The sequence below is a fragment of the Patella vulgata genome, chromosome 1, assembly GCF_932274485.2.
Source record: "Patella vulgata chromosome 1, xgPatVulg1.2, whole genome shotgun sequence".
NCBI classification, from domain to species: Eukaryota; Metazoa; Mollusca; class Gastropoda; family Patellidae; genus Patella; species Patella vulgata.
Window position 1 is genome coordinate 77,642,227 of NC_065879.2, and position 60,948 is coordinate 77,703,174.

Below are 60,948 nucleotides of genomic sequence, written 5' to 3' on the forward strand. Positions count from 1 at the left end.
AACACAAGACCTCGGTGTTTCGTCCAACCCGAACGGCTATCCAAACGACAGCACTGACAAGGGGAATCCCGATGATCTTTCTCGGTTAACACCGGGAGCTAACCCATGACCTCCAGGCTAGCGAGCCAGCGTCTTATTCACTTGGTCACTGTGGCACCGTCTACAATGTATCCATCAAAGCTCGTTTGTATTAAACAAAAACCAAACCTCTCCGATCTAACTTAAAATACTGTATTAAATTGGGTTGATCTATAGCTTATGTAAGAGCTTAATCTGCCTATTGCAGATTTTTTCTGACTTTAAATCTGATATAAATATTTATTTAGACATTTATTTACATGTCAAGCCTATAATCAACTCTCTGGGTCATAGGATGACCACGATTTCAATGGATTTGAACACACGCGAAATTTAAAAATGTAAAGATAAAATGGATAAATGAGACTTGTATAATGCAACTTTAAAGATTTCAACATATTTGTACTCCCAAAATAATATTTTACTGTCAGTATCTATATATTAGGTTGTTATTCGAAATACAAACGCGAGGTTTTGTTTCGAGTAGGTGGGATACCTAGCTTCGCCCGGGTCCGAAATTAAGCCGAATCATGGCCTTAAACATTCACGAGGTCATATCTGTTAATTTGATACTGGATATTTGGGGAGGGAGGGGGGAGGATCGCGTCGCGGCGACGAAGCATGATGAGCGAACATACACAAAGAAATCATTTATATAGATAATAAACGTGGAAATGTGTTGCTATCTAACTTACACATCGTCATAAACTACAAGGATTATCAATGCGTGTGTACTGGATTTGCTTGCAGGAAGTTAATACTACCTTCATATCGGCTCTTAATGACTTCACAGAAGGTTGATACGGGGAATAATAACCTTTAAGATACAGATGTGACGTCATCCTTTGATGTCGGCGTACCATTATTTCAGATAATGGTACGGGCTAAGGGACCCTCGTGACGTATTTCATTGGAATGCACGTGCTGGATATAGTGTCTGAATTTTAAGTTGTTTAATGGTCTCATGCAAGACATTGCGTAATACATAGACATAGCACTATCAATATATTACTTAATGTCTCGCACTCGACCATTAAACTACACTTAAACATCCATATTTGTGGTTTTGGGAGAGACCTTATTAGAAGACTCGGCACAAAGAGTTTCAGAAATTATACAGGAAACCAAATTCTTCCTTATTGTAGCTACAAATTTTCGTTTTAACCTAACGAGAGCTGTTGACGGTGACAGTTCGCCTGATGTTAATCACACGTTGGAAAGAGTTAGCCGAGTAAAGGCTCGGAAATGCGTTTCTTGCAGCTTTCGACTAGCCTTCTCGTCACCGTTGTTGAGCCGCTCTCTCTTTTCTTTCATTTGGAGGAACGCAAGACAAGCGAGTCGCGTAACGTACATAACGCTTTAGTAAATGCTATGAAGTGTGTTTCCTGCAGCTCCCAACATAGCCGCTGGTTTGAGGGGAAGGATGGTGCCCGAGGCCGTGACCCGCTTCATACAGTGGAGACGGTGGAGCTAAGCCGGGCGGTATAAAAAAGTCGATCGATCGAGATAACTGGGGAAAAATAAAATCATTCCAAGCCACCGTATATATAACAGGGATGGGTTGAGCAGGAACTTGGGAGAATCGTCGGCTCGGGGGACCTGTGACAAAGTGCTCTATAACTTTCATCAAATTGAACGATTATTTAGATACTGTGAACTTACTGACATATAAGGGTTGGGGGGGGGGGTGAGGAGTGGATGGCCGAATGGTTAGCACATGCGCGCTGTATCATAAGATCTGTCATTGAGTCAACTAGCGTGGTTTCGATTCCCCGATTGTACGTGGCAAGGAGTAGGGTCGCCTGTCCAACCTCGTGGCTTTCTCCGGGTTATCCGGTTTCCACCCACTGCTAATGACCCCCTACGCTCAAACGAATTATTGAAATAAAATTGAACCCGAAATGACCTAGTTTGTGTCGAGTGGACGTTAAACCCTCTCTCTCCCCTCTCTCTCTCTCTCTCTCTCTCTCTCTCTCTGGATCCAATAACCTTTTTCCTAATTGTTGGTTTATATATATATATATATATATATATATATATATATATATATATATATATAATGACAACAAGAAAAATCCTAAAGCCCTTTTCTCAACATTGAACAATCTACTAGGAAAACCTCAAGATGTTGTGCACCCACGTGGTCAGGATTTAGAAGTGGCATATAATTTTAGTAATTATTTCATAGATAAGATCTCAAAAATAAGATCAGAATTGTCAACAACTGGAACTTATGGACCTTAAAATGAACCCTTCAATGGTAATAAATTTCATTTATTTCGTAATGTAACTGAATCAGAACTGAAGAAAATCATATTATCTTCCAAACCAACTTCTTGTGCATTGGATAAGATTCCTACACGGTTTATGATTCTAATATTGGATTATCTTCTTCCGTTTTTGACGGCAATTATTAATTCCAGTCTGAGTTGTGGTGTAGTTCCAGAATGTTTCAAACATGATGTTATTAAGCCCCTCCTTAAGAAATCATCAATGGATCCGGAAGTCCTGAAGAATTATCGGCCAGTGTCTAATTTGCTATTTCTATCCAAAATATTAGAAAAGGTGGTCAAAATACAGCTCCTAGAACATTTAGAAACTAACAAATTAATGTATAAATACCAGTCAGCTTATAGAAGCTCTCACAGCACGGAAACTGCTCTAAATCATGTCCTAAACACAATCAGGAGTGGGGTTAATGATGGTAATGTGGCTATGTTAGTCCTCTTAGATCTTTCAGCCGCCTTCGACACGCTGGATCACAAAAAGATATTAGATCGATTAGAAGTAGAGTATGGACTTAGCAGTACCGTCCTCAGTTGGTTTTCCTCATACTTGATTGGAAGATCTCAAGCTGTCTTTGTCAGGAAGTCGTTCTCTAAATCAGCATCCTTGTACTGTGGTGTACCTCAAGGGTCAGTGCTTGGTCCCATATTATTTTGTATGTTCACAAAACCACTTGGAAAGCTCTTATGTCGGCATGACAAGAAAAATCACTTTTACGCAGATGATTCCCAGATCTTTGACTTTTTTAAACCAGACCATGCCAGTCAAAACCTAACCTGCTCCCATATGGAAGCCTGTGTCAAAAATGTGAAATCCTGGATGGACACCAACATGTTGAAACTAAATTCTGACAAGACTGAAATCCTAGTTGTAGGTCCTGCTCGCAGACTGGAAAAATATGTAATCAACCATCTATATATTGAACAATCAATTATAAACTTTAAAACATCAGTTAGAAATCTTGGTCTGATTATGGACAATAATCTTTCTATGGAATCCCACATTAGTTCTCTATGTAAAACCTGTAGTTATCATCTCAGGAATATTGGATCAATACGCCATCTGATCACCGAAGATGCTGCGTCAACACTAGTTCATTGTTTGGTTATTTCCTGACTTGACTACTGCAACAGTATTTTAATTGGCATAACACATGAACAATCACAACGTTTACAAAGAATACAAAACAAAGCCGCCAGAATAATTTGCAAAACAAACCACGTGAACACATTTCTCCTGTATTGACTTCTTTACATTGGCTTCGGATAAATGAGCGGATTGAATTCAAATTGCTGTGTCTGACATACCAATCAGTGAATGGAACAGCACCTTCATACCTACAAGAGCTTGTCCACCACCATTCCTCGTCTAGAAACCTTCGATCAAATAATAAACTTCTTCTAACGATTCCTAATTACAACTTGAAATCTTTTGGTGTGCGATCTTTTAAATACATTGCTGCAGTATACTGGAACAATCTTCCTATCCACCTCAAAAAATCTCCATCCTTATCGACATTTAAGACCTTATTGAAGACGTATTTATTTAAACGTTATGTTTAAATTTATATTGAACTTTCATTGTACAGAACTGAATCACAAGCGCTATGAGCATACCTGTGTGGACTAGCGCAATATAAATGATATTATTATTATTATTATTATTATTATATTATTTCGTAATGTATTTTGAAAATATCATTGTTAAATCAAGATCATGAAATGTCCGAAGAAAATACGTAATTGTCTCATCCCATTCTGGGTTATGTGTATCATCAAAATATTTAATTATTTCCTATAATAGTTTTATACTATTTTTACGGATGTTTGTTGTTCCAAATATAGCTTTGCACGTGATTTAGAACGTGGCTTTCACCCGTAGTCGATAACCGTAAATACTTTTAAGTCCAGTCTACTAAGTCAGTATCCTATACATAAAAAAACCTATTTACTTTCATTACTTTCTTATTCAAATATCAGAATCGAACTATTAAATTTATTAAAGGTATTCACAGAAACTATTAATTTAGATCTACTTTTGAATGGCTCTACAGACCTTTCGAACACCTCTAATATTTTGATTTTTGAAACAGTCCATAATTATATAAAAAAAAAAAAGTACCAAAAGGTTTTGATTGCTTTTACACATTGTTATCAAATAATTGCATCAACTATATTTCGTATATATCATTTCCACTTGAAACTGTATATATGTTCGGTTTTACAATTTATTATATTTAATCTTCTTTTTATGTATATGTTTATATTTATCGTTTATTATTTTCTGTATCCCTGGGAAAGAACTTATATAGGCTATTGAATAAAATTTTGTTTAAACTTAACGGTTTGTCACAAGGATGTTGCCTTGTAAACTGATATTACGTTTAAAACACATATTTAAAATGCACCTAAATAATCCCAGTTAAGTTTTTCACATATTAAATTGTTCGCACCTAAATAAACTCAAGGTGTATTAATACAGTCTTCTTTAACAACAATAGGATTATTGAATCATAGTTTTTGTTGACTGATTTTCCAATAGGTAATAACTTTGTTTTATGGGCATTAATCCTAGCACCAGATGCTTTATAGTAAATGTCTAAAACTTCGAAAGCTTTGTCTACCGAATCTTTATCGTCGGCATGTTGATAAATCAGGAAAGTTAGACTACTATACTTAATACAAATTCCTTTAGTAGGGGACTTTTTTATTAATAAATTTAGAGGCCCTGAGCCTAAAACATATGAAATGGCAGACATGGGTGATCCCTGTCGTACTGAACGTTAAGTTTTAAAATAAGGCGATAAGTGACTATTACATGTTACAGCACTATATATATATATATCTGTATACATGATGTTTATAGAATTAATAAAATCTTCTCCCAAACCGAAATATTTCAAAACATACATCAAGTATTTGTGAGAGACTCTATCGAAAGCCTTTTTCGGCGTCAATTTTAAAGATAAAACCTTCTCAATCTTCTTCTTCCACATAGTCTATAATATCACGAATACTTGCCACATTTTCTGGAATCTTTCGTCATGGCACTGAACATGTTTTTCTGGCCGAATGGTTAGCACGTGCGTGCTGTATCATAAGGACTGTCATTGAGTCAGTTGGCGTGGTTTCGATTACCCGGTTTATACATGGCAAGGAGCAGGGTCACCTGTCCAACCCCGTGGGTTTTCCCCGGGTTCTCCGGTTTCCTCCCACTGCTAAAGACCCCTACGCGCAAGCGAATTATTGAAATGAAATTGAACCATATGTAAGTCCCGAAATGACCGAGTTTGTGTCGAGTGGACGTTAAACCCCATCTCTTTCTCTCTCTCTCTCTCTCTCTCTCTCTCTCTCTGTGGATACAATAACATTTTTCATAATTGTTGGGCTTTATAACCACGAGTTTACTAACAGTTAGAGAGACGAGACGGGGGCGAGACGGGAGGAAGAGAGCAGCGGAGACCGACGTATGTACTTACCCGACCCAGCCGGCGCCGTGGCAGTGGGGTGGAATGGCTTTCTTTAACTATTCACGTACTGTGTTGATGATATTGTTTATGTTCCTGGTGCAGTTTAGTTCCTGTTAAATTTATGTTCCTGTTGTATTTATGTAGCTATTTTTTATTTGTGCCCATAATGTAAATAAATAATATATTTACTAAACTGATCTCTCTTATCACTAAGATAGTACTACAGACCCTAAAGACGTCAGTGCTCTATTTCCTGATGCCTCAGTTATTTAAGACTACTTGATGAGTGTACTTTAATATAAATATCACCTTCCTCCTCATATAACAGGGATGGGTTGAATAGTAACCCGGGAGTATCGTAGGGTCGGGCGTTGCTAAGGACGTCAATGTTCTCACGTAGTTTGGCGGACCTTTTCAGTTTTGTACCCGGGATATTCTCCAGAAAGCACCATAAACGGCCAATTTTCCTAAATGTATTTGTGCCAGAGTTGAGAGGGTATCGCTCAGGGATTTCAAGCACCCAGTCCCTCCCTGGTATAAAACATAGAATATTTATATAGATGGAACACGTCGAAAATGTATCTTGTCTGAAGCCCCTTATTTTACTGGCATCACCGTAACTAACTATCAGAACATTCATTGAAACGGGTCGTCGATTTTGTTTTGGTCGTTGTAACCATAGTAAGGTTAAATTTTGTTCGTTGGAACCATAGTATAGTTAAATTGGGATCGTTGGAACCATAATATGATTAACGTTTGGTCGTTGTCACCATAATATGGTTACAGTTTGGTGGTTGGAACCCTACTATGGTCACATTTTTTTAGCTGGAAACATAATATGGTCAAGTTTGATCGCTGGAATCTATAACATGGTCATAGTTTGATCGGTGGAACCATAATATGGTCAAAGCTTGATCGTTGGAGTCATAATATGGTTAAACTCTGATCGCGGTAAATATGGGTAACGTTTGATCGTTGGTCCGTCTTCATTAGCCCAGTCGGAGCAGAACAGTAGGACGTTAAACCTCAATTCATTTGATCGTTAGGGCCATAACAAGTCTGATCACGGAAACCATAATATGGTTAATGTTTGATCCTTGGGTCCATAATATGGTTAAAGTTTGATCGTTGACGAAGTCATGTATCTTTCGATTAAAGACGACTCCCACTCGATTGATGTCAGTAGTAATTATTATTCACGTGTTATAACGTGTTTCCTGTTAATATATTAATTTCTTATTATATCATTAAAATCACAATCCAGTAAATTGTTTAAAGCGGATTCCATTCAGATTGCTCTATATCTCCCAAGAAGCAAGCAAAAAATCTGGGCTATGTTACTGATGAATTTATGTCCCCAGTTCCCCAAATCAATAGTATCATACGGAAAATGCATCATCAAATGAGAGCTATTTCGAGAATACGCTCTAATCTTAATACTGATGTTTGCCAGGGTGTTGTTAGAGCATTAGTAACATCGCACATGGACTATGCAAATCCCTTCTATTAGGAGCACTAGAAACAGCTTTAAACAGACTACAAATAGCGCAAAACAATGCTGCACGTCTTATAACTAAAACACGAAAATTTGATCATATATCAGCTAAATTACAGAAACTCCATTGGCTTCCAGTTCGAGCGTGGGTTCAATTTAAAGCTCTTCTGAATGTGTTTAAATCAATTTATTCTGACACCGCACCCAGTTATTTAAAAGAACTCTTTGATTTCTATACTCCCCGGCGATCCAACCTTCGTTCTTCAAGTGATCGTAGCATATTGAGGATCCCCAAATATAATAAGCGTTCTGGTGAATATGCTTTCTCCGTCAGAGCAGCTAAAATGTGGAATGATCTTCCAAAAACTCTTCGAGAGTCCTCTTTAATCCAGAGTTTTAAGACTAACTTAAAACATACTTATTCCAAAAATGTTTTTGAACTGTTTTGTTGTGAATGCGCTTAGAAACACTCATGTGTAGGCCTAATGAAGCGCTATATAAATCGAACAATAACAATAATAATAATTTTAAATCAAAATTTTGACGGCTAATACCCTCCATATTAACCACATTACTAAGAATATTATCAATATCTTTTAAAAATCATTGTCATGAGCATCCTTTCTATCACAACTTTGACGGCTATATTATCCCCAATACCAAGAACATCAGAATTGGTACGGCTATTAGCTTCCATATCGAGTACATCACCACATATAATCAGTTTCGAAATGCTTGTCAAAAATATTCTCATCATTAATATTTGTTTTCGACTGTGTTATAATCATGTCGTCTTCAATTGAAGACATCTTGCTAAATGAATATTTTGGACTGTCTGTATATGCTTGCATTATATGTCTGGGGTGTTCTGTCACATGCATTCATGAGCATGTGTATATCATTTTTGTGGCTTGTTCTTTTAGAAAACTATCCATTATTTGTATCTCTATGGCGCTATGTTTTAAGTTTGAAAATAGCCTCAGGCCATCCATTATGTAAATACAAAGAAAAACTTCGGGGCTGACGCCCCTCAGTTGTTCTTTCTGTTTACATAATGGACAGCCTTCGGCATAATTTTTGCTACAGATTTATGCTAAAATTTCTAAAGGAAAAAATAACTATTCTATAGTTTTTGTTATAGTGTTTTCTGTAGTAAATTCTACAGTTCTACAGTTATCTTTTTGTCTTTAATCATGTTTTATGAACAGACTGCACAGTTGCAGGCCTTCACGTAAAAGGAGCGTGATCGCTCTCGCTCTCCTGGACGCGCCTGGATGTCAGTCGAGGTGCGCTTTTTATAGCTCTCCTCAATGTCTAATTTGACTCCCCTGAAAGAAAATAATCAGGAAAAATATACTGGTAATATCATATCGACAATCAACTTGCTTGTCGGCTACAATAACAGCATACCTTAGTGAGAATCCGCCATCCGTTTCATAATCCGAGTAATTAGCACATTTAACGGTAATTTTGATAATTCGGCAAAAATAACCCCAACAAGCCTGCTGGTTATTCATAACAGGTCCACTAAGTTTCCTTTGTAATAATAAACCACGTGGCGAAGGAAGACATCTCGCTCCGCATGGATTGTGAATCTCGTGCTTCGCACCCGGTCTTCGACTCTCGATCCGTACAAATTCTAGGTAGATATGAAAATAATAACTGGATAATGCATTTTATGGTTTCACTGACCCGTTGTTAGTTAAATTTAAATATTCATTGAATAATCCCTGATAGAACACCGGATATCCCGAGAAACAAATATTAATAACTAATATATTTTTCCGTCAAGATCTTCAATGCTTTCAGATTCCCGATAACATGTGACATGCATTGGTTGGAATTAGGTCAATAAACCAGCATTGCAAGATTTATTTTTAAATAGTGTTTTAGTTTTATTCAATTTTATTTTTTACACATGCTGACAGGGATTTATTCTTAAAAATATTGCCCTTTTTATTTAAGGCCATGGCATAGTCGTACAGAATTTTATTTTATATAAAGCAATTTCAATCATGGGAGTCATGTGATCATTGTGTGGCTTGTCTTTCATCCACGAATGAAAAATATATTGTAAGTTACGTGATAGACAAAAACATTAATTTGTGTTTTAAATATGAAGAAATGTCATGCTGTCGCATCAGCTTATTTTCGTCGTAGTAGATAAATCCTAATTTCGATCGACTGATGATAAACGAAGACAGTAGTCTATTCAGGAATATTACTGACTTGAACTTGTTGAAGTCAGATATTAAAGTTAATGGGAGCTTCGAATTACCCTGTTTCTTACCGGGACCTCACTTGACCCAATTCTGGCCGGTTGGTTTCGAAATGGATTAAAATCTCTGGACTTTATCACAAATGCTAACAAAGCTCTCCTCAAGAGATTCAGGAAAGCTTTCTCAGGAGAGCGATTTCCTCTTTTTTCAATTTCAGGAGAGCTTTTTTTGACTCCCCAGGAATTTATTCACGTGAAGGCCTGCAGTTGTCCCACTGTCTCCAGTTTCTTGTTAATACTAAATTCTATGAAGTTGATATACACGTACATGTACATTGAATTTAAATTTAAAATTCAGCCAGTGAACAAAACAGTCTTTTCTTTGATTAACTTTAGTCAGTCCGTTAGCTAACAGATAATGAAATTGACTTTCCAGCAACAAAAATTTAACGGACGTTAACAAACGACACGTTAGCAAGATAATGATCCGTTAAGGGGCCCATACACGTTCAATAATTCCGTCGATATTATTGACCCAATATATTGACTCAATATGAATCAGTAATATTGACAGGAATTGCCCACACACGATTCAATATTTCCATCAATAATTTCATCATTTTTTGGTCATTTTTCAAAATGGATGCCATGTTCGATCTGTATTTTAATCAGGACAATTTCAAGATTATATGGGTATATATCAGAAAAATTTTTTTTTTTATGAAAACCGAAATTTAGGTTTCTACCTTTTTCTTCTAGGGTCGACTTTTAATACTAAAAGACTTGGGGTAACGTGTGGTGATATAAGGGCCGCTTATGAAAGTAGCGGTAGATATATGCTTATATCATTGAGAAAGAATGCTACATTGAAGGGTTTTAGAGCTAAATATTACATGTTCTCCAATAACATTGCCAGTAAGTCTGTTAATATCCATGTACCTCTACTTTCACTGTCGGTATACTGTCAAATATTGGGGGGGGGGGGCAGCGTGTGCGCTTTAGAGAATTTGGTCTATATTCCGCCCCCCCCCCCCCCGCACTGTTAAATTTCCCTTCGCGCAACCATTATATTGAATGAATCTGAACCATATGGTATCCCCGATATAACTAGCTTATGTCGAGTGGACGCTAATCTCCATTTCTCTTTATTTCTCTTATACAGCATGTGATTGTCAATGAGATTACAACTTTCCCAATAATATTTTAATGAGATATTTAAATAAATGGAGTTTAAACTATTTAAAGGCCACTAACCGTGGTGTTTCGCGACAACAAGGAATTGGAGGAAATAAATCGGGAAGCCCTTTGAAAATCATTGAGGTTAAGCACACCCGGGATCGATAACATGACAGTACGAAAGAGACCTCTTGGCAGAATCAAAGACAAGTTCCCCCACCAGCACCATCTTCAGCATTACACGTAGTTCAAAAGCAATGATGGTAATTATTTACCATTACCATTATGAAAATCCCAGTTGGTCCAACCATTTAAACAATTCAACCATTTAAAGTTTAATTTGATTTCTGGGTTTTTTCACAACACCACCCTTATTTGTCTGTGTGAACAGAAAGTAATAATACTTCTATCTTTTCCTTATAAACCATGAATGTTTTGTTTCATACTGGGATGACAACAGTTTTTTTTTATAGATTACAGTAGTAATCTCCCAAATTACCATTGGCATTTCCATAATCAGTTACCATTAACATTCCCATAATTAATTACCATCGACATTCCCATAATTGATTAAATTGATTACTATACACATTCCCGTGCCTATTGGCATTTCCATTATGAATTACCATTGACATTCCCATAAGGAATTACCATAGGCATTCCCATAATTACTATTGACATTCCCAGAATTAATTACCATTTTTATTCTCAAAATTAATTACCATAGGCATGTCCATAACTAATTCCCGTTTACATTCTCAAAATAAATTACGATAGGCATGTCCATAATTAATTACCATTTACATCCCCATAATTGATTACCACTCAAGGTTTCATGATAAATTGTCACTGATATTCCAATTATAAGTATTTTGTTTGGGCAATAAACACAATTTCTTTCTTTTTTAACAGGGAAAATTATAAAATTGACCAATTTCTTTTTCAGCAAGTAATGTAGCTTCGATAGTCGGTGGAATTATTGGCGCCATGATTGTATTATCATTAGGAACCACCATTTACTGCACGTTAAAGACCCATCATATGATTCCCAGTATTTTACCAGAGAAACCCAACAGAAGACAAAGCTCCCCAAAGACGATAAACAAAGAACAGGTGACGGGACACAATTTACCTAAGGTTTCCGTTGCCGTTGCCTCCTCGGATTACGTCCGACCGCCCATGTATCCAGCCGCTTTACAGGCGTCTGCTAGTCATTTAGCTGGGGACTATCAAACAAATCCTTACAATGATTTAGATTCCCCCTCAAAATCCTACTCAAATTTCCAGGCAAACAAAAATTTCACCAGTACGCGAAGCATTCTTAGTCCTGGAGGATACATATCAACACAGACGTCATCGTTCGAAAATTTTGATTAATTTTGAAACTGGCAATAGTTGATTTATTTTGAAAATGACTCTAGTTGGTTAACTTTAAAACTGAGTCTAGTTGAAAGTTCAAAATAGAACCTGGGTATTTAAAAATGGAGAGGAGAAATGTCATCATTTGAAAATCCTCTGAGATCTTAGAACCACGTGTTGCTCAAAAATTAGACTTACTTTCAATCTAATTAAAATGTGGATTGCTTCGTTTCGTTTTCTTTATACTGATCGGTTGGCGCTGGGTCGTTACTTCCTGCCCGTGAGTATCGCAGACTAATTATGTTTAACCTTTATTTTGTTGTCTGTCGATCTATAGGTGTCTATAGGTGAAATTGAACTAAAACAAAACGAAACGAAATAGGATCCGTGTTGTAATCAGATTGGCTTAATTTATAACGCAACGTGTGAAGGTCTTTGAAAAGAAAATTGTTTTAAAAAACAAATAATGTTTGATTTTTCTGGAAGTTATATTTTGTACTAATAGATAGAAAGGCATCCTTACTTTTCTAGAACACCCCTTACAACTTGTCATTTCAGGAGTTACCATAGCTAATAAACGTGCTGGTGGCCGTTGGTCCAGTGGTTGACTTCTACCCAGTAGACCTTGGATTCTGAAATACAGATCCAACAACGGCTTGTGAAATACAGGTCCAAACCTTCGCCCTAGTTAGCTAAAAGTAGTGACGGGTGACGTACACGAGACAGTATATGCCTACTCTTTCTAGAACAAGTGAATCTACTTTTGTTGTACTTTTATGTTAATGCTTAAAATTTGTTATTTGCGAGGGTTAGTTTTGTCCTTTCATTAGATGTGGAATTTATGGAAAATAACCCACAACTTTCCAATTGAATGGAGACTATTCATACGCGCGTGTCCTTTAAAGAGATGGGGGTATTTAGTTAATACAATTTGTTTTTTTTTAATTCCGAAAGACACCAAGGAACTGGGGTTTTTTTATATTCCCTTGCATCTATCATATTCTGTGCAATAATTTTGTCGAGGACATACAATGTTTCGTCTCGTGTGGGATCTTTTTTTTTCTTTTTTTTTTTTTAAAGAAACGTGATGAAAAAAAAAGATCACCCGACCATCCGGTGGTATTAAAAAACCCTGTTTTTGTTTGTCATATCTTAATATAAATATCGCCAAACATCTCCATTTTGTTGCCTAGTAACTAAATGGTTACATCCTACTAAATTGCTTTGAAAATGTATTTCTAGAAATTGATAATTAGATAAATACGCGTAGGGTTCAAAGGAAATTTACAGGAGTTCCCACTTTGGAAATATACAGTTTTCTAAATTAATATAGGCCTAGTCTGTTCCAGAATCCTTTTCTGAGATTAAAATATGTTTATATAAAAAAAAAAAAAAAAATAAAAAAAAAAAAAAAAATAAAATAAATAAATAAAACCAAAACAAATATTCTCTCCGAAACAGGAAACTGCATATTTTCAAAGTGCGTTCTTTTGCAAGTTTTCTCCGAATCCTACACGCAAGCGAATTATTAAAATGAAATTGAATCATATGTTAGTCCCGAATTGTCCTAGTGTGTGTATAGTGGATGTTAGACACAGATGGTGGCAGTGTGAACTCACCTGTAACCAATTTAGACTGCAAATAGCTATAAGATATAATTGTTTGAATTCGTTTTATAAAATAGTTTTGATTCTGTATACATAAAATCTAAATTTAACTTTTGTTCTGGTATGATGGGGTGTTAAACTATTGTCCATTCTAAAATACCTAAAGGCAGAGTGGTTCACGGTTTGAAGAAAATCCAACAGATAGACAATATTTGGAGCTTATATTAACACATCCTCGGTATCCCCAGTGGTCCCATTCCGTTCTACTCTTATCGGGTAAAGTAAGCAAATATAAATGAATTAGAAAATATATACATTATTCACATAAATCATTCAGTAATAAATGGACATGAATAGGGTTATCTACCCTTATAAAAACGAACGCGAAACAAATGTCGTTTCACCAGTAAGACTGGTTTGTAAACTTTATTTTGATTGGTTTGTAGACTCTAGTTACAATCAAGGCCAGGACAGATAATTTGAAATCATGGAAAGCCTATGGATTAACCCAGGGTATAGTGGCGTAGAGCGGAATGAGACCACTGAGGATACCGAGGATGAAATTAACATTTAACATTATATGATAAGGCTTACAATAAAAACGTCATATATGAACAATAGAAGTTAGACCATGTATGAATTCTGAGGATATAACCATTTGGACATGTGTTTTTAAATGGCTCAAACAATGATCGGTTCCCATTATCAAGGGAGTTAACTCTTAGTGACAAACAAGTCATGGTTCTTGGTTACATTAAAATTTCAAACTTTGCTCTGGAACGAATGCTTAATTGAGGAATCTTTTTTAACATACGTACAAATAACGAATGAATTTAACGTTTGTACGCATGCGCAGCCCTTGGTTTTTGAACACGGGAGACAGAGAGAGAGAGAGAAATGAAACTAAACGACTCCAAATATCAGTTACATTTATCAGTTACATTTTCGGTTGATTTTTTTATAAATGCACTAGACCATAATTAAATCTTTCGAATAACGGAGAAATTAGTGGTTGACCATATAAACGCAATATGCAGTAAGTGCTTATCATACTTATATTGTAGATGTTAAATATCCTTTATAATAATCCTATTATGTTTCCAATAATTATCACAACTAAATATGAAAATAAATACACAGCTAAAATAGAGCACACGACGAAATTACATGAATTGACTTTGAACCGAAAACCGTTTCAATATAAACGTCAACTAAATAAGAAATAAAATCGCCGAGTTTTGGCCTAAAGTCTTATTCAAGTTCGTAACTCGTAAGTCCAACGTGTAAATAAACAATTGAATGAATATTGTCACGTGAATGTCTATGTTTGGTAAATGTTTGCTGCCTTCAGTGCACGTGCGACTCCGTGACTGAACGTTGCTCATTTACGTCGTGGTGATTACAGATAAAACAGTCTGATAAGACGGTCAGTTTTTAGCAGAAGTATTAGAGAACTGTGAAGCAGGTTTAATCATGATAACATGTTGTTCAAGATTTACAATGGATATAATGATGATTTGCATTTAAGTTTCGGCGTCCTTGTTCTATTTTCAAAAGCGCAAAAATACGAGCTATGCTTCGGCATGCTTCGGCAAGCTTCGCCAAGCTTGATTTTCCTTTAAAACGCTGGGCCATAGCTTAGGTAGCCCAAACCCTAAAGGAAGGTACGAATTACGTATTTTGTACACGTGTGTTCTGCCGTTTTTGTAAGTTAACCACGGTTATTATAAAAGGGATAGCACATTAAACTTTGTAGCCCATTCTTCTCCTCGTCGAGTTTGCTTTTTTATAATATTATTTGTTGGGGACGCGTAAACTTCATATCTGGTACCATTATGCTAGTCCAAGAAATGTTGACACCAATTCCATACACAAACATGTCTATGTAATTCAACTACTATCATGATATTATAATAGTCTATATACTTACCATTTTTATATTGTTACCATTTATATGTACAAACTTTTGTGTGCACCTAGACGTAGATTTATTAATACGAAGAAAGATTTCCAACGCTGATCCATATTCCATACTTAATGTGAATATCTTTGCTGTAAATACCGCGTTATAATGGGGTCTTATTGTCATTTTACTATAAATGTATATTTGAATAACCAATATCGATAATAGATTGATATATTCATATTTTTTTGTATGATTATTTGTGATAGTGTTTAGTATTAAAATGTATTATTTTAATGTAGATAATAAAGTTGTTCTGTAACATAATGTATTTTATTCACCTCCGTGTGGGGGTTAAACCTCTTCAACTCCTGTGTACAATACGGAACTAGAACGTTACGAAATCCGGACCTGGAAGTTGTTCTGTAATATAACATATTTTATTCACTGTCCTCCTTAGGGTGTGCACGGGACCTCAGTTTTATATTCCATCCGAATAACTAAACGCTGCCCACCCACCCCACCACACCACTTCCTGCACCACTGACAAGGAGAAACAACGCTGGAAAGTTTGGGAAACTTGATTGTACGAAAAATCACGTTTTTAGCTTGTGGACACTCTAGATGTCACAATTTTGATGAAACTTGATATGCATGTTTATAATCCAACGACCTTAGTTCCGTTCGATATTCGCGCGGATCGTAACTTCCTGAATTATGGCCCCTGATTGAAAGAAAAATCGCGTTTTTAGCTTGTGGTCCCTCTAGAGATCACAATTATTATCCGATTTAAAATCCGTTCAAATATATCACCGCAATGTTGGTTGAGTTCGATAATTGAGTGATAATTATAAATCACTCCATTGTTAAACTTTTTTTTAGATATTCATTCAGTGAGTAGATTTTGTTAATTTTGTGTATATTTTGATGCTGATCATTGATCACCATGGTCCTCAAAGTTCTTGTTTTTGGCCATTCCTATGTCCGTCGATTAGAAAAATGTGTGCAGAAAACTATTACCAATGTTTAGTTAAATGTAGAACTTGATGGAACAGAAATGCAAGTAGAGTTCCATGGTCTTGGGAGTGGTACTGTTTGCAATGGTGCTAAATCTATAAAAAAAACATTCTCAAACATCAATCTTAAATTCTATTAATAATGATGTTGTTTTTCTACAAAAAGGTGTCAGTGACCTATCAGCAAAAAATAAATCAACTGATCAATGTAAACTTGCAAAGGACATTGAAATCGAAGCTGTTAAACAGATAATTAGAAAAGCAAACAAACATATTATCATAGGACAACTTCTTTTCAAGATCTATAAATTAAATTGTCCAACGGATTACAACGACAAAATAAATGTTTTCAATAACGAAATAAGAGCACTGACAGCTGATGTTAACCCCATAACCTTCTGGTCTCACCGCGGATTTTGGCAAAATCCTGAATCTCTTATATGTGACAAGGATGGCGTACATCTGAATAGTACTGGTATGTCCAAATTAAAAGTGTACATTCAGCTATTGCAATAACAAAGAGAGGTTTTTATAAAATCAGATGAAACTTGTGATCTCTAGAGTGTCCACAAGCTGAACACATGATTTTTCGTGCAATCAGGGGTCATAATCCATGAAGTGATGATCTTAAGGGGCGAGATCTTTGGGAGATAGGCCCATATTTCAAGTTTCGTCAAAATCGGATGAAAATTGTGACCTGTAGAGTGTCCACAAACAAATTGTGGACTAACGGACGTACGGACAGGGGCGACCGCATAATACGCCCACATATTCATGTGGGCGTATAAAAATGGTACGCGTTGGAATTGAAATGTTCTCAGATGAAAATTCAAGGAAATAAAGTAAATTAAAAAATGTGGGCGTATAAAAATGGTACGGGTGAGAATTAAAATGTTCTCAGGTGAAAATTCAAGGAAATAAAGTAAATTAAAAATTACTTGGGTGAAAATTAGAAGGAAAAAAGCAAATTATATCGAAATTTCTCCGGTGAAAATTAAAATTGACTGGGGTGAAAATTATCGAAAACAAATTATATTAAAATTGACTGGGGTGAAAATTAAGAAAAACAAATTATATTAAAAATCAATTGGGTGAAAATTAAAATTGACTTGGGTGAAAATGACATATAACAAATTTTAATAAAATTGAATTGGGTGAAAATTGAAAAAAGTAAATGAAAATTATTTTTCATGTCATTTATCAGCCACCATTCCACCATAATAAAGGTTAATTTCAAATTTCGGGGAAATCAAAACGAAACTGCCCGACAAAACACCCGATTACATTTTATTACATACTTCGAGAAGGTATTTGTTGAGTAATAAAACCTTCTAGTAGTTTATCGAGGGCTGGCCGTCCTTACCGCACGGTACAAATATTATCGCCACTAGAAGCAACAAATTCCAGAACAAGCCAGAACTCATACCAAAATGGCCGCTTTATACAAATGAGTATTTAGGGGAATACTAACCCGAACCCTAACCCGTTTAAGAGAAGTAAAAACTAAATTAGACCCAACTCAGTATTTTAAAAAGGGTTAGGGTTAGGGTTCGGGTTAGTTATCCCCAAAATTCTTATTTATATAAAGCGGCCATTTTGGACTCCGGAAGCACCCGAACCTCGATAAACTACTAGAAGGTTTTATTTGTACCGTGCGGTAAGGACGGCCAGCCCTCGATAAACTACTAGAAGGTTTTATTACTCAAAAAATACCTTCTCGAAGTATGTAATAAAATCTAATCGGGTGGACAAAATGGCTGATCTTTGTACGCAAATTGTGTAAACGTATGTAATACGAAGGTTTTATCCGATTTTGATGATATATAAAATATATCTTGATATCACAACGATCCCAGTCCCGTATAATATTTGCACATTTCAGACCATAACTTTCTGGATTATGGCCCCCGACTTTACGAAAAATCGCTTTTGTTTTTAGCTTGGTTTCTATCCATCTCTTGCAAAATGCGGGCGTATCATGCCTGGCAATCGCTGGTTGTCGTTGTTATGCACTTTAATTCCTATAAATGTATATTTAATTTAACATATATGTATATCTAACTTTACTGGTTTTAGAGATATATGCATACCTAATCTGAAATGAAATGAAATGGGGTTTAACGTCCTACTGTTCTGCTCCGAACTGGGCTAATGAAGACGGGCATACGCCATACAGTGTGCTATGAGGGAAATTTTGCACTACGACGGCCTACTCTTATATCGAATTCCAACTGTCAAGGGATCTTTTACGTGCATGCCAATGTGTACACGGGACCATCCGAACGACTAGACAGCTATCTTTGTCAGGCCCTCCGTCCTGCCTCACTGACAAGGGGGAATCATGCTGGAAAATTATTATTAATCTGTTTATATATAAAAAGTATTACGAGTATATTGTAATACTATCCCCGTTACCCCGCTTTTTGAAACCCACAATGCCTAAAATAGTCTCTTGCAACGTGAACGGTCTTCGAGACCGAAGCCAAATAGATACGGTCTTCTCATATCTAAATAACTAAAATTTAGATTTTATCTGTCTGCAAGAGACGTTTTGGGATGACAATGTCCTTTCATCTATAAAAGATTCGTGGGACGGTCTAATTTTCTCCAGTAATTACAGTGTTAATAAACGACGGGGAGTTACCATCTTAATAATTATTATAAAGAAAGACTAGAATTTGATAAAACTACTAGTCTAGTTATAGAAGGAAACTTGTGGTAATTATAATATGTGGTAATTATTATGACGTGTTAAACCCGAAGTTAAATAGATGTAAAGATATGTACAACTTTTTTTTTGTGTAAACAATATTTTTCATTTCAGAAATTTATGAAAAGGATCAGGGAACAGGCAAAGCCTATATTACCCTTTTCCTCATACAAGGAATATAAAACATATAACATACAGATTTTCTATATACATATTATAACATAATGGTGAAAATCATATAAATTAAATAATTTATATTCATACTATTTAAAACAAATGAAAAAAAAGAGGAATTAAGTGCTGTTTTATAACATGATAAAAGGGGTTCTATAAATAGAATCAGATATTGAAGCGTCTGGTAACATCGAAGTATTCATGAACTATTTTAAAGATGTTATTAGATGTAGTCTGATTTTCTATGCCAAAAAGAAGTGGTTTAATTGAATGCTGGTGGGATGGTAAAAGATGTATTGTATATTTTCGTGCATCTGAATACAGTGGGCACCAGCGGAGAAAATGTTCAGAATCTTCAAAGCGATGACCACAGCTGCATGATGGATCCTCGGAGATATGTCGTAGAAATTTATACCCGTTTAGGTCGCTACAAGAAAGCCGCAATCTATTGAGTATGATCTGGTTCTTTCTTTTGCCCTGTAGAAATGAATTTGGAATAATGAGATCATTTAGTTTTAAATTTTGTTTGAAAGTAGTGAGAGACGGAGAAATTCTTATATTGATATCAAGTTTGTTCCATTCTTTGGTTGATGAGGGTTCGAAAGAGTTCGAAAATATTTTTGTTTTACATTGGTATTCTGAAAGGTTGCCATTGTTCCGAAGATAATAATTATTGGGTCGGTATAATATTAAGTCCTTGAGGTAAGCGGGTGTCAGGTCATTAATGATTTTATAAATAAGAGTCAGTTTGTGTCGTTTGCGCCTTTCTTGTAGCGTAATAAACCCGGTTTCGTTATAAGAATTATGGCTGGTACCCCTTACAGCCCCACATATAGTTCTAAGTGCATCTAATTTTAAGTTTTCTAGTTCATTAGTATGATCATCAGTGCAGCCATCCCAGATAACATCACAGTAATCGAAATGGGCTAAAATAAAGGAAGTGTATAGAGTGTGCAGGGATTTTCTATTAAGTCTATATTTGAGTGACCTTAAAGAGTTAATTAGTTTGCTTGTTTTATTGATAAATTATAATATGTGGTAATTATTATGACGTGTTAAACCCGAAGTTAAATAGATGTAAAGATATGTACAACTTATATTATGTTACTTCAACTTATGCTTTTAAGAATTTTATATATAGGAATAACCTATGTGATATATATCGCCATAAATATCCCGATAAAACCCAGTTCACGCGCAGACAAATGATTAACGGTAAATACCGTTTGAGCCGCATCGACAAATGTTTGATAACACGCATCAGCATTCCTTAAATTCTCCATACTTGGTTTGTGCATACTAAAATATCATATCATAGTCTAGTGTGTTTATCATTCGATTTGTCTGACTGTGAAATGGGTAAAGGCCTGTATACTTTTAATAATACACATCTTGACAATGTTGACCTTTGTAATGATACCAAATCCTTAATTACTCCTGAAATTGACCAGTATCTGCATATCACTGACATTCCACAGTTCTGGGATAATTTGATATACAAAATGAAATCCTTTGCCCAAATGTTTTCTATAAAAGTAAAAAAAGAGAAGAAGAAAAAGCTATATGATACAAATTAAATTAGAAAGAGAATATTCCCGTTTGGCCCTCATATTGATACTGTTCTAAAATTAGAACACGATTTAGAAATATTAGAACATGAAATATGCACAGGTGCTATATTGAGATCCAAAAACGAAACATGCAACAGAGAGCGACAGGAGCGCATAAGTTATTTCTTAAACCTTGAGAAACAGAGACAAAATCATTGATGAAGACGGCACATCCCATTTAGACACTGGATCAATAGTCTACGAATGTTCAAAGTTTTATTCAAAACTGTATTTTAAAGAAACCTCTATTGATGAGGCTGGTGCTTTATTGAAAGTTTTTGAGACAGTTGTGACCAAGACTACTGCCCATTTAGACTAACCACGTCATTAAACTCCATATCTAGGAGGAAGTCCAGGTCAAGACGGACTTGCGTGTTAATTTTAATTAAAGTTTTGGGATATGTTAGGACCTATCTATTCAAATATTATTAATTACTTGTTCAAAAATAACATAATATCCGGCTCTGTGCGGAAAGGTATTTAATGCGGAAAGGTTTTAAAGATAAAAGGATATAAGAGACATTTAAATAACTGGAGACCAATACCCATATTACATACAGATTTTAAACTATTATCCAGTTTAAGAATTAGAAATAATTCTAATAATAATAATGTCCATATTTATAATGCGCTGTATCCACAAACTAAGTTTATGCTCAAAGCGCGACACAAATCATTAGACACAATTATATCGTCAGAACAAACATGTTCAGTGCCAGGACGAAACATTTCAGAAAATGTGGCAAGTATTCGTGATATTATAGACTATGTGGAAGAAAAAGATTGAGAAGGTTTTATCTTAAAAATTGATGCCGAAACGGCTTTCGATAGAGTCTTCCACACATACTTGATGTATGTTTTGAAATATTTCGGTTTGGGAGAAAATTTTATTAATTTTATAAACATCATGTATCGCCTTATTTTAAAATTGTCCAAAACAGAGTTGTCTTCCCTTACAGTCCAAACTATCTCTGCTAACGACTCATTTGACTACGCCACCAAGATTCTTGGTGTTGATGGACAATGATAAACAATACGATTTAAAACAAATAAATGATAATATATTTAATACTAATACCACATTTAAATAGAAATGGGGTCACAATTGCAAAGTAACAGTGTATTTACAAATATTACAGGGAACTCTTTCGCGTAAGATTACAGGGTTAAATGGTCGGAAATACGAACTGCGCATGTCGAATGCAGGATAGCGAGACTTGTGTGGAGAGTGATATGCCCTATGTCTGCCATTTCATATGTTTTAGGCTCAGAGCCTCTAAATTTATTAATAAAAAAGTCCCCTACTAAAGGAATTTCTATTAAGTATAGTAGTCTAACTTCCCTGATTTATCAACATGCCGAAGATACAAATTTAAAGATTCGGTAGCCAAAGCTTTCGAAGTTTTAGACATTTACTATACAGCATCTGGTGCTAGGATTAATGCCCATAAAACAGAGTTATGACCTATTCGAAAACCAGTCAACAAAAACTATGATTCAATAATCCTATTGTTGTTAAAGAAGACTGTATTAATACACCTTAGATTTATTTAGTTGCGAACAAGTTAATATGTGAAAAACTTAACTGGGATAATAAAGTTAATAAAATTAGGTGCATTTTAAATATGTGGTTTAAACGTAATATCAGTTTTAAGGGCAAGATCCTTGTCACAAACAGTTAAGTTTAAACAATATTTTATTCATTTGAAAAGGATTGAACAACAGACAAAGCCTATATAAGTTCTTTCTCAGGGATACAGAAAATAATTAATGATAAATATAAACATATACATAAAAATAAGATTAAATATAATAAATTGTAAAACCGAACATATATACAGTTTCATGTGGAAATGATATATACGAAATATAGTTGATGCAATTATTTAAAAACAATATGTAAAAGCGAATCAAAACCTTTTGGTACTATTTATATAATTATGGACTGCTTCAAAAATCAAAATATTAGAGGTGTTCGAAAGGTCTGTAATGAATTTAATAGTTCGATTCTGATAGTTGAATAAGATGGACAAGATAAGAAGAAGTGGTAGTTATCTGCATCCGAAAAATTGCATTTTGGACATATTTTTGATTCAGATAGGTAGTGGTGGAAAAGGTGATTGTTGAGATTACTAGATTTATTTCTTAGTTGGCAGTGAATGATATTTTCCTTACAGTTTCCATAATGAAAGTAACTAGGTTTTTATGTATAGGATACTGACTTAGGAGACTGGACTTAAAAGTATTTAAAGATTCGGTAGACAAAGCTTTCGAAGTTTTAGACATTTACTATAAAGCATCTGGTGCTAGGATTAATGCCCATAAAATAGAGTTATGACCTATTCGAAAATCAGTCAACAAAAACTATGATTCAATAATCCTATTGTTGTTAAACAAGACTGTATTAATACACCTAGGGTTTATTTAGGTGCGAACAATTTAATATGTGAAAAACTTAACTGGGATTATTTAGGTGCATTTTAAATATGTGGTTTAAACGTAATAACAGTTTACAAGTCAAGATCCTTGTCACAAACAGTTTACTGTTATAGACATCCGGTGAAAGCCACGTTCTAACTCACGTGCAAAGCTATATTTGGAACAACAAACATCATATCCGCAAATACAGTATAAAACTATTATTGGAAATTATTAAATATTTTGATGATACACATAACGCAGAATAGAATGCGATAATCACGTATTTTCTACGGAAATCCTCTGATCTTGATTTAAACCATGATATTTTTAAAATACATTTCGAAACTAGTTTAATTAAGAACTTCAGTGTATTTTATCAACGATTACTTTGTCCTTGGAATAAACTAAATAATAACTGTAGAAGTTGTCCTATAGAGATCTATGATATTTTTGTCAATCCTTATTTAATAATCCTTTAATATCAAAGGATAATCAAACGTTACTATCCACCAAGTTTGATATATTTAAACAGTATAATATTGTAAAGGTGTATGATATTCTATATTATATAAAACATGACTTCTTTCCACCTCATACCATATTAGATATCATTCATACAGATTTCCCTGAGTATTGTTGCGAAACAATATATTATAAAGTTTTATATTCCTGATACTTATATTATTAAGAAGCATATTACTTTTCTTCAAAAAAGAAAAAAAAATGTATTTTTGCAATTGATAACTAACTAATTGAACCAGATCAACTGACAACTATGTTTTGATATAACAGTCTTACTAGAAAATTGTTCGTAGAACCAAAATGTGTTGTATTTTGGGAGAAAATAGTTATGAATATAAATTGGAATATTGTACATATGTTTTTTAATTGTCTAGATTTATTCATGGTTATTAAAGAAATCTTAGCTGATTTACTATCTAGCAATCTCACTGAGTATAAAATCTCAAAACATATTCTGTACTTGGGCAACAATCCAAAAACAAACTAGTCAACTTAATACTAAGAGAGAGATAGATAGAGAGAGAGAGAGAGAGAGAGAGAGAGAGAGAGAGAGAGAGAGATGGGATTTAACGTCCACTCGACACAGACTTCGGTCATTTCTGGACTAACATATGATTCAATTTTACTTCAATGATTCGCTTGCAGTGGGAGGAAACCGGGGGACCCGGAGAAAACCCACGAGGTTGGACAGGCGACCATAATCCTTGTCACGTATGAGCTCATTTCATGGTGTAAGAGAGTAGTATAAGAAGAATAATATTAATTTTATTAAAAAGTTTATTTTGCCATAATTATTTATTTCTTATGAAAATAATGGATCCTCGTGTACGTGACAAGGAGTATGGTCGCCTGTCCAACCTCGTGGGTTTTCACAGGGTCCCCCCCCCCCACACACACACTGCTAAAGACCCCTACGCGCAAGCGTATTATTGAAAAACTGAGGTCCCGCGTACAAATTGGCGTTCACGTAAAAGATCCCGTAGCATTTGGAATTCGATATAAGAGTATGCCGTAGCGCCGCTGTCCTGGCAAAATTACGCTCATAGTACACTGTATGGCGTATGCCCCTCTGTATTAGCCCGGTCGGAGCAAAACAGTAGAACGTTAAACCCCATTTCATTTTTTGATGATGTCACATTCCAAGATATAGTACTATCCTTGTTCAAATACTCGGTCAAGTAAAATAAGAAATACAGAAATAAGGGAATTAGAAAACTATCTAATTAGAATCATACTGATTTAATATATACATGTATTCACTTCTTTTATTTTCTTGTTCAACGCCTTTTCGAATCCCCGGTTGTACGTGACAAGGAGTAGGGTCGCCTGTCCAACCTCGTGGGTTTTCTCCGGGTCCTCCGGTTTCCTCCCACTGCTAAAGACCCCTACGCGCAAGCGAATTATTGAAATAAAATTAAACCATATGTTCGTCCCGAAATGACCTGGTTTGTGTCGAGTGGACGATAAACGCCTTCTTATTGAGGGGACTTTGAATATATTACGTACATGTGTAGTAGAAAGAGTTAAGGTGTACATATTATTTTTGTAACACGAACGCGTGATTAGCTATTACCATAAAGCGAATGGCTATTTTATTGTTAAGAAATCTTTCCCGATCGAAACCAAACATGTCTAATACTTGTCATAAATACACTTGACTTTCAAAGGTATGTTGTTTCTCCAACGTTCGACATTCTGCTGATCATTTCATAGGTAAGAAAAGTAATTGCACTCATATTTGTTTTAAAGCCATAATTTGATTTGGCTAAACATCTTCTAAATACTAGAGAGAAATGGTATTATGTATAATATATTTATTTCAGCGATGCAGGGGATCACGATGGCTAAGTGGGTAAGACGCTGGCTCGCTATCCTGGAGGTCGAGTGTTCGATCCCTGCATTGGCCGAGAAAGTTCATCCAGATTTCCAGGCGTGGTTCCCCCTTGTGATGTAGGACGGAGGGCCTGACAAGGACAGCTGTCTAGTCGTTCGGATGGGACGTAGAACCGAGGTCCCGTGTATACATAGGAATGCACGTAAAAGATCCCTTGACAGTTGGAATTCGATATAAGAGTAGGCCGTAGTGCCGCTGTCTTCATTAGCCCAGTTCGGAGCAGAACAGTAGCACGTTAAACCCCATTTCATTTTAGCGATGCATCTCGTTCATACTGTACCCCTTTTTGGTTTTAAAGTCATAATTTGACTTGGCTAGAATATCCGGTAAATTCTCAATGGAAAATCTGTTATGATAATAATTCATTCAGCGATGTATCTGTATAACGTTCATGCGTTGATTCATTCCAGAGATCACGCAATGACACGCTTTGCGTTATGCGTTTAGAATTTTTTTCGCTACCTTGAGTATTGTCAACCCTATCAGCCTATTGTGATCATCTTGCCCAACCAGTGCCAATGAAATAAAATGGTGTTTAATGGCACGTAAGAACAGCCGGTGTCAAGATACAACTTATCTAAGATATGTTACAAATCGACCTCCACAAGATCCCGGTCTTCATGCAAAATCAGCAGTCACCAAGACTCTGTTATATCATATAGTTCTGATTCTTTCATCCATATACTTCGACATGTCTCGACAGGGTTGGGTAGAAATATTTTCACCGGGTTTGTTATTGTATCCAGAGAGAGGGAGTGTGAGAGAGAGAGGGAGAGAGAGAGAGATGGGGTTTATCGTCCACTCGACACAAACTAGGTCATTTCGGGACTAACATATGGTTAAATTTTATTTCAATAATTCGCTTGCGCGTAGAGTCTTTACCAGTGGGAGGAAACCGTAGGACCCGGAGAAAACCCACGAGGTTGGACAGGTGCCCCACTCCTTGTCACGTACAACCGCGGAATCGAAACCACGCCAGTTGACTCAATGACAGACCTTATGATACTTCGCACACGCGCTAACCATTCGGACACCCAAACCCCCCCTTTCTATGTATAAATGACAGACGTTATGATACAGCGCGCACGCCCCAGCCATTCGGCCACCCAACCCCCATTGTATCCAGAACCAGAAGTACCATTACAAATCTAGTCACTCTATTAATCTGTAATTCCTTTTGTTCCTAAAATTAGATAATCAAGAAATAAATTTCATTTCCGATGTACCACACATTACACAAACCATATGTGTATTTTCAGTTACGTGAATTGATGATTGGTGTACGCAGAGGGGCGGGGGAAGGGGGCGACACATAACAAGCATCATTCTAGGTGGATTATCGGTTGGCGTAGGATATTTTGCTGTCTTTACTAACCCCAACTCTGTCATTTCTTGGCCACAGCTTTGCGATGATGTGACCCACTGATGACACAGTAAGACGCTGGCTCGCTAACCAGGTCTCGGGTTAGCTTCCGGTGCTATGTCGAGAAAGTTCCGGTGTATAACAATTAATGGGATTCACCTGAGTTTGACCGGATATCTTAACCCGTGTCACCCAACGTCGTGCAAGTGGAAAACGTGATGACGACTACGTTCAAAATTGTAGGCTATCAAACCCATTGCCATTGAAATAGTATCTAAAAAAATATTGTCCATGAACCCGAAAACATTTTCTTCACACATAATAATAATAATATAATAATAAATTTAAACTGTATACGTCACATCTAGTCATGGTTTGCTTTGAATAAAACCATTGATCATTATGTTCAGTATTACACATGCCTGTTATATAAATACTAAATGCTTTTGTTACACGACCATTGATAATTTTCTTAAAATAACAATTTCTATTGTAAAATGTTGAATAAAATAATTGTTGAATACGGGCAGTACAATTCACGGTCCAAATGACAAGTTCATATGTTTGTAATCGATTTACTGCAAGAGTGTCAAACTTACCTACTCCCGCCTGATCATGAATGAAAGTATAAAGTAATATAATGTAATTTTAAAGTGACATTGCAACTTCTGACAAGAAAATAAATGTAATTAGTACCCAGAAATATCATTTCAGAATAAACTTAGACTCATTTTTTGAGAGACATGTTTTTATTATATAAATGTTAATTAAATATATTTAAAATACAGTTGTGACGTCATCCTTTGATGTTGGCGTACGTATCAATCATTATTTCAAATAATGGTACGAGTAATGTGCCAAGCGTACATGATTTATTCTAGTTAAAATTTTGGAACCATGTGATGTATTTCATTGAAAAGCACGTGCGAGTGTCTGTATTGTAAGTTGTTTAATGGTCTCGAGCTTAACACCACTCGTGTTGTTTCAATATATTACTTACTGTCTCGCTCTCGACCATTAAGGGGGTTGGATGGCCGAATGGTTAGAAAGTACGCGCTGTATCATAAGGTCTGTCATTGAGTCAACTGGCGTGGTTTCGAATCCCCGGTTGTACGTGACAAGGAATAGAGTCGCCTGTCCAACCTCAAGGGTTTTCTCCGGGTCCTCCGGTTTCCTCCCACTGCTAAAGACCCCTACGCACAAGCGAAATAAGAAAATTGAACCATGTATTAGTCCCGAAATGACCTAGTTTGTGTCGAGTGGACGTTAAACTCTCTCTCTCTCTCTCTCTCTCTCTCGACCATTTAACCACACATACATATGCATCCTTTTCATGTTTATATCTTAAATATTTTAAAGTTGACATATCCTTACACAAGATTTCATTTTATTCTCACCTAATTTTAGAATGAATGAATGAAATATTGTTTAATGGCACGTCAGTACCCACCGGGCTATATTGCGCCAAATATATAGACAGGTTAAATTATATATCACACAAAATTTGTATGCACAAATATCACAGTAGATCAAAAATAAGACTCTTTTATGCCTATAAACATTTAAAATATAAAATATAACATTTATATACACAAATTAATATTTATAATAAAAAAAAAATGTTAGCATTTCGCAATATAACTCAGGTTGGGCAAACAAGTGATGTAGTGATTGGCAACGGTAACATCGCGATCTTGCATGCTTGAAATGCTTGAACTGACCAACAACCTAATTATAGAAATGCTAGAATGTTTATGATTGGCAACGGTAACATCGCGATCTTGCATGCTTGAAATGCTTGAACTGACCAACAACCTAATTATAGAAATGCTAGAATGTTTATGGTTATTTTAATTAATATGCGATATTTTTTGTTTTTCTTTTCCATTGTATTTGATTACTAACTAAACCTATTCACATATATTTGGCGCAATATAGCCCGATTTGAGCTGACCCTTTCACCGTCCCATATAATAACTTTACATCTTCAACGGAATTATCAGTGAAATGAAATTCGATCGCTTGTCTGTTATCGCTCGTTACTTCAGTCAGTTATATAGAAGGATAACTCGTGTTTGTCATGTTTGGCGTCACTTCCCGTTTCTTCACGTGCTTGTTACACATCTCCCATAGCAATGATCTCTGTGTTGAAATTATATTTGGAATGTATTTAACCAGTTCTATCAAATATGTAATAATGACTGACACCAATGTTGTCCTTTAAAAGCGAACGATGTAGTACTATTCGAGCTTCGCGTTGCCTTCACGTCCGTGACGAAAATTATAACTACAGTTCAGGGTTTGATTCTTTCTGGTGTTTTTTTATTTATATAACAAACTTTTAGCATTAGTCACAAATCTTCTTCGCTTTCAAATAAGTAAATGGCTGTTATGTCAGGTGGTGTGAGTTCTGCCCAAATACTACCCCCCCCCCCCACTCTCTTTTACAGTGATGGTGCTCACACCTTAATTTGTTTGCGTCATAGACGGACCACGGTCCCATTTTACAAATATGGAGTAGACATACCTCCTACACTGCACTCTGGGAGGGACCTATTACTAAATTTGGCCAACAGACACATTCCATTCCTGACCATGAAGATGACATATGACAAATATATTTATTAACCTATAGTACAATTCACGTAGATTTATATTATTTCAGGTGTTACTTTGCTTGACCAAGAATCTATAAACAACAATTAGTCAAGGGTAAGGCCACAATATTATTCCAACGATACCCAAAGTCCTGCACGTTAACGATACCTGTCACTTGGAAATCAAAATAAGAGTAGGCGTGGAGTCCCTGTCCGAGCAAAATGTCTCTCAAAGCATGTCCCTGTCATCATAATTCCTGTTGGTGCAGACATGTAAAAAGTGAAATATTATTATTATTATTTCATACCGTTTTATATATTTCAGTAACATGGATGTTTATCATTCAATCTTGCTCTGTATACTGCTTGCTAATTTTATTGAAGGTAGGTAAGGGGGGGGGGGAGAGAGAGAGAGAGAGAGAGAGAGAGAGGGAGGGTGCAGGGGGCTAAACGTCAACGTCCACGCAACGAAAACTAGACCATATTGCACATTTTATTTCAAATATTCGGTTACACAGACTGCTTGCTGATTTTATTGAAGGTAGGTAAAGGGGGGGGGGGGAGGGGGAGGGGCTAAACGTCAACGTCCACGCAACAAAAACTAGACCATATTGTACATTTTATTTCAATTATTCGGTTACACGTAGGGGTCTTTAGCAGTGAGAAGAGGTGGTGAGCACGGAGAAAACCCACGAGGTTAGGCAAGCGATCAAGCTCGTTGACACCACACCACTTGATTCAGTGACAGACCTTATGATCGAAAGTCCCACGCCAATACCCCACCCAGAGAGAGAGAGAGAGAGAGAGGGGGGGAGAGAGAGAGGGGGGAGAGAGAGAGAGAGTAGTATTGAGGGTCAATTTTTACTTTTAGTCTGGAATATTTTGTGTTTAAGCACAACAATACAGACACTGTAATTCTATTACCCTAATTTTTACGACTAATTGGCTGGTAGCTAAGTTGCCAAGGTTTTGTCGTTAAAATTACGACGCGTAATTTTTACGAAGAAACCTTGGAAACCCAGCTGCCTGCCATTTAATCGTATAATTTACCACTCACTGTAATTCAGTGGTTACAGATTTGTTGTAATTGTTATACCAAAACCTTGGCAAACTAGCTGCCTGCCATTTAGCCTGTTAAAGATCTGTTAAACACTGTAGCCTATCCCCTTAACAAGCCCACAGTGGACGGACGGGACGGACATGGGTGACATCAGTGTGGGGGTATACAAATATACAAAAGATGAAATATGACAGGTTTTAATAAAAAAAAATATACGTTTTCAGCAGAAACACAAAACATTCTAAAATGGAGAAATTTATAATTAGCAAAAAGGTCAGGGGGGGGGGGGATGAGAGAGAAATGGGGTTTAACGTCCACTCGACACAAACTAGGTCATTTCGGGACACATGGTTCAATTTTATTTTAACAATTTTCTTGTGCGTAGGGGCCTTTAGCAGTGGAAGGAAACCGGAGGACCCGGAGAAAACCAGGAGGTTGGACAGGCGATCCTACTCTTTGTCACGTACAGCCGGGGAATCGAAACCCCGCTAGTTGACTCAGTGACAGACGGTATGATATAGCCCGCACGTGCCATCCACCCCCAACCCCCTTTAGCAAAAGGCACAATTACTATAATAGGTTGATATGTGTACAAAGTTTAATGAAGATATCCGGAATAAAAACTGAATACCAGCAACTAAGTCAAATTTGTATCCATGGAAACACAAAAAAGTTTAATCGAAGGAAATTTCTAATTAGTTAGTACTAAAATAGGTTGCGATATATACACAATTTGAAAAAGATAACTTGAATTGTTTATGAATAAACATTGCATAACAAAAACTAATTCTAACTTATATCCATGGAAACGCATCCGATAAATTTTAATTAGCAAAGAAACAATTACAATAATAGGTTAATTTATCTACAAAGTTTCAAAGCGAATTTGTGACAATGTATGTTTGCAACCGGGTTGACAAAAAAGAGTACCCAATTTTGAATTGCCTAAGTTTACTTAGTCTGATTGATAATTTGGAGCTATTCAATAGACTAATCACAAAATAGCTGATAACAAGATGGCGTTGTAGTCAATTTATATAGGAAATACCCACATCACTTTATGAACTATATGGTTGAAGATATTATAGCTAAATTTGCTTATTGCATGTTTTTTCTTGCTTCAAATGTAATATAAATTAATATTCAGACATTTCATGACAAGTCCGTAATCAACTATGAAATGGGGTTTAACGTCCTACTTTTCTGTTCCGACTGGGATAATAAAGACAGGCATACGCCACACAAGTGTTCTATGAGGAAATTTTGCCCGGGTACTGTTAGAAAAAATCGTGTAAATTTACATGAAAATTACTGGCAGCTATAGTTGCCAGTAAATTTCCTGTATATAAACATTCAGCTGTAATATTACGGAGTTTCTGTAATTTGACTTTGTGTGTAACTTTACCCGAAAACAGTAAATGGAAAATAACTATGAGTTTGTCTTTTAACTTCGGTCTGTAAATTAACCGCAACATAGTAAATGGATGATTACAGTAAGTTTGTCTTTTAACTTCCAAATGTAAATTTACCTAAAAGCAGTAAATTACAGACAAATGTTAAAAAACACAATGACTGTAATTTCCGTTTACCGTTTTTTTTTTAGTTAAACAACAATTTCACCGTAATCATATTATTTTAACCTGAAAAAGAAATAATATATCAAATGAATAAGGCATTTAACACTCCGCTTGTTCTAGCGTACCGAAAACATAAGACTAATCCTGGGGCCTGTTTCACAAAATTTTAACTGGAGATAAAATACAAATTTTAGTAGATACACCATTTTTGATTGGCTAAGCACTAAAATCAATCTAATATTATCCAATCAAATTGCTAAAATTTGGATTTTCATTTTAGTTAAAATTTCGTGAAACAGGCCCCTTTTTGGCAGACGAGACCAAATTGTCAGCCAAAAGGTAACACAGCTTGAAACCGCCGCTCGTCAGTGCTTGCGGCGGTTCCAGGCTTTCAAATCTCTACTTGCAGGCATTGAAAATCTGCTTTAGAGACAGTCCAGCTAACACTGGCCAATCGGTTTAATTAACCGTCTTCAAACGAGCTTGATTACGAGATAACACAACCTATTGCCGGAAAGATAAAACATTTTTTTATACGCTTATGAACATACTTACAATCTGATTAACGTACGATGAATAACAATACACGTTATAGATCGCATAAATAATGGAAATTAGATATACATGATATGCAATATACCAAATTTCACAAAATGTGATTGTCCATATTATGGATAATAAATTAGAATGAATACTATAAGAAGGTAATTATTAGGAATGGTTCGTTGCTATGGAATACTAAAATAAAATAAGAGACCGTAAATTTACCAATAAGTAGATTTACAAAATAATGTGAATAAATGTAAATCTACTATTTTCAGTTCATTATTGAAATATTACATATGTAAGCATGTATCTTTTAATGTGACTTTGATTTCATCAAAGTTTATTGTGAAAAAAGAATAAACTCGGTAAATATACAACATTTTGGTAAATATTCCGAACATTTTATGGTAAAAACAAATAATTTAATTGCTGTAATTTTACTTATATTTCTAACCTGAAAGTTTAGAAAATAATGTGAGTAAACGTAAAATCTGTAAAATTGCATGCTAAGAGACAATAAATTTACCGAATACGATAACTACCAATACGTTAAACATACATTATGCAAGAGCTAAATCGGCCTATTACAGGTCTTTCTTTAGGCCTGAAATGTTATATAAACTATTAATTAGACATTTATTAACATGAAAAGACCATAATCAACTCTCGATGCCACCTTATGGGTCCGGATTTTCACTGGATTTGAGTCTGATGTGGGGCTCAACGCTCATAAAATTCAAAAGTGGATAATCGAGACTATGTTTTCTATCGCACGACTTTAGTAATGATGATCGAGGCTATGCCTAACATTCAATCGCTAATATCTAGGTTCAGAGTGGAGCAATTTGACAGAAATTTTCAACATATTCCCTTTACATTAGATTTTAACTATTATAGTGAGAACTGCTATAATTTTATTATATTTCTAACCTAAAAGTAAATTTACAAAATAATGTGAATAAACGTAAGATCTGTAAAATTACATGCTTGCTTGTCATAGACGGCATACAACCGTAAACACAGACCTAGTCATAGAAACAGAATGACTCAAACTAAATAAAGAAAAACACAGCTATGAACTCATCAGTAGACACCAGTGAATACTCAATTCGAATCAAGTGGCTTTTCGCATTTTCTTAGTTTGCCGTTTAAAATTTCGCGGCACACTGGTTGAGAATCACTGGATTAGAGTTTCCGCACCAATCGAGACTATTTAGGCTCAACTTTGTCAAAACTTCAAACATCCATGACTTCGCTCAGAGTAAAATAATATAACGTGACTGCAATTTTTAATATATTCAATTTTTAATATTTTATTTTTAAACTGTTAGTTATAGCAAGAACGGTTACTCATTTATCTAAAATCTTACACACTGTACCCTTAAGCTATAAAGTGAGGCGACGGGAAGACAATGTTAAACATGTTTATAAATGTTCCATAAAATTGATAAATCATTTTTTTTAAAGAACACCATTCCAAGGAATTAAAATGGCTCACTGTTGAAAGTGATCAATATGAAGTGACCGTTGGATGTGACATTGATCTAAGATGGAGAATACTCACTGATATTCAAAATGTCTCCTTCTTCAAGGTATATTAAAGGTTTTTATTATATATCTGACAAGTCATCGTATAGATATAGAGGTTACAATTCTTTAGTTAGAGTGGTACATTGTTTTCCTGGGGTGAGTTGCTCAAAACTAAGTTATTTTAACGACCCGTTCGTTAAACTCTAACGGATCCTTATCTTGCTAATGTGTTGTTTGTTAACGGTCCGTTAAATTTCTGTTGCTGGAAAGTCAATTTCATTACCCGTTAGCTAACGGACTGATTAAAGTTAATCCAAGAGAAGATTGTTCATTGGCTGAAGTTTGATTTTTTAAATTCAATGTACATGTCAATGTATAACAACTTCATAGAAGTAAGTAATAACAAGAAACTCAAGATAGTGGAACAACTGTGCAGTCTGTTCACAAAACTTGATTAAAGACAAAAACATAAGTGTAGAATTTACTACGGAAAACACTATAAAAAACTATAAAATACTATATTTTTTGTTTTAGAAATTTTAGCATAAATTATGGGATTTGCACTACAGAAACTGTAGAAAGACCATGAAATCTCTAAAGCCTCTTTACGGTATTTTGTATGTTTCTTAGATCAAAGGAGAAAACATTACCAAAATTATAACAAATGGAAAACACACAATAAATAAGACAGAAGACGGGAACTTTGAAACAATAGTTCTGACTATCAAAAATGTTACAATAAAAGACGCTGGTTTATACAGAGGTAAAATAGATTTTATAGATGCATACCGTGACACCAATTTAACGGTTCATGGTAAGTAGTATTTAATTCATACGATTTGTATAATAATCGTTTGTAGTTTTTTGTATAGGATACAAAAGTACAAATATGTATAATAAACGTTTGTAGTTTATTGTGTAGAAAACAGATGAATGGAGCACTTTACATTATGACCATTTTCTCATGTCATTTGGCGAGTCCATATGCTGCTATTTTTTTTAAAATTTAACAAAATGATAGTGTTTAAAAGGTCTGTTATGATTTAAAGCGGTGTGGGCGGTAGTATTGCAGATCCATTTTTACATTTTAGTTGGGAATAAATTAACCGAATTTGTAACATGTTTTGTTTGGGACCGGGTTGACAAATGAATATCCAATTTTGAATTGCATAAGCTTGATTATTGATGATCGGGAGCCATTCGATATACTAATCACAAAATAACCGATTACAAGATAACAATGCAGTCAATTCATACACATTAATGCCCATAGGTGCTAGTATTGCAAACACCAGCTGTATACCCTTGTATTGCGAATACCCACATCACTTTATAACCATAATCTATTTGGTTAAAAGTAAGAGACATTTAGTAACTGGATAGAGCAATAAACTACAACACATACTTATGGAAGAACAATTACTGATTTATTTAGGCGACGTTTCGAAGAGTATTCTCTCAATGTTTTCAAGCAAGTACAGTAACAAATGTGTAGGGCAATTATATATAGACAAGCAATAACAACAAATCAAAACATGATCAAAGGCAAAGTGCATTTAAAGGATTAGTGAGACCACTGATGATTGGCATTAATTAACTAAATCTGCTTATTGTAGATCTTTTTTCTAGCTTCAAATGTTATATAGCGTACATAGTATATATCAGTTTATGTCTGTATCAGTATTGTGCTTGAAAACAACAAGAGAATCATTGTTGAAACGTAGCTCTTGATTTTAATGTGTTCATTTACTAAATGCCATTTAAACAGAATACTCATATACAATTAGAATTACAAACAATTTTAAATTTCAAATGTGATGGTTTTATATTTGACAACAATCAGCTTCTCTCTACTCAGGCGGGGGATCACGGTGGCTAAGTGGGTAAGGCGCTGGCTCGCTAGCCTGGAGGTCGGGTGTTCGATCCCTGCATTGGCCGAGAAAGTTCATCCTGATTTTCCGGCGTGGTTCTCCCTTGTCAGTGATGCAGGACGGAGGGGCTGACAAGGACAGCTGTCTAGTCGTTCGGATGGGACGAAAAACCGAGGTCCCGTGTACACATTGGCGTGCACGTTAAAGATCCCTTGACAGTTGGAATTCGATATAAGAGTAGGCCGTAGTGCCGCTGTCCGGGCAAAATTTCCCTCATAGCACACTGTATGGCGTATGCCCGTCTTCATTAGCCCAGTTCGGAGCAAAACAGTAGGACGTTAAACCCCATTTCATTTCATTTTCTCTACTCAGGCAATGTCTGTTACATATTAATTTACAGCTTTTAAATGGATGAGTGATATAAAGCTTATGCAAGTTGATTTAGAACAGGATGTGACGATTAAATGGGAATATGTTAGTGATGCCGAACATAATGTTTCAATAGACATGATTACCCCGGACAAATTATTTGTAAGTATACATAGCACTACGATGTAATGATAAACGTTTGGAGACTATATGAAATAATTTTTTGAAGTTTGCTTTGTTACAGCCCTACCAAAAACATTCGGAGCAATAACGTTATAACCTCCACAGTCAATTGTTGTGGACAGCCTTGCGTGGTAGCATAAAATAAACACGCTTCCTGTGATCTTGCTCGTCAATTGTATATAAGCATTCCCTCTAGTAATGTGGAGCTATATTTTATTCATAGGCGTACGGGTCCGATGAATGTTAAGGGGGCAAACCTGAAATGGCCGGAAAAATGTCCATTTACAGACGGCAGCTCCGAAGGGGCGGAGCTTACCGTCTAGGATCCTCCCCGAGAATATTTGACGACCGTATAAACGCGTTTACTTGCTATTTCAGCCCGTGAATGCAGCAAAGTGGTCAAATATAGGCTTGACTTTTGAAAATCTAACTTTGGCAAACACGTTTTCCTACTATTCTAGCCTGTTAATACAGTAACTTCATTCTGGTCCAATACAGTCTAACTTAGCTGACTGACTTGAATTCTAATCAACAAATCAATCCTTTTCTCCACGGAGCGAGCCGCTTTGCTGGCCGTCATGAGGTATGGGACAACGCCCTCCCCTCCCGAGAAAATTTAACCCTGCAAAAGCGTTGGTTTTTGTTTTTGCTAAAGCTAAGTAAGGCAACTTCAAAAGTTTTGCAAACGAAAACCCACTCTATGCCGACCTGAATTCCAATCATCCAACAAAACACTAATGTAGCACAAAGCTGAGTGGCTCCATATAAAATGTTTTAATCCAAAGTCAATTCAATACAAATTCGCCGAATCCAATTAAAAGAAAAGTAAAATTGGTGTTTTCTTAGATTTCGGGCGCTTTGTTTTGCCAACTAGATGATATATTAATTTTCGCTTTACCCGTCTGCCCTAAACGTCAGATTGCTGTGCATAACCTCCCGCCTTCGACCCCCTACCCCTGGATTGTACGCTTATGCTTTTATTACATTCTTAATCATTAGCATAATATAGACATCCGCTGGCGTAACATAGAAGTACTTACCAGAATTAACATGATATAAACATGCTCTAGCGTAGTATGAAAGTACTTATTATATCATTGCATTTGTGATTTATAATGTTTTAATACTTCAGCCATTTAGAACAAAGTCTGAAGTTTTAGTACGATGGAAAAATGGGGTTGAAATAAATAGAATAAATAATGACAGGATGAAATTTAATCTAGAGGAGACGAATAGTAGGAGGATTGTGATGCTAACACTACGAAAAATTGTTCCTGATGATTTTAAAAGATTGTACGACATTGTGATTGAATTCAGTGAAACATGTTCTAAGTCTGAAAGAAATGTTACCTTTGAGGAAGGTTTGTTTTGATACCCATATTTTGATATTTAGTAAAATTTGAAAAGATGCAAATTCTGTGTTAACTAGAACTGCGAAACAGTAATGACAGGTTTCACCAGTGCCACGTTACCCTTGAACTTATGTCACTTCTGGTGCCACGTTATCCTTGAACTTATTTCACTTTAAAACCACAATATGCCAGAATGAAGGCTGAAGACAGGTTAAAGATGACCCACAATCACAAGTACATGTAATAGAATGTAATTGGATCCAAAACCTACCCATATCAATCAATCCAAACCCACGTTAATGTCGCTGGTTACTATTGATTTCATATTGACATAATAATATCCTATGTTTTAAGCTAAAACTGTACTTAATTACGTAAACTTTTTACAGGAAATCCGTCTAGTAAATGTTACTTGGTGGGCATCCAGAGAGTATATCTTATCCGCAATGCAGTTATTGAAGAACGGTGTTCTGGTTTCTTGCCAGGTAACTGGCTCTGATGTCTGTTTAGGTACGTCAGTTCCAGTCTGGCGTCAAACACACCTTGTCGTGGTATATTTCCATGAATGTACTCTAGTTTGTTCTAAGAAACTGTTCTTTATTTGTAACATTATAGATACACGTACAGTCATTTGATTTACTTACAATGTTGTTTCTTTAGACTTAAAATTTCAATGGTTACATTCGTCAACTACATCTACATCAACTATTCATAAAGATGTGGAATTGGTTTGGAAATATCAGTGCCTTAAACTAGCGAACAGAATAATCATCTATAAGAAGAAAATGAACTCACTTGAACCGGTAAATATATTATATGATAAAACATTCTGGCAGTCTTAATGTTGCAAGGAGCTAAGGAGCCACGGTGGTCAACCAGGGGATCAGACGTTCGATTTCGGTGTAGGGTGAGAAAATTCCCCGGGATTTTTAAGCCTGCTTTCTCCCCTGTTAGTGGAGCAGGACGAGGGCCTGGTAAGGTACAACGTCTGGTCGTTGGAATTGGACGAACAGCGTTTGTCCGTCTTCGTTATCCCCGTTTGTGCAGAAAACTAGGTCGTTAAATCCTATCCAGGTAGTCATTCACATACTGGGGTAATAAACATATAATATCGAAGATTACATTATAAAGTTCAAGATTATACAACAACCCATTGTCCTGTAATTAATAGTTCGCTTCGCAACGATATGTAACACAACTCTGCCAAATTACTATAATCAACTTCGTCTGAATGGATAATCGTTGTTCTCGCTATACATTCATGGTTTAGTTATGGTGAAAGACGCCTAGAAATGTGAAATGTAGGACTGGTTTACATGCTTTTCTAACTCTTTCAGAAAACACAGATTGTTAAGTGGACAACGGAAGATAAATTTACACTGGATCAACCTAATGTTGAATTAATCAAGTCTTATATCATTCATAATAACAATGATGGTGAATTGCTAAGACTGAAAGTGATATTTCCCACAAACGACGATTTCCACTGTATTTACACATGTCAAGTATACTACGGAATTGTGAATTCTAATGAATCGGAGATTCAACTGAACTTGAAAGGTAAATTTTCTTGAAAACAAGTACCACCGTAATATGTACCAGGAACTGACTACGACGTCATCGCAGCCATCTTGGAATTGTGACTTATTATGCACGATTTCCAAGGAACAAGCATGCCAAGTTTCACATTGTGCTGAGGGAAATTGTGTCAGGACATCGGCGCTATGACCTGCTCTTATCCCGAATTGGAACTGTCGAGGGTTCTTTTACGTGCACGCCAATGTGTACATGGAACCTCGGTTTTTATCCTATCCGAAAAACTATACATTGTCTATTGTCAACCGGAAAATCCCGATGAACACAGGACCTGTAGGTGAGTCACCGCGCCCCACTCGCTCGCAAAAAACACAATAAGATGAGTAGCGTTTGACCCAAACATTTATACGCCCACAATCTTAACATAGATCATATTTCTCGTCGTTTTTGTTGTCAAATTCGCAGATAACGTTCACGTGTGATCCCAGGCACTATAGTTAATGGGAATGTAAGAGCCATTTCCCGTATTTTATTCTTTTAATTCCGTTAATAAAAGATATTTGTTAAAAGTTCCGCAGATAATGAAACGTTTTGGTAGCCTGGGGCCTGTTTCACGAAATTTTAACTAAAGATAAAATCCAAATTTTAGTAGATACTTCAATTTTGATTGGCTAAGGACTAAAATCAATTTAATAATATCCAATCAAATTACTAAAATTTGGATTTTATCTTAGTTAAAATTTCGTGAAACAGGCCCCTGATGTTCAGTTTAAGGCTATCGTGATCCTAAACACTAATCTGATTCGCAAACGATTCTCGTTAAAGATGCATTATGTAAGAGCTAAATCTGCTTATTACAGGTTTATATACATTTTTATTTAGACATCTATTCACGTGACAACACTCTATACCACGGACGACTTGGATATTAAGTGGATTAGACCACCTATACCATTTGACCGAGACTACGCTATTTTTGTCAAACTACACACAGAAATATCTTCTCTCAGGATAAAGTAATTTGACTGAAATTTTCAATAATATATTAATTTTTTGTTATCTGTTTTTAAACTATTACAGCGAGGTTGACCAGTCGTTTATCTAAATCTAAATTTTTAATGTGTCGCAAAGGGGAAAAGTTGATTTTTATGACTCTGACTTAGTTCTTTTTTTATATCAAAATAAACGAGAAATATCCTATGATAATCTGAATTTTTGTTTTGTTTATTTAAGGAGCAACTGTCTATAGTAACACTACCACAGTTAGCGATTATCTTACAAAAGATGTCATATTTGTATGGCATTATCACTATGATTTCCCAGCAGAAGCCGTTATATTTACACGTACCCATTTGTCAGATCGCAAGGTAGGCCCACAAAAACCCTATACCGTTTCGTAAATCAACACGAGGAAGTAATGTATGTTCTGAAGACCGATTAGGAATCAGAAAAAGAACCTTCAAACAAAATATCGGAGACTAGTTGCAAATATCAAGCAATTGTGATATTCAACGAGAAAGAATTGCACGTCGCTCTAAAACCGTACCTCAATCCTTGAGCAATTTATTTGTTTGACCAATCAGCTCAAACTAAAATATCATGTGATCTTGACTTGATTAGCGATAGCTTTTACGCGCACGATTCGTCGTCGTAATTTTGACTGCATCTCAGATCGCCCAAAAATAACTCAGCTGTTTCAAGAAGCGACATAATCGGTCGAGTGATATTGGCTTGACTGAAAATTAAACATCAGAATCTTACTTGACTAACGCTAAAAAACCTAGCTTGATGCTAAAAATGACGTTCCTCGTGTTGTTTCAATATATTACTTAATGTCTCGCTCTCGACCGTAAAACCACACTTAATGCACTTCATCTTTGTCCTTACATGTTTTTTTAATCCTTCATGTCAGAATAACATACAAAATTGTTAATACAGTTTATTTTAATCCTTCATGTGACAGCAATAGTGCTATACATGTGTACTAATTAGTTAATATTTAAAACAAATCATTGTAATAAATGTATTTCTTAGTACGGCGTTGGATTCTGGAAAAAATCAACATATTTTAAACTAACACTAGAAGATGATAAGAGGCAACTACAATTTAATATAAGCGAAGAGCCCGTGACAAATGGTGTGGAAGGGGACGTAATTCTAATATGGCGGAATGTAACAATGAAAGATGCAGAATATCACTACACCTGTCAAGTTACATTTTCTGATGGACAAGCAAATTCTTCTGGTATAAGTCTCCATGTAATAACCCGTAAGTCAATAAATATTTCAAAATTATGAAAAAAAATTCAAAAACCTTTAAATTGCTATCTTCAAAAAAGCAATTTTGACGTGATTAAAATTTTCTAATTAATTCAGTTAAAGCCCCTGATTGTCCAATTGAATCCCTTGCAAACTATGATATTACGACATACATGTAGTAGGATTTACATTTCAAGTAAAGTAAAATGGTGTTAAACGACCTACTTTTCTGCATTCAATAAAGATGGATATACACCATGCTGCGTAGTGCGAAAAATAGTCAACGGTTCTTTGGGTACACGTCAACCTGTATACTTGATCTTGGTTAAACGTACAATTCGAACGGGGGATCACGGCGTGGTTTCCCAGGATGGGGGGGGGGGGGAGCCTGACAAGGACAGCTGTCTAGTCGTTCGGATGGGACGAAAAACCGAGGTCCCGTGTACACATTGGCGTGCACGTAAAAGATCCCTTGGCAGTTGGAATTCGATATAAGAGTAGGCCGTAGCGCCGCTGCCCGGGCAAAATTTCCCTCATAGCACACTGTATGGCGTATGCCTGTCTTCATTAGCCCAGGTTAGGAGCAGAACAGTAGGACGTTAAACCCAATTTCATTTCATTTCACCATTCGAACGATTAGATGTTGTTTCTTGCTAGTCGGTTGGGAACCAGTCGCATTGACTCCTCTTTGAGCAACTATGACTCCAAATTAAGCAAACGTCACATATTGCCATTTGACAGTGATAGACTCTGTTATTATTCGTTGGTGTCGATTTTGTGGAAAGAAAAGAGCGCATTTCTATGTAAACATGAACAATAGATTCGGGTGTTTCGAAACGGGTAAGCATACTCTGCATTGAGTGCCACTACTATAATAACACGTATGCTATGTAAATGCAGAAATATAACTGCGAGTACAAAAGATGACGATGATAGAATTTTTGATTGCAGTTTCCTGTTAGGTCCATACCCCTTACGAATAACCTCTCCCGCCCTGAGCTAGAAAGTCATTATGAAATGTGCAAGTTCCCGTATGGAGAATTTAACCACAGCAAGGCGTCCATTTGAACACTTACTTCACGTACTTGCGACAACGTGGACATGAATAAACCAGAGTTCTCTAATATAAATAAAAAATGTACATTTATCATTAAGTTGAAAACGTGGTCTATATGTGTAGCGAAACGTCGTTAATAAATAGCACAGATTAACTTAGATCCATACACTTTGTGATGTGTTTTGAATATTAAACCGTACTTCAAGATGCCATTAAATTAAGGAAACTTAAATTAATAATCGTTACATGCACATTTTTTCGTCGTTATTTAGAAAAATTCAGATTAAAGATACGTTAGTTAAGAGTTTAATCTGTCTATTGCAAGTCTTTCTGTAGGCTTCGGAGTTCGGATGTTAAAGAAATTATTAATTAAACCTGCTCAAAACCAACTCTGTAGATCCCCGGATGGCTTGGACACAGCTTGGATTTAAACAGTTGTCCATTTAATAATTAAATCAATAAATGGCTGACCAAGCCAAAAATTTACCGTTAATCACTGACGTCACTCCCGGGGACTGCCGATGGAAGGACTGACAATGGAGGGTGTCGTAGCCATTGCGAAAGCTACTTGATAATCGAGAATATGTGGGTGGAGTTATCGTCGGTCAATCAAACAGTCGTCAATTCTCGGAGACGGTGCGGAGACAGTTAATACCTATTTCTAGTCAAAATTCCCAACGGTGATAACGTCGTTCAGAATAAAGTAATTTGACTGAAATCTTCAATATTTTCTTTTTTTTTTATCACCTTTTTTGAATTGTTATAGCAAGAATGACCAACTCTTTATTAAACTCTTGACTAATGTATCTTTAATGACTCAAGTGTCAGTGATGGTATTTTATGTTTAATGTGTCTTTTATGTTGCTTTCCAACAAATTATGGAGATTGAAGTTGTCAAATTGATATATTTTGTAATGTTACAGCTTTGAATACAACTGTACATAGTATTGTACAACCTGCTCCTATATATTGGCCAATAGGATTGGTGCTACCTGTCCTGGCAGCATTGGTAATAGTACTAGTAGCAGTGATTATAAGAAGGAAACGACGTGAGTATATGAAACAAGTTCGATAGTACTACATGGACCAGGAACCGAGCATGACGTCATCACCGCCATCTTGAAATTGTGACGTCCCTCAATCGCTGCACAATTGTCCATGAAACACCAATGCCATGTTGCATGACGATTGTACTTGAAATGTCAGGGCTTTACACCCGCTTTCCATGTACGCCTTCCACCGGCGAAAAAGTCGGTCTAATGCAAATATAATCGGACCGTTTCCATGTAAGCGTTTCTCGACATGGTGGTATTATAAGAAGGTGGAGAATGAGCGTAAACAATGTCTGTCTCCATGCTGTACAGAGAAATTCTCATTTATGAAGTCATTTACAAGAGATTCCCCAAAATTTTCAACTATTTTTCTGTACACACGAAAATACAAGAAATCGCTCGTGGAAACACTGTGTTTTCCTCTGCCGAAGAAAACACGTACATGGAAAGTATTTCGAAATGGGTCGATGAGTAGCGCTTCCGGGCCATTTCCTGGTCCAAATATTCGGACAATTGAGTAGCTGATTATTTGCAAATAGAGACAATGTTCAGAAGAGACATTTCATTTATTTCATTCTATAGAATTTAACACGAATTTCATCCTAATCCCAGAGGATATAGTTTTGCATATATATTTAAAGTAGCTAAGTCTCTAACTCAGTATCATCCAAAATCTTCGACATTGAAAACACGAATTATTTGTCAATTTAAATCAACATTGATGGCCTTCTGATATCCAATATTTAAGACAAAATAAACATTTTACAATTGGTACACGAATCGTGTACCATAGTACGTTTCAGCGCCATTTGTAACAATGGATTCGAAAAACGAGGCTAGGCATATTCCACAAGTCATGTCAAACGGTGACGCTATATTCTTATCTGGAGAGCATGCCCAATAAATACTAACGCCGTAGACTGGAATAACCAGACGCTAGAGATTGAAATCCGATTGAGAATACTGGAATATTTCGCCGAAACTAACTGATTAGAAATTACAGTAAAAACAGAAACGATTACATTATTGTATGCAGTGTGACCCATTTGTGTCAATTTCTAAGTCCCAAATATTAGCGACTTAGCTCCTTTAAGATTTATAGAAACCTTGTTGAAAATCGTCGCCCCCCACCCCTTTAAGATGAAACGAAATAGTGGTTCGGGTTGTAAACAAGCTGAAATACAAGAACATAACCCCAATACCATGTGAATAATATAATTTTCATGAATTGTGTAACCATTTGATTGTGTTTCAGGAAACGACGAAAGCACACCAGGTAAGGAATTCCCGTATAATTTGAGACGATTGAATTCAAATCACGTGTAATCGAAATATACAATTTCAAAAAGAAAAGAAAATTAAATAATTTTAATAAGTGAATGAAATATGGTTTAATGGCACGTGAGCACCAACAGAGCTATATTGCGCCAAACATATGTCGATTGTTTCGAGACAAGCTAAATCATATCACAAAATTTTATATGCATAAATATACTCTTCAAAAGAAGTAGGGGATTTTCAGATGGAAATACCTATGCAGGTTGTGATATGATAAATAGTCATGGACACTTGACATGCTTTGAGAGTATGTTCACATATGAAGAACTTATCGCCCCAACAGAACCACTGGTCTACACATGCGACACGCAATAGCGCCATACACGTGGGAGGGGTTCATTGTCAAATTTGACACTTCAAGGAAGGGTTGATGAAAACTGCCGCGTGCTGGTTTATCCTATGGATGTTTGCTTTCCTATCGGCTCTTGCATAAGATTTACTGTTTAGCATATCTTTACTTTAGTGTGTTACGTTTAATTTGCAATGATACGTCTTCAACATGATGAACGTCTACGTGCTATTGGTATGCTTCACATGGGTTCTACACAGCGAGCAGTAGCCAACATGCTTAATGTTTCACAGTCTGTGATCAGCAGACTGCGGAACCTGTACCAACAAACACACAATGCTGATGATAGACCTTGTAAAGGTCATCCCAGAGCCACTACACAAGCCCAGGATCGATACATTCGTACACAGGTCCTGCGAAATCGAGGACAAACGACCAATCAGCTTTCTGTAAACTTGTACCAAGTTACAGGAATTCGAGTTACACCACAAACGATTAGAAATCGGCTACATGCAGCCAATTTGCACGCACGACGACCGCGTTTTGTGCCTCCATTAACTCGCCAGCACATGCCAAATAGGAGTCAATGGTGTAGGCAGCGTAGAAATTGGAGTAATCGTCGATTTGCGCGTGTGGTGTTCTCAGATGAGTCCAGATTTACTCTGGATTTCACCGATAGGCGTGCTCGCGTTTGGAGGCGTGTAAATGAGCGTCATGCATAGGCGTACGAGCCAGGGGGGCAAGCTGACATTTCGGGCAGACGGGTAAAGTGAAAAAAAAAATTATTTCTCTACTTGGCAAAATAAAGTGCCCGAAATCTAATAAAACACTAATTTTACGGGCTGGAATAGCAGTAAAACGCTTTTCTTGGGGGGTCTATATAAGGTCAGCTCCGCTTCTTCGCCTCTCGAAGAAAACCAGCGCCGCTGTCTGTAAACCTGAAATTTTTTCGGGCATTTCTAGTTTTGCTTCCCTGTCATCGAGCCCTAATAAAACACTAATTTTATTTTTATTTTAATTGAATACCACGAATTTGTACTGAGTTGACTATGGATTAAAACATTTTGTCTGGAGCCACTCTACTTTGTGCGACATGTTTCGGGCATCGATTATGATCTGTGAATGTAACTGCAACAGTCTGATTGGATGGTTGGAATTCAGAATGGGATTTGGGTTACAAAACCATTGGATACTTTTGGAATTGCTTACACGGGCTAGAATAGCAGAAAACGCATTTGCGGTGGTTAAATTTTCAAAAATTTCTCCGAGAGGGTAAGACCCCCATACCCCGCGACGATTGATAGGTTGTTTGGAATTCGGGTCAGCCAGGCAGGCTATATTGGACCAAATTGAAGTTGCTGTATTCACAGGCTGGAATAGCCGGAAAACGCGTGTGCGGCAGTTAAATTTTCAACATTTTCTCACAACGGTCCCGTCTCCGTGGACTGTAAACTATTGATCTTTTGATTGGAATTCGAGCCAGCCATCTTAATTAGCCTATATTAGACCACTTTGAAGTTGCTTTGTTCACGGGCTGAAATAGCGGGAAAACGTGTTTGCAGCCGTCAAATATTCCAAAATTTTCTGGGGGGGGGGGGGAGTCTACACAAGGTAAGTTCCGATTCTTCTCTTCTCGAGGAAGACTGCGCCGCTGTCTGTAAACCCGAAATTTTTTCGGGCATTTCGGGTTCCTGCACCCCTAACTGTCATCAAGCCCGTACGCCTATGGCGTCATGCTAACGTTAACGTCAGACAGCATGACAGATTAAGGCGTGGGTCTGTTATGGTGTGGGGAGGAATCACCATGACTGTCAGAACGGACTTGCATATTGTTCAAGGAGGGTTCACTACCGTGACCACATCCTGGCACCGATAGTTCTACCCTTTGCTCAACGTGCAGGTCGACGTTTCATCTTTCAAGATATAATGCCCGTGCACACCGCGCTCGTGTCGTGAATGACTACCTCCAGCGCCACCATATTGTCCATATGCCTTGGCCAGCCATGAGTCCTGACCTTTCCCCTATAGAGCATGTCTGGGAAATGATCGGGAGACGTGTTCGTCGACGTCAACGTCAATCGACAATACTGCAAGAATTGGCCGTGGCACTGCAAGAGGAGTGGGTCAGATTGCCTCAAATCGTGATTGGACGGTTGATTAGGAGCATGCCACGACGAATTGCTCAATGTCTGAGGATTAGTGGAGCTATTACTCATTATTAAGACAAAAATCAAAAACGTCCATTTTCACTTTTGACAGTGTATCTCTTTGCGAGTGAAATGGGGCCGTCATATAAGCCGCCCATATGAACTGTTTATGTTCATGTGTAGGCAATTCGCCTGTTATTAACATACACTGGTTACCTCTAATAAAAACAGCAGTGTATTTCCTCAGTTTTGTATAGTTTCCGAATATCCCCTACTTTTTTTGACGAGTATACATTAGATGTTTTCTGGTTGGCCAGCATTAACCAAGTATTGTTGTTTACTTTTAAAATTGTTTCTAACCTTTAAATATTTGATATTTAGCCTGTCGTCCATAATATCACGCCAATTTGTAAACGTCAAATTGTAATAAACAACAACAATTTATATTATATCATTTCTGCAGTTTTGTATTGTTTCTGAATATCCCCTACTTTTTTGAAGAGTATATAAACAATATCACAGTATCACAGTAAAACAACAACACCCAATCATTTATGCAAATATGAACATTTAAAATAGAAATTATTACACACACACGCACCCACCCACACACCCACCCACCATTTCTGGCTCCATACTGCACAGAGAAATCCTCACTTATGACGTCATTTAGATGGGATTTCCCTAAACTTTTCAGTGATTTGTCTGTACACATGGAAATACAACAATTCATTCGCGGAAACACTGTGTTTTTCCTCTGGCGCAAAAACGTACATGGAAAGCGGGCCTTAGGCTTTTTTTTCGAAGTGCGCCGATGAGTAGCGTTTGGTGACCGCTAGATATGTGAGGTGCCATTATCGATAACATTTCATTTATTTTATTCTATAAAATTTAACACGAGTCTTACCGTAATCCTCGGTATCGATTCCCAGAGGATGATATATAGATGCAATTTTTTAGTTTGGGATAGGTGCAAAATGGACATATGATTTCCCACTATGCAATATTCTCTCTCCCGGCATTGGGAGTTATGGAACCTTGGTAGTTTAATCATTAGTTGCCTCATGGTGCTGTTTTCGGAACGCTAGAATTGTTTGAAACACATGGACGGTATTTTAAGATGAAACGAGAACGTGGTTCGGATTGTAAATAATTTTCATTATTGTGACCATTTGATTCTGTTTCAGGAAACGACGAAAGCAAACCCATGATAACGATATCAGGTGAGCGGTTCCCATTTAATTTGGTACAGAATATTAAAAGATAGAAAAACTATAGAATCACGTGCAATCGACATATTAATTTTAACAAGAAAATAAATTAAAATAATTTTAAGAAAGAGAGGGAGAGGGAGAAATGGGGTTTAACGTTCACTCGACACGAACTAGGTCATTTCTGGACTAACACATGGTTCAATTTTATTTCAATAATTCGCTTGCGCGTATGGGTCTTTAGCAGTGGGAGGAAACCGGAGGACCCGGAGAAAACCCACGAGGTTGAACAGACGACTCTACTCCTTGTAACGTACAACCGGGAAATCGAAACCCCGCCAATTGATACAATGACAGACCTTATGATACGGCGCGCAACAATAATGTTAAGCATATTCAGGTAACTCTAAACTCACTAAAAGGACACATAACTTTGGTAAATAAAACGGGTCATTTCAAGTTGAAAGACTTTTGTCAACATTTATTCTAGCATATATTTTCGAAGAAATACAATCTGGGATTAGTCATTAGTCTTCAAATTCACGTCTTACAAACCACGTCTGTATAATTGCTTTTGTTGCGATTATCAAGTCCCCCGCGGCAATCAAAAGAGTGCAGTGAAGAATACAGGTGGCGTTCAAAGAATTTAACCATAATCTTATTTACGATGCCCTGCAAAATCTGGGACTCCCCATTTAAAGCGACAATTCCAGGTTTTCTAAGAAAGTCAAAACATAATTATTTTTATATATGTTGCTTAATATGTTGTCAAATACTATTACACAATCATTGGAATTATTCTATTTGCAATATTTCTACTCGCCCACGGTACGTGGAAATTGTATCATTTTTCACTTGAAAACAACGTCTACATAATGGAAGTAGGGAGTTATCCCGATTGTCCAGCTCCAGGCCCCGTACATAAATCGGTAGTACTTGCAAAACGTATTCTAAAAAAATGTAAGCGGTTCGTAAACAAACAACCATTAAAGTAAACATGCAGTTCTATAGTATCACCCCAGTTGCGCATCTATTCGTTGTAGCAAGTTGTTAACAATCTCGCCTTTTTTTTTTAAAGATACTCGTACCATTAAACCGCTAGAGTATGAGGAATATCGAGCATGGATGAGAAATAAGGCTTTTTTAATTACCGGACTCAGAGATAAACTTACGGATGTAACAAATAAGCTTGGAGAAAAGAATGTTTTAGATGGAGCCATGAAAGGAATGATTCTTGGTGTAGCTAAGACAAACCTACCAAGTGGTGCCAACATGCTGGTTGATTATTTATCAGAATATGGTGATGATTCATTTCAGAAAATTATGGAAGCTTTTGAATCGTGTAATTTTGCTGACGCTAAGAAAATACTTGAATTAGGTAAGTATATATATTTTAAATATACGTTTCTTTGAGCATGTCTACGAGGTTAAGCATTTTAACTCTGTTCCTGGTTAAATACAACCATATTACATCCCACCACCTGCTTTACAAAGTATGCCTAATGTATGTTTCCATTCACTGAATGTGGGCAATGTTATTTCGACAGACACACGAGATTTCCAAGAAAATCAGTTTTTTTTTCACTCGCCTGAATCGACGGGTCACGTCATTTAGTGACACGTTCGGGAAATTATTCATTCGACTTCGACCTCGGCTATGAAAAACGACAGGATCCTATGAAGGAGAAAAACAGTATTTCCATATAGACTAGAGGTCAGTGTAGTTGCATCCTTCAGTATTATGTTGATTTGTTTTTTAGAATTGAAAAGAAGTCAAAGAATGAAAGATGACGATTATGAAATATGGACCCATAACCACATCCGTTTGGTAAATGACTTCCTAACGACCCCGGCCATTATTGGTGAATTAAGAAAAAGGTTAATCATAAACGATGTGGATAATAAAGAATTGGCTATACATCTAAAGATTGGTAAAAGAACTCAAGCAATTAAACTATTAGATATTTTAACTGAACGCGGAACTGATGTTCTGGCTGAAATCAATGCTGTTCTGGAAACCTTTGATCTACCGAAAATAACAGCGGTGGCAGGTAAGTTATTGAATTTCCGATATACCTGAGCCTGTACACGTTATGATGATTAAATGGCTACAGTAATATTTGTGGCAGTCACTGAGAGGCTACTGAGATATATAATATGTATGTCGTTCTCGTTGAGGCAGGCACCGAACACAGGGTCAAGGGACAATCAACGCGGCGAGGGAGGAAGTCGAGTTGATCGATTTTACTTTTCATTCCCCAGCCTATTTGTCTAAGATTACCCCGTTGGATCTATTACCCAACTATAAGGATCGAATACCTCGTCGAACGTTTGTTAGTTAACACCACTTAGAAATAACTGCCACCTTATCCTCAAGTATACGAAATGTACTAATTATTCGCCATATATAAAAGTTGAATAGTTCCTTAGTAGATTATCACCCTCTTGAGTCCATGTCCATTGACCCTGTTGATTTCATGTATTGTTTCAGTTTTATTGTTTTAAATTTTTCTGTATATATTTACCTCTCAATATTTTATATTACTGTATTGGCTTGATATATTACTGTATTAGCTTGATAACTTTGAGAGAATACTCCTCCAAACGTCGCCCAAATAAATAAGTGGCTGTTTTTGCATAAGTATGTGTTATTGTGTATTGCTTCTTGATCATTAGTCTTTTCTTTCTGAAGTCTTGCTAAAATCACTGTGATTAGTTAAAACATACAGCATTTCTATATTGTTAACAGGTCCAGAGCAGAATAAAGCAATGAGATATGAACACTATAAAATATGGATGAGGAACAAGACTTATTTAATCGAGAAACTGAGAGATAAGTTGGGCGCTTTAACACAGAAATTATCCAAAGAACAAATCTTAGATAGAACTTCTAAAGCAGAAATTGACAGCACAGCTGATGTTAACAAAGCCAGTGGTGCATACAAACTGATAAATTTGTTATCGGAAAATTGCGAAAGTATGGTTGACAAAATTATACCAGTACTGAAATTTTGTGGTCTGACAGCAGTAGCTTATAAGCTTACATCGGGTTGGTTGATTTTGTTATTTTTTAGGGAGAGGGGTGAAACGTGGTATTAATGTGCATCTACAATAACAAGACCATTGGATGTACGAACGTGGGTTAACGACCAGCATATGTGCACCCCTAGCCCACTCGTTTACCATAAGCACACCCACTTCTTAAAACGGTTGCTTGATTTGTAGAAACACAAAATAGATCGTTTTCGTGAGCATATGGCACCACATTCTATTGATGAGAGGATATAAACTTCCTGTTAATACTTGATTTTACAGAACTGGCAACTGGAATTTGTATTTTTACTTCTCGGTGCCTGATCTTTATTTTACTTAATGGAATGTTTAATTGAACTTTAAATTTAAAACACATCAAATAAATACTTCCACTAACAGAACTTTAAATAAAACACCAGCAATACACATAATACATTATTTTAATTGATGGAATTATTACTTGAACTTTAAATTTAAAACACACCAAATAAATACCTTCACTAATAGAATTTTAAAGTATACAGCACCCGTAATACATAATTCTAGTATCAACACTTTAAATATTTCCATAATTAGAAGCTTAAAATCTAAAGCACTCTTATATTGCCATGATTAGAACCATAAACAAATAAAGCACTCTTAATACATACTTCTATTACTAACGGGGATCACGTGGCTAAGTGGGTAAGACGCTGGCCGAGAAAGTTCATCCAGATTTTCCGGCGTGGTTTCCCTTGTCAGTGATGCAGGACGGAGGGCCTGACAAGGACAGCTGTCTAATCGTTCGGATGGGACGAAAAACCGAGGTCCCGTGTACATATTGGCATGCACGTAAAAGATCCCTTGACAGTTGGAAGTCGATATAAGAGTAGGCCATAGTGCCGCTGTCCGGGCAAAATTTCCCTCATAGCGCACTGTATGGCGTATGCCCGTCTTCATTAGCCCAGTTCGGAGCAGAACAGTAGGACGTTAAACCCCTTTTCATTTCATTTCATTTCTATTACTAACACTTTAAAATATTTCCATGATTAGAACCTTAAAATATAAAGCACTGTTTACATTAGAAAATATTGTTTTAAACAGATCTGAAATGGAGTGGAAGAATGAAAGACGACGACTTTGAGTTATGGAAACGTTGTCGAACCAAAATTGTTATTAATATCCAGTATGACTTAGATGGTATAAATGAGGAACTAAAGAAAAGGGGGATTATAAATGATGTGGATATAGCGGAATTGACGGTACATAAAGAGAGGGGTAAACGTGTTTCAGCTATAAAGTTGGTTGATATACTGTGTGACCGCGGCAAAGGTGTCCTTCCTGAGATCCGAAAAGTCTTTAAATCACGCGGCTTTGTAGGATTAGAAAAAGATCTGGAACGTAACAGAAATGTCAACGACACCAAGTAAAGCTATAAAGTTGATTGATATACTATGTTACTGCGGCAATGATGTCTTTCCTACATTTCAAGAAGTCAACTTTACGCTGTATACAAATTAATAGTTCAATCAGTATTATAATTCCGTGGTTTGGCCTAGAATAAATGCAACAGAATTTCTGTTTGCTGCAAATAGCTCCCCAAACTAACTATCCTGGACAAAATATTAAAAATGTAGATTAAAATAAGAGAGGGATGACCGCCATTCGTCATATTTTTGGTCAACTTTACACTGTATACAAATGAATAGTTAAATCTGTATTATATTTCCGTCGCGTTTTCGGGTAGAAATCGTGGAACAAGCTTTACTTTGAAGATTTCGACGTTTAGTAACAAAAGAACAATGTTGACATTTTTTCTGAGTATGTATTCGTAGTATGGGGCGCCATGCCGCCGTTATTTGGAGGGTAGCCATTTTGCGATAATATTCCAACTCATTTTTTTTATTTTCAGCTTATTTATAATGTTATCGATATATCAACTATGATTTGGCACTGTATTAATATTGGCGGGGGTCATGACCATATTTCTGATATTTTCATCACTTCATGAAGATATTTCCAAGATGGCGGCCAGTTTTGGCGGGGAAAATGGGACGATGTGCAGATTTTGATTAAGTAGTAGTGTTTAGTATAAATATATATGTTTTCGGGGGCGTATATTCCATTTATGACATTCACAACCTTGTAAAATGACATGTTCATATATTTAGCATATTTCCAATATGGCTGTCATTTGTGGTGGAGAAAATGGGACGGTGTGTTGATTTTGAATACGTAGTCGTCTTTGGTGTCCAAATGTATGTTTTCGGGGGCGCCGATTCGATTTCTACCACATACAACTGCGTAACGTGATTGTATATTAACTGATTTGTAGGCGGTTAGCTTATGCCATATTCACGGAAGCCGGTACCATGTCGTACCCATTTGACTGCAGAAAACAATATAACTGTCTTTATTTTTGGCTAATCAAATCAACTTTTGATTTGCAGCTTTGGGTATTTGAAGTGCAGTTACAAACTATTACACTCAATATTAATTAAATGTCACAGTTTACATTTTATTTAAATTGAGAGACCACCCAAAAGAATGGGTGGTGGTTATCGCTTAAATATATTTTTCAAGCTTTTTACGAATTCGAATTCACCGAATTTTGCGAACGGAAAAAAAACTGTGTGTTTTTTTGACCGAGTTTACTAATTCTTTCTTTTATGGGTGCCCTGAAAAAAAAGTCATTTCCACCTGCAATTTCCGATTTTCAAAATTCGTCGCTTTGATTTCGATCCGGAAGTTGCGACCAACTTGAGAACTTCTTTAATTGTTAGGGATCACGGTAGCTAAGTGGGTATGACGCTCGGTTTGCTAGCCTGGAGGTCGGTTGTTCGATCCCTGCATTGGCCGAGAAAGTTCATCACGATTTTCCGGCGTGGTTCCCCTTGTCAATGATGCAGGACGGAGGGCCTGACACGGACAGCTGTCTAGTCGTTCGGATGGGACGAAAAACCGAGGTCCCGTGTACACATTGACGTGCAAGTAATAGATCCCTTGACAGTGCCGCGGCCATAGTGCCGCTGTCCGGGCAAAATTTCCCTCATAGCAGAACAACAGGACGTTAAACCCATTTCATTTCATTTCTTTAATAGTTGCACGATTTTCATGAAATTTGGAACGTAAGTAGACCTCATTGATTCAACTTAACGATATTAGAAATTTCCCAACTTATTTCTCTTGGAGAAATTAAGGATCAAATTTTTGAAAAAATCGAAAAAAAAGTAGGTCAGAAAGCCTTGATTTTTTTCTGTACTAGCTAAGAAATTACTGATGCGCACACGAAATATAGTGTTTGTCGATCGATCCATTTTTCGGTTAATCATCAACGACCGTTGGACTGAAGATCATATTCAAATCTAATGAAAATCGGACCCATCAGATGGCATCGAGAGTTAAATTATGGTCTTGTCATGTTAATAAAATGTTTAATTAATAGGCTATATAACATTTCAGGCCTGAAGAAAGACCTGCAATAGGCAGATTTAGCTCTTGCATAACGTATGTTTAATAATGGCCATAAATAACGCTATTAACATAACTGTACGCGATTTCAGTAGATTATCTACGATAATTATGTATGGTTAAATGGTCGAGAGCGAGACATTAAGTAATATATTGATACTGCACGAGGCGTTAACCGAGTGTTGTTTCAATATATTATGCAATGTCTTTAGCTCGAGACCATTAAACAAATTAAAATACAGACACTATCCCGCACGTGCTTTTCAATGAAATACGCCACGCGAGTCCAATATTCCATCAATTAAGTGTACGATTGGCAAGTTGCCCGTACATTATTGGAAATAATGGTACGCCAATATCAAAGGATGACGTCACATCTGTATTTTAAATTGAATTATACAAAACCGCTTGACACATCGCTGCGATATGATTGGTTTAATTGTAGAACAGGATGTGGAGGAAGGGTCCGGAAGGAAGTCGGTTACTATGCGACAATAGCAGGCGCTAATTTTTCTTTTCTTTAGATTTGTTTACTCTAATTGCACTTGATATAATAGCAGGCTCTGTTTTTTTTCAGATTTTTTGTAGTGAATTTTGCGAGACAGACTAAATTAAATCACAAGATATAAGTTATGTATATTTCAAAATATCATCACAAATCAGTAAATATTTAACATCATACATTATCACTATCAAATATATCACAGTCAATTAAATATAATTAAATTACAATAAATATGAGTAAAATGTAATTATTTACAGTTGAAATTTCTAAGATAAGTCTTTCTCTTTTAAAACGTGTAGCATTTGTCCATGTAAACCCGGTTGGATAAATGTGAAAACAGAACCCCATATAAAAACATGTACGGCGTATCTACAAAAAGAATTGTATTTCATCCATATCCACATACTACTCGGAGTGTTTCGTTTAATTAGACCTAATCCAACTCACGGATTTGTCGACTCGGGACAATGTTTCGGGGATATGCCATACCATACCCAAGAACTTTTAAATTTTGTTTAAGTTCAGAAATATGTAAATGGAATAAAATTGATTATGTTCATGTTGATTTATTAACCCCGTAAATATAAATAGCAATTTATATTAGGCTGAACTAGATTAGAAAAAAGTTACAATAATTTGTATTTTTTTAAATTTCTTTTTTGTATAATGTGTTCAGAATTAGTTACATGTATTTTATTTTGTATAACATGTTTAGTTACAGATGTATTATGTAAGAATTGTGTGACGTCACCCTTTGAATTTGTCGTATCATTATTTAAAATAATCGTACGGGTAACTTGTCAATTGTACATTATTTATACTAGTGAAATATTGGACTCGCGTGATGTATTTCACTATAAAAGCACAGTCTCTTGCTTAAGCCATTGCGTAATATATTGTAAAAACACTCGGGCTTGTGGCCCTTTTGTTGTTACAATATATATCACAATAAATATATATTATACTAAAAATACAGACTTGACGTCCTCCTTCAATGTTAGCATACCATTATTTCAAATATTGGACATTGAAATGCAGGTGTAGGATATTTTCCGTATTTAAACGCCCTCACTCAGTATCAATATATTACTCAATGTCTCGATCATTAAGAAAACTTACAAATAAACATGGAATTAAGTTATATATTGCAATTAAAATTTTCTATAAAAGTTTAAAACTTTATCATATAGACCCGGTTGCGCATACAGATGTTGTAAGGTCAGCGGTAATGCTTCGATCTAATTGCCTTAAGATGTTTACAGGCAATCAGAATATGCTTAACACTGCCAAAGGAAGCTATGGCATTGTATACGCTTTAAGATGAAAATCTGAGTTCAAAAATTATGACTAATGCGAGAGCGACACAAAACAACTCCATCCCGCCTGTTGGATCTGGGAGCCACGCTGTCTGGCTAACCCGGAGGTCCAGCGTTCGATCCCTACGTTGGCCGAGAAAGTTCATTGGGATTTTCCAGTGTGGTTCCACCTTATTAGTGGTGCAGGACCGAGGGCCTGGCAAGGGAAAACGTATAGTCGTATAGCAGTTGGAATTCGATATATCAGGTTGGCCAGTTTCCTAACAGAGGCTTACTGTGATGAAGTTTGATTTTTGCCTACAAGAGCCAAAGACCGTTCTCAGCGGCCATGAATAAAATCATTAATATATAATTTAAAATCTGGGTATGGTGTTAAACATTGAGATATAGGTATTTTGTATTTTTTTAGTTATAGATGCATTATGTAAAAATTAGAGCTGTTAGTCCTTGCAATAATAGTTCAAAAATTGAAGATAATGAGAAAAAATGAATATATTGAAAGTTTCAGTCAGTCTGTGCGAAGTTATGAGTTTTTGAAGTAAATTGTTAATTATCGCAGGAAATGTTTGTCTCGATTATCGTTATACTTAAATGTCCGAAAGAGAGCTGCAATATAGGCAGATTTAGCTCTTACTGTTTTGCTCCGACTGGGCTAATGAAGATGGTTTTTCGTGACATGTTTATTTACCATGTTTAGATATTATATTTCTCTTTTCATTAATGTTAGTAAATCATCGTATTTTTATTTACCATGTTAAAATATATTTATATATTAATATTAGTATAGACATTAATAATGTTTATTTACCATGTTTATGTATTCTACTTTGTCTTATTAATGTTAGTAAATCATAGACTGTAATATGTTTATTTACCATGTTTAGATATTCTATTTTTTTAATTAATGTTAGTAAATCGTACTATTTTACTTAACATGTTTAAATATATTTATGTTAATGTTAGTATAGACCTTAATAATTTTTAACGAAAGAAATATAACTTTGTACTGACTATTTAAAACATCTTTATCAAAATAATTGTGATTGAGTAAAATAACCCTAATCCAGTAAGAGGCGTGGCACATTTTCAAAATGATCTCTGGAGATTACATTTCAAATGTAGGTATCGGAACAATGAATATTTTGTTGGATTAGTTTCAAAGTAATTTGCCTTATTTTAAGGTTACGCCCTTAGTGTATTTAGAATAGAGAAATCTTATTCTAGAAAGAAACAGTCCTTTATTATTATGTATTGTTAAAATTCGTAATACCTGTGAATATTATACATTAGTATCTGGTATGCTACTATTTAAGTGACGTGTATATTACAGCTATCGAAACCCATCCGTTTTATCGTTATATTTTTAAATCCAAGCCCAAAATAAATACATTTTATAAATAGCCTAGATCTAATTTAAGATCATACACAGTAGATAACTATAAATTTTGTTTTCCAGTAATTGATATTTATAATACTTGAGAATTAAACACGTGTAGACGTTGGCAAGAAGGTAAAAAAAAATCCTTGACAGCTGGAATTTGACATTGCTCTCATATTAGTCATATCCGCCATTGTTGTTGATCACACATCTCTGGATCATTTTTGTCGGAAGAAAAACATTCCGGTAACTTATGGGAGGCGGGAATTATTTTTACCAACAGTGATTCGTGTCACATGCCTTTTGGAGCGAGTTAATTCATTGAAAATGCAAAAGAAAATTCAAAAAGAACATTCTCAGTATGGTGACATAGTTCGACAAATTAGATTAGAATGGTTCAGCGATACTTTGATTTAATCAAATATGGAGGACCGAGACTTAGCTTCGATCAACCAGTACGGTGGTTGAAATTATTGCACACGTTTGTCAAACCTTCAAAGGCTAATATCTTCGCTTCCAATAGAGTAATTTGAATGAAATTTTCAAATTATTCATTTAACATCATCTACTTCCGAACTATTATAGCAAGAATGGCTAGGTTTTTTATTTATCTAAATCTTACATAATGTATCTTTAATATATAGCAGCGACGTAATTCCTAACGTGTATGCTTTAGATCACAACGTCTGTGACAAGGAGCAGGGTCGATTATTTTCCTGGTGGACCCCCCCCCCCCCCACACACACCTCCCACAGCTAAAAATTCCTACGCCCAAGACACACGGGAGTTAATTAAAAACTGAAATCGTAAATTAAAACAAAATAGCGATACCAATATTACTTGCTAAGCTAGTTGTTTTCAGCCTTTTTTTGCCAACGGCACACCTTGGAACACATGAATAATTGGCGGCACACATGGCTAAATATATATGAAAAATATTTGAATTTAGCAAAATAAAAACATGGCAAGTCATAGACGGCATACAACCGTGGACAGAGACTAGTCATAGACACATAGAATGACTGAAACTAAATAAAGAAAAAACGCAGCTATGAACTTATTTTATTGTAGTGTTTTGAATTTCATCAGTCAAATAGCTGACTTCTTCAGTGAGAAATTTTCTTAATGTGCCGTTCAAAATTCCGCGGCACACTTACGAAGATCTCGCGGCACACATGTGTACCCTGGCACACTGGTTGAGAATCACTGTGCTAAGCGAACGTGCTTCTTGTAGGTTTTCTCCCACTGTTAAATATGTACTACATGTTAGTCCTGAATTAAACATACATTTCTTTAGGCCTGAAATGTTATATAAACTATCAATTAGACATTTATTAAAATGACAGGACCATAATCAACTCTCGACGCCATCTGATGGATCCGATTTTCATTAGATTTGACGATGTGTAGGTGGCAGGTATGTTACGCACTGTTTCCAGTTGATGGTTTAATATGATTAAAATTTCCTCATTTAGCTTATTCTTTGAATGGCATTTAGTAATTGGAACATAATCAAAAACACACTTTTATGGATAACAATTACTATGGTTTATTTCACTGCGACGTTTCAACAAGGTTTCACAAGTCGTTATCAAACATATACACAAATAGATAAAAAATGAGAAAGATATGAATATATATACAAACATCAGTGCGAACTATCCAATGGAATGCAAGGTGGGTGAGCATGATTAGCTATAACAAGCTATTGATGTAACAAATGTGCATAATCATATTTAACTACTGGCATTTTCCAATACTGAATCGATTGTATATTCTATACCCACAACCCTCACATTTTATAATCCTCTGTTATCAATATGTAAAATTTGTATGTTTCAATTATTTTCTACAATTTATTTAGCTAATCACAGTATTTTATGTCTATGTAACCCAATTACAATATCTTACCGTTCATATTTATAATTATAAAAGGTTTCATCATAGGGCATTCGGCTTAATTTATCATTATTTATTTATATTTTACTCAA

The 60,948-nt window shown here is 36.0% G+C and overlaps 1 protein-coding gene across 1 annotated transcript; it reads left to right on the top strand.

Moving 5' to 3' along the window:
• The first annotated feature begins 30,227 nt into the window (after window positions 1-30,227).
• On the top strand, window positions 30,228-58,810 carry LOC126808709 (uncharacterized). Its single transcript, XM_056098271.1, has 16 exons — window positions 30,228-30,282; window positions 34,549-34,673; window positions 35,242-35,425; window positions 36,883-37,013; window positions 38,167-38,395; window positions 39,047-39,189; window positions 39,724-39,946; window positions 41,156-41,289; window positions 41,957-42,191; window positions 44,162-44,287; window positions 45,546-45,566; window positions 49,252-49,287; window positions 50,354-50,653; window positions 51,036-51,326; window positions 52,025-52,324; window positions 53,392-58,810. The coding sequence occupies exons 1-16, from the start codon at window positions 30,228-30,230 to the stop codon at window positions 53,715-53,717; spliced, it is 2,859 nt and encodes a 952-aa protein (XP_055954246.1). The 3' UTR covers window positions 53,718-58,810.
• Window positions 58,811-60,948: the final 2,138 nt, after the last annotated feature.

Bases quoted from the DNA above. Each gene is read 5' to 3' on its own strand.
- LOC126808709 (XM_056098271.1), top strand. From the start codon at position 30,228: ATGGATGTTTATCATTCAATCTTGCTCTGTATACTGCTTGCTAATTTT. The intron at 44,288-45,545 runs GTGAGTATATGA...ATTGTGTTTCAG, and splicing joins GATTATAAGAAGGAAACGAC to GAAACGACGAAAGCACACCA. The intron at 51,327-52,024 runs GTAAGTTATTGA...TATTGTTAACAG, and splicing joins GAAAATAACAGCGGTGGCAG to GTCCAGAGCAGAATAAAGCA.